A 72,089-nucleotide genomic window follows, 5' to 3' on the forward strand; every position below is an offset into this window, starting at 1 on the left:
TTATGTTTCAAACATAAATGTTAAAACAGTTACAGTCACAGTCGGGAAAAGGGAAGAGAATGGGCCGAGCACCTGTTGCTTTCAAGTTCACTGTTAAAAATCCCCCAAAACAAATAAATAAAACATAAAACGTGCTGTCGTTAGTTGCAAGAGTTAATTCTGACATGGACTGTGGCTCATTTCAGCTTTTGGCACAAAAGCAAAAGCAAATTTCTTTCTCTAACCCAAATAATTAACATTATTAACAGTACCTACTCATCAGTAACCTGATACTTTGTTTTGTTTTTAATCAAAAAAATCCCCTTAAGTCATTGTTTGTCGCTGTAAAGTGCAATAGTGCTTTTTCGTCTGTATTCTAGCTTGCAGGCAGTCTTGTCCGCTGCCTTTCAGCAGGGGGCGACAGCGAGCTGAGCGCAGATCTCACTGGCAGTAGTTGTAAATCACAGAAGAACCTCAGAAACATTGAAAGACGGTGTTCATTCTTCCTTTTCGACCGGAGGCTCAGTCTCGCACGGCTTTACGATCTCCTCATCGTAAACTTTCAGAATCGCATCGCAGACAAAACGGTACTGGCTCTGAAAACACAAAATGGATATCAAGTGACTCAGATGTTTAATGAATAAACAAAACTGTATTTACGCACAAATGCAATAAGATTTGCTTTTACGCAATCTTTGAAAGTCTAGAACTAGTCGTTGGTTTAACCAAAATTGGCAAAGTTTGTAGCATCGAATCTTAGATATTATGAGATACTGAATAGATTTTTGAAATACTTAATAGCAAGTTAACTAAATTCTTGTAGTTCATAGTAGAACTCAAAATTGTTTTGTGGGAAAAATATCAATACACAAGAATTAATCATTCGATTAGTTTGCAAAGTTTGTAGCATGGAATCTTAGATATTCATAAACTTTGAGTTACTTAATAGTAATTCAACTAAATTGTTCCAGTAGCTCATGATAGAACTACAAATTGCTTTGGGGAAAAAAAGCATTTGCCATAAATGCCCATATGAACGTGACATAACGGTAGCGGATCAATTCAAAGCAATTCGATTAACTGGTTTGACACAATTTTTAGAGAGTCTGTCTCTATTAATGCACTGCTATAAATTGTTTTCTAGAAAATGCTTTTGCGATAAATGTGCATCTACATACTAAACTTAACATTACTTGTCAATCAGTCTCTTCCCGTCTAAGCGGGCGGTTCTTGGCCAGAAGGAGCTGCAATGTGGACTAGACTACTCACAGGAGTCTGGATCATCATGGCACGCTGGTCTCTCATGGTTCTGACGATGTCTAAAGGATACACTGACTGACCATTTTCTATCAAACACATCGCTGTCTCCATGGTGATAAGCACCCCGGTGCGACCAATCCCAGCGCTGGAAGAAAAATGGGTGGAGTTAATAAACATTTTGTTCACCATTATGGTGTATTTTTATGATGTTGATTGTGGATACTGTCGGGACATTTTTTAGGCCTGACCTGCAATGAACCACTACAGGTTCTGGTGTGTCCGCTCTTTTGCTGCGTACTTGACTGACAAAGTTCAAGAAGTCTGACGAATCGTCTGGAACGCCGTGATCGGGCCATGCCAAGTACTGCATCTGACAAATCTGCCTTTCTTCTTTACTCTGAACAAAAATCCAAACCGATATTAGCACAGAAATCTATTTACACTAAAAATAAGAAACATTCAAAGAGATACGTCACCTCCAAGTGTGCAAGCGTCAAATCTCTGAGCAGGTATGCTGAGTTCCCTTCCTCTGACACACATGTAACCTGAAAGCCTCCATAGGTGCCACTTGCCGAAACATTTGGCCAGTATTGATGACATTTTACCTAAAACAGAAAATGTCAAGATATATCATATCTCGGGGGGCTTGATTTATCTGTCAGGATTTGATTGGATTGTTTGACTTTGGAACACACTAAGCCAAAAATTAATTGGTTAATATTTAGGCCCAGTCCTCAAGGTCATGGTTATATTAGCAGAAAGGAAAAGCTGTTTATAGATTTTTACATTTTGATTATAGTAACAATTAACATAATTAGATCAGATTATTAAAGGTATTTAAAAAAAAATGAATAACAAAGCAATGAATCTGACACATATGTATGACCAGGGAAGTCATTTATTTGTAACTTATTAAATTCATACATGACATTTTGCAATTTACTAAATGTATTAAATTGGCAATATATGTATATACACAGTATCTCACAGAAGTGAGTACACCCCTCACATTTTTGTAAATATTTTATTATATCTTTTAATGTGACAACACTGAAGAAATGACACTTTGCTACAATGTAAAGTAGTGAGCGTACAGCTTGTATAAAAGTGTAAATTTGCTGTCCCCTCAAAATAACTCAACACACAGCCATTAATGTCTAAACTGCTGGCCATAAAAGTCTATTTCCCAAACACAACCTCTAGATATGACGCTGAGCATGTGCACTCAACTTCTTTGGTCGACCATGGTGAGGCCTGTTCTGAGTGGAACCTGTCCTGTTAAACCGCTGTATGGTCTTGGCCACCGTGTTGCAGCTCAGTTTCAGGGTCTTGGTAATCTTCTTATAGCCTACGCCATCTTTATGTAGAGCAACACTTCTTTTTTCAGATCCTCAGAGAGTTCTTTGCCACGATAAAAAATACTTTTTTATTAAAGTAAAATTCTCACCTTTATGTAGAAGTGTCGAAATTAATCATTTCTACGGTGCATCGCGATGCAGACGAGAACGATTCGGTATCAGTTCAGTAATAGACCATAACCAATTATAACATACTGACGCTTTTCTGACGTCATTTGTCGCGGGAGCATACAATGGCTGAAGGAGGCGAGACTTGAGTACGCGTATAATTAAAAATGCTCCAACTACTTCAAAAGCCGACATCTGGGCACATTTTGGCTTTTATGAATAACCTGATAAGCACGACCTGGAGAAGACACACGCTGTGTGTAAATCATGTCATGCACAAATAAAATATGCAGGGGGTAATACAACTAACTTGAGAAACCACGTCAGATGTTTTCACCCTGAGCTGTTAACTCTGTCAGTGCCAAGTATTTACTATTTACTTTTATGTATTTGTTCTAAATGCTCCTATTGTCTTTTGTGCCCAGACTTAGTTTTGTTTGATACATTCAAGAAGCGTGTTTTCTCTGAGCAGGTAAAATTAAAGGTTCAGTTCATATATCTGACTGCTTGTATTTATTGACAAAATTGTATACATGTGAGGTAAAATAGAAAATTGAGGATGCAGTGCATTGTCAATGCACCGTGATGCATCCTAATAACGAACTGAACCGAATTTATGACATAATAATCGTAATCGAACCAAACCTTGAGACCAGTGTAGGTTCACACCCCTACCTTTATGTCTGTAAATCATTTCTATTTAATGAATTTTTTAAGAAATATCTTCATACCCTGCCACGTTCAACTTGTGTCGTGAGCATGACCACTAGAGTGGCGCTCTGTTCCCACACCATCTGCCAAAAGTCAGAGCAGGTCCCAGGAAGAGGCCCTTGACAGGCGATATACCGCTTTACTTCACCGTTTCCTGGAATTTCCATCTGAAAACATACAAATATATACAGATGACAATTTTCTAAGAACAAAACGTTGACAAAATAACATTTAAATAACCATAATCAATGATGAATGCTCACATTAATGAAATTTGCATTGATATAATCGTCAGTCCCCTTCAACACAACTCGAGTGGTGTCATCTGTCACAAAATAAACCGGTATGAACGTTCAGCTAATCATGACAACATTTCTGAGTCCAACACAAACACAAGCTGTGTACACTCACATGGAGAAATGTCCCGATAGCGGTTTTTGGAGACATTTTGCGGCAATCTGGCACATGACATGGACATCCCAGGACGCTTCCTGTACAGTTGCTGTAAAAAAAAAAGTAAATGTTTTAGCGAACAAAATTCAATTTCTACCTAAGTTTTAAACAAAAATAACATGACTTTTACTTGATCTGGTTTACTGTGTGTTACTGTGCAATATTAGCATGTTTCAATTTCATAATTATTTTCGTTATGATTGTTAATAAACAGGCTAAATTAAGCTTGTGATTACTACAAGTTAATGACATTAAAACAGCAAGCTCAGCAAACAGGAAGTAATTGAGACAGCCTGAAATGTGCAACAGGAAATTATGTAACTAAAATGTTACGCAGGAGACAACCCAGTGCAATGTAGGATTTCTAGATGTACTGTGCTGCTTGAAAGTTTGCAAACCCTTTAGAATTTTCTATATTTCTGCATAAATATGACCAAGTCCTGAAAGTAGACAAAGAGAACCGAATCAAACAAGTGAGAGAAAAATATTTTCTTTGTCATTTATTTATTGAGAAAAATGATCCAGTGGTAAAGTTTCTTGTAAATGCTGATCAGTCCTGCACAATAACATGTAGGAGTTTTAGCCCATTCCTTTTTAATTGGATTAAGGTCTGGACTTTGACTCAACCATTCCAAAACATTAACTTTGTTCTTCTTTAACCATTCTTTGGTAGAATGACTTGTGTGCTTGTGGTTGTTGTCTTGCTGCATGACCCATATTCTCTTGAGACTCTGTTCTTAAACAGATGTCCTGACGTTTTCCTTTAGAATTTGCTGGTATAATTCAGAATTCATTATCCATCAATGATGGCAGGCTGTCCGGGCCAAGATGCAGCAAAACAGGTCCAAGCCATGATGCTACGACCACCATGTTTCACAGATGGGATAAGAGTCTTAAAGCTGGAATGCAGTGTGTTCTTTTCTCCGAACACAATAGCTTCTCATTTAAACCAATAAGTTCTATTTTGGTTTCATCCATCCATTAAACCTTTCTCCAATAGTCCTCTGGCTTGTCCACATGATCGCAAGCAATTTTGGAGAAGCTTTTTTGGAGAACAGTGGCTTTCTTCTTGCAACTCTGCCATGCACACCATGGTTGCTTAGTGTTCTCCTGATGGTGGGCTCATGAACATTAACATTAGCCAATGTGAGAAAGGCCTTTAGTTGCTTAGAAGTTACCCTGGGAACTTTTGCAACCTCGCAGAATATTACAAGTTCTGCTTTGGAGTGATCTTTGTTGGTCGACCACTTCTCGGGAAAGTAACAGTGGACTTGAATTTCCTCCATTTGTACACAATCTGTCTGACTGTGGATTTGTGGAGTCCAAACTCTTTAGAGATGGTTTTGTAACCTTTTCTAGCCTGATGAGCAACATCAACTCTTTTTCCGAGGTCCTCAGTAATCTCCTTTGTTCATGACATGATTCACCTCCACAAACATGATCAGACTTTGATAGATCCTTGTTCTCTGGTCAAGTCTGGTCAAAACAGGTCAAGTACTGACATTTGATAGTCATTGCACTGACTGAAAACACCTCTGCACTGATGAACTCTAATTTCACCTTTAAATTAACTGCTAATCCAAGAGATTCATATACTTTTGCCACTCACAGATATGCAATATTGGATCATTTTCCTGAATAAATAAATGACAAAGAAAATATTTTTTTTGTCTCATTTGTTTGATTGGGTTCTCTTTGTCTACTTTTACGAAAATCTGATGTTTTGGGTCTTATTTATGCAGAAATAAAGAAAATAATTTAAAGGTCACAAACTTTCAAGCAGCACCGTAGATAGCAAAGACAATCAAAAATGAAATATATATATATATATACACACACACACACACACACACATATGTAGTAGGGCTGTCAATCGATTAAAATATTTAATCGTGATTAATTGCATGATTGTCACGAGTTAACTCGTGATTAATCGCAACTTAATCGCACATTTTTATATGTACCTTAAATTAATACTTTTCAAGTTTTTAATACTCTGCTCAACATGGGCATGGACAATGCGGATGCTTTATGCAAATGTATGTTTATTATTATTGAAAACATAGTCAACAGAGCATGAAGACTAGATATGTTTCAAAGGTCATAGATGTTTTTCAAAGAACTTGTTCATGTCTATTAGACACATGAAGGTTCCCATTACTTCTCTTTCTTTGCACTGAGCAATTTACTTACACAAACCTGTTTACATTTTCACATGACAGGGCAGCTCACTTCCTCTGAACATGCAAAATGTACATTTATTATTTATTATTACATTTGTTTGCCTCTCTGTGCCCACATACTGTATTTTGATGCAGCTAAATTCTCAATAAAACTGTATTCATTGATATATTTTACTGTTTCTGTTGTCAGAAACAGTAAAACGTGACCCATTAAGACTACATAACCAGCTCTCCCTTCCAAGATGTTAATCTGCACAAAAATCCTGATAATCGAGCCGTTGTCTGATGAAATCAAATACACATAAGATTATGACAATAGCTGTGCTGTGATTTCAGCTATACTTGCATGTAAAATTAGAGAAGCAACATAATATCTGTGTTTAACTGAAAGCGCTGCTCCTCTCCGCCGCTCGCTTAGCAATGCAGACACACAGAGAGAGAGAGAAAGGTGTGTGCGCGCTGGGACAGCAAGACCTCGCGCTCGTGCGGCAGTACCAGTTGGCAACACTGTGCATCTCCATTTCTCCAACTATGGGCTAGGCCACGGGTCAAACAGAAAACGCGCGCTGCGTTAATCGCGTGTTAATAAAATAAGTGCCGTTAAAATGAATTTGCATTAACTTTGACAGCCCTAATATATATATATATACACACACACACACACACACACACACACACACACACACACATATATATACACATACATATATATGTTGTCTAACTTACATCAAACTGTGCAGCCACAGTACCGCTGGACAGCCCATCTCTCAGCAGCTGTATGGAGGATCTCAAACTATCGGCCTCTGAGTGGCTCAGCTCCAGACCAGACGTCTCCGGAATATACTGGAAGTCTGGCTCCAGATCCAACTTCTCCTGCTCCTCGTCCACATCATAGATGGCTGACAGAAAGGAAGTAAAGAAAGTGAGTATTTTAGATTTCACATATAATTTAAACTACTAAAATTCATATTTAGAGCCCCGTCCGGACGGATCGTACCATTGGGTCTGACGAGCAGGATGAGCTCTCCTGATTGGTCCTCACAGCTGGCCTTAATTAGCATAACCACGTCATCGTGAGTGTGCTCTGAGATATCACGACCATTAATCAGCACCACCTGGTCGCCCTCGTTGAGGCGCGGCATACACATATCAGCCTGACAGAGGTCAAAGGTCATATGTCAGATGATAGGTGAGGGCCATATAAATCACAGCGAGAAGTCAAAAATCAACATTTAATTCGGTCTGTTTAAACAACAAACTGAATTTCAAATCTTTCAGACTTCAATATTCCTGTCTGAGGGAATGAAATCAAGAATCAATCATCGGGCTGAGCTGCTGTTTACCGAAGCGCCTTGTGACTTTAATGAGACTCATGTCACCTGACATAAAAACACACATCATCTGATCTCTGAGAGACGCATGAACTTACCGGAGTTCCTGGAGCCACACGTGACACTATGATGGGCATCCTCTGATCAGCGCCACCCTGTGGATGAAGAACAGATTTATTAACATAAATTAATACATACTTAAAAATAAATAAATACATTTTAGTAGCAAAAACAAAACAAAAAATATATATTTATTTATACACACATACATACATACATATATATATATACACACATACATATACATACACACAAACATTTTACAAAAATAATAATTAAGTTTCTTTTTAGTATTGTATACATTACATAATTACAAAAATTAACACTGTATAAAAAGTATAACACAAATTCTTTAATAATATATAAAAATAATAATTGTTGTTATTATCATTATTATGTACATTTTAATTATAGTTTAATAAAAGAAAGACTTTTAAAACTGAAAGTATTATATTTTTACTATTCTAATTAAATTTTTATTTAATAAATGTAATTAAAATGTACATAATAATGTATAATTTAATAAAATAAAGAATCTCAAACTGAAAGTATTATATTTTTATTATTATAATTAATTGTTTTTCTTTAATAAATATACAGTAAGGTTTCTGTCATTTTAAAATATATAATTTTATATAAACATATGAAATATTGTTATTATTTATATATGTACAATTTAAGTTATTATATATTATGTTAAACATATAGAATCATAAATATATATTACATATAATAACTTATATTTTATAACTTATAGTAAAATTACAAATAATTTTAAAATATCATTAAAAGTTAGCGTTAAATAGCAGACACTAGCATTTTATGTCATTGCTACATCTAAACAATTCTAGATACAGAAAAAACATGAAGATTTTCTATGATTTATGATATTCGATTTCAGCTTCCAAAAAGTGCAACTGTAGTTGAATAATCAAAAACGCACCTTAACGTTAAATCCAAATCGTCCGTTTTCATCCGGCCTCATTTTAATCAGAACAAGATTATCATGAGGCACAGCTCCATTCTGTGGAAAAAAACAAAAATGAATCAAACGCTGAACGAGAGATGAACAAACACATATAGCGTTTACGTTTGTAAGAAAGGGTTTTCCTCACCATGCTCTTTCCTGATGCTGCAGGTACGTTGTATAGTTCGCTGAGGTGCTCATCCAGCTCGTGCTGAGACTGGGATCTGCCGTTGTGGGTCAGAGGGTCTCTTCTGGACTGTTTTGGGGGCAGAGCTGGCGGCTGCTCGTCTGTCGTCACATCAGGAGACCTGGAAAAACATTCATGCAAAAATTAATTCATGAATACACCACGTATCGCATAGAGGTCAGTGCCGGCAACTGCAAGATACATAAAATAAATGCATAAAAAACAAATTAAATGTTAATAAATAAATAAAGTCTGGAAAACACTCCTGTAAGAGTCTATGTATGATTCGTATGAAGGAGTATTTGTGTAAGTGTTTAGCGCCATCTATTGCATTTTTAGAGAAACAAATAATCACACCTCCTCCAATTAAGATCATTTAATATAGAAACAGACTGTGGAACTTACAGGTAAATAATTAAGCAATTTTTATACTTTTAATAATAAAATTTTTCAAGGATGCACTCATTAAAACTTGTCCAATCTGTTTTTAAATTTATATGCAAGAAAGAATAGCCAATTTAAAAAAAAACAGTTTACAAATAAATGTAAAAAGGAAAAATGTAATGTATAAAAGTGTATAATGTATTTGCATATGTATCATTTACACATTCTCAAGCTAAACGAATAGAAATAAAATACTAAAAACTTGATGTTAGGTATTACAATATTATTAATGTACAGTATGAATTATTGATAACTACTCAATTTGATATGAAAGGTGAATAGTTAAAATTAATAAGCCGAGTTCTCTACTATAAGAAAATGCTCTTAAAGAGTTAAATCTGGTACTACCCATTAAATTTAATAACTGTGATAAAACAAAAATGATGAAAAATTGGCAATAATATTCTTAAACTATAAACTTAAGCATTAAATTGAATGTAATAGTTTATCCAAACAACTTTTTACGAATTAATTAAAAAAAAGTTAACATCAAATGGCAAGCAATTTACTCTTACACTGTAACATTTATATTATAAGCTTTTTTGTGCATAAAATGCATACTCCGTATTTTCACACTTTTGTTTTGTTTTTCAATTTTTAGCACTATATATGAAGAAACAAACATCCAAAATTAAATACCCAATACTGGTTGATAAATAAGAGAAATTCTTCCAATTATTATTTTTTTCAATTTATGAATTTATTTTAATTCCTTAATTTTATTTATTAAAATGTATCATTTTTATTTTTTGCATTTTTATTACGGAAAAATTATAGTTATGACAAACTCTAATCTCTCATATTTCTTTTCACTTATGAAATTTTCATAGCTTTTCCAGTTGTACATGATTTCTAGACTAGGATTTTTGCCCATACAAACAGCAATTTATAGCAGATTGAATATTTTAGAGACAAGTGTAACTAGATAACTTTGATTCAGTTTTTTCCAAGCCTAAAAATTGTTTATGTTATTAAACTATACACACACACACGCACACACGCACACACGCACACAAACACACACACACACGCACACAAACACACAAATAAATAAATAAAAATTATCTGATCCCAGTTTTTTTCCCATAACCGTGGGAGCCTTGTCTGTAAGCAGGGATAAACTGAACTGTAAACCATCCAAGGATCATGTGTATGATGATCTGATTCCCCCTGATTCCCCCATTTTCAGACTTTTCATAAAACGGTGTAGCCTAGGCAACAACAATGATTTATGTTCTGTAAGTAAGTAGCAGGAGGCATGAGCAGCACTGTATATCTGTTGGGTGTTTAGCGAAGATTTCCAACAATTCATCAAAGCTTGGTGTATTTGCATAGCAGGCGAAGAGTATTAAGACCCGGGACTGTTGCTCAGAGAGAAGCCATGTCTGCAGACACACACACACAGGGTCTCATTATGAATGCTCAGATTTCAAGCATGAAAGCCCCTCTGCTCTGCAGTCTACAGACAGCGCTCAGCACCCCGGCCTCCAGGACATTTACATAATAAAAACAAACGAGGCTAAAAAAAAAAAAAATTCGCTGTTAGAACGAAGACCAGGATTGTTTGGACTGTCAGGCTGAAGGGAGAGATATCCGATTTGTCTTTTGTGTTGTTTAACTGTGGGTTGTGACAGTTGAATATGCCAAGTCGAAAACGCTGAATAGTGTAAAATTGTTTGCATTAACAATTTGAAATGAATAAAGATTAGCGTACAGTTTGCCTAATCTGCTTTACATACAAATTTATACTTACTGAATACTCACACTTTGTTTTTGCAGATACAACTAACTGATTAAATTAATGAAACTAATAATGAAAATAGTTTGTAACTAATCAATTAGAAGCTGGGTCTTATACTACAGCATTTACATCTTCAACTTTTCTTGTAAACAATGAGCCTCATAAAACATAAGAAAAACAATACGAAAGAATGGTTTTCCGAATTATTAACTAAACTACAGGACTGCAAAAACTATGTAAACATAAAAAAAAATACATAATGAAAACTGCCAATAAATGTTACTATTGCTTAATTTTAAAAAACGTACGCATAAACTACAAATTTACACATTAAATTGAATACGATAGTTTGCGTAAACATGTTTTTTAATGAATAACTAAACCGCATGACTGCAATAATTAATTAGGTGTTCAAATAAACAAACAAAAAAAAACACAGCGAACTGGCATTAAGTTTTACTATTATATTTTAACTGTAACATCTTACACATAAATTATAAATTTACACATTAATTTACACATTAACGTGATAGCTTGCGCAAACATGTTTTTGCGAATGATTAAAGGGTTAGTTCACCCAAAAAAGAAAATTAGCCCAGTTTTGTTAGAAAAATATCCATATTTAAAATGTTATAAATACTTTTCTCTCACTTCCGCTGACTGTCATACGTGTAGCCGTTCCGGGCGGATGACGCAGGATGTTATGAGTTACGCACGCATAACTAAACTACATGACTGCAATAACTCAGTGATCAAATAAATGAATAATACTGAAAATTTACAGTACGTCACTACTGGTAAACTGAAACATTCGTACACAAACTATTAATTTACAAATTAATGTGGCAGTTTGTGCATGCGTTTTTACGAATAATTAACTAAACTACAGGATTTCAATTACTAGGTATTGCAAATAAATAAAAAAATTATAATGCAAACTGCCAATAAATGTTACTGTGGATTAATTTTAACAAGCTTATTTGTTACTATAAACTTACACATTAAATTGAATGTGGTAGTTTGCGCAAACATGTTTTATAAATGATTAACTAAACTACAGGGCTCCAATAACTAGGTATTGCAAATACATAAAAATAATAATGCAAACTGTCAATAAATGTCTCTATTGATTAATTTAAACACTCTCACACTAAACTATTAACTTGCGCATTTGTTTGAATATGACACTTTGCGCAAACAAGCGATTTTTAAAATGATTAACTAAACTACAGTACTTCACTTATTAGGTGATCAAATTGAAAGAATTTTATGCATGAACTCTAAACTTGAAGTAATTTTAATGTGACAATTTGCGCAATGTTTATGTGAATGGCTACAAAAACAAAGCAATAAAAATTATAATTTATAATTATTACTCTTACATTGTAACATTTACATTTTAAATCCGTTGCACACAAAATGTACAATGTACGCTTAACAAAAGTAAACAAAATCTAGCAATGATATCATAGTCATATATTTGCATAATGAATTTTAATTGGACCTTACTTTCTTCCAATTATTTGCATACTAAATTTTGTTCAGCCTATTCCTGCTTACATCTACTGAATTTTGAACTAAACTGCGATTCGTCTACCACCACATTTCACCTTACAAGCACAGCCATTTCTTTTCATAATCAGGTCAAAAAAGTGATAAGAAGCAAGACTCTTTAAAACTCTAATCTTTATGTAGAACATGAGAACTCCACATCAAAGTGCAATCGACGCACACAATGAATCGAAAGTGAACCGGACAGCCTAGTTCTGGAAATTCTGACATTGCGAAATGAGATGGCACGATCTGAGAAAGGAAATGCGTGGTCGCAGATTATTCCAATGGAAAATGGTGCTGGGTTTATCGGCGTCAATTTAATCAGTCGTGCCACTGTAACACACTGAACTGTGCCCACCACAAAGCTGAAAGCAATTTCCCCTAGTTCTCAAACTGAAATGTGTGTGAAAACCGTGTCGAACTACGAACGTGTCATTTCGTCAGAGGTGTGTGGTCACACGATATTAAACCTCAGGTTGCTAGCGAGAGTGTGCGTCTACTGTGTGGTGCTAAAATAAGAACAACTTTTCGCAGCGGAAACTTTGATGACTCAAAGTGTGTCAGTCCAGCCCTTATGTGCTGAAAATGCATCACTGGGCAGATCAGAATCTAGAATCCTGATTACAAATATTAAAATGATCCAACTGCGCATGACAGGATGCAAGGGGTAATAGATAAGTGATCTATTATACCAAGTAGAATTTTTACAGGAAACACGCATGCAAACATAAATACAATGTGGATGTTTTAGCATCATAACATTTTGCTTAGTAGCTGCACTGAGGGGAACATTCATGTGGCTTCATTTCACAATAGGCTGAAACACACTGCCAAACACCAAGGTAACCACTAAGGCCAAAAAACCAAACGTCTCGAGTTGATAATTAAAAAACAATTGAGTCAGAAACAGTCTAAAAATTGAGTTGTATGAAACACTGAAGAGGATGAAAGTTTGTGATAAACAGATGTATGTCTTATGTAAAAATTTGCACGCATAAACTATAAATTTACATATTAAATTGAATGCAATAGTTTATGCAAACTGAAAATGTTTGTGTAACTTAATCTGAAAATGAACTGTAATTGTTTTTACAATTATATGTGACCCTGGACCACAAAACCAGTCTTAAGTCGCTGGGGTATATTGGTAGCAATAGCCAAAAATACACTGTTTGGGTCAAAATTATGGATTTTTCTTTTATGCCAGAAATCATTAATATATTAAGTAAAAATCATGTTCCATGAAGATATTTTGTAAATTTACTACTGTAAATATATCAAAACGTCGTTTTTGATTAGTAATATGCATTGCTAAGAATTAATTTGGACAACTTTAAAGGCGATTTTCTCAATATTTAGATTTTTTTGCACCCTCAGATTCCAGATTTTCAAATAGTTGTATCTCGGCCAAATATTGTCCTATACTAACAACCCATACATCAATGGAAAGCTTAATTATTCAGCTTTCAGAAGATGTATAAATCTCAATTTCGAAAAAATTTACACTTAAGACTGGTTTTGTGGTCCAGGGTCACATATTGTAACATTTAGATTTTGTATGTAATCGTTTATTTACTTATTTTGACATTTTTTTTTTTTTTTTACAACCATCAAATTGATGCACTGTACAAGAAATACTGGAGATAAAATTAGCTTTAATTAATCATTAAATTAATCATTAAAAAAAAAAAAAAAAAAAATTATTATTTAAATAGTTTAAAAAGTTACAAATTTTACTGTAAGAATGTTCAGTATTCAAAAATACTACAAATCTAGCAATTATTATCATTGTCATATTCGCATACTAAATTGTGATTGTTTCTTTCCCGAGATATTGAATAAAATAAAAGTTTGTGATAATGAGCACAGTTTTTCTTATATTGACAAAGTTCAAAACTCACGGTGTCGAGTCCAGGCTGATGCTGTTGGCCTGCGTGGAGGACGCAGACTTGTGATTGGTGAACGTCTGGCATGGCGAGTCATCGATCACGTGATCAACTAGGTGACCGATGGAGGAAGGCCTGATCCGCGCCCCGTCTGTGGTGAACACCGAGTTACTGCTGAGCAAAGGGAAAAAAAAGAAAAACATAAGCGCTAACCCACAGACTGGATGAACTTGCATTATGTCGATTAGTTTGTGAGTGTATGTTAACTCACTGATCGGGCGAGTCTGGTGGAGAACGGTTCGGCAGACTCTGAGTCTCCAGCCGGTCATCCGAGAGGGAATTCCTGCTGACGGTCTCCCAGTCCAAACCACTCATCAGTCTTCTGACCAGAGGCTTGCTCGGCGACCTGGAAACACATTCGATTCACAACAGATCCATCAACCAGAACCACAAGAAACAATGTACAATTCAATTCCTAATGTAAAATTTGATACAAAATTTTAAATCACTACTGCTGTGGCATTTACATAAACCAACATGGCACATTTGACGTTGCGTAACAAGTAGAATTACAATTGGTTATCTTTATAAACTTTATTACAATTTTTTTTACAGCAAAAATGTTGGAGAAAGTGACCTTTATATATAGTTTACAAACAATCACTCTTTCCTGTTATCTTTGGTTCATACACATGCAACTCTTTTCAAAAGTCTTAGTTAACATAAATTTTAGGAATATTGCAAAAAGCCCAACTGTTTCAAATTTAACGTTATTTACAATATGTAAACGAACAAGGTTCATTTTACACATTTCAAAAGCAAGTTTGCGATGAGCAAACACTAGTTTACAAACAAACAATGCATTTGCTGTTACAATGTTTATTACTACTGAAAACCTTAAACATTTTATAACAAAGTACCTTGTAACAAACATTTCAAATTCAAACTTAATTTTCCTCAATTTTGCGATATTTTATAGGAAAACAATGAAAACATTAAAAAAAAAGTTAGCATTACAATGACACTAGTTTACAAACAAACACTCTTTCCTGTTACGATGTTTGTACACATGCTACGTCTAAAAACTATAAATATCAAACCTGTTTGTTTTTCATATCTGAATGTTATTTTACAAAGAAATTGCCTCACTAGATTATTGCTGTTGAATGACACAAACACTAGTTTACAAACAAACACTATTTCCATTTAGGTTGTTTGTAAACATGCTAAACTTTTATTAAATTGCCCAGAAATATTCCTGAAAATTGAATAAAGGAATCTTAATGAATTTCATACAAATATATATATTTATTAAAAAAAAAAAAAAAAACGTAGCAATTTTAACTCCGTCTCTGATATATATATTTTTTTTTTTTTTTTTTTTACGTAAACCAACATTTTACACAATGTTTTTGTTTCAGATTTCAAAACACAAGCCAACATGCTTTTCTGCTACTATGTCTAAAAACCTTGAAAATCTTCTAACAAAGTGCCCTGAAACATTCCTCAAAGGTAAAGAAAGACACCTTCCTGGATTTCGTACACTACATATATTATGAAAAATGTTTGCATTTCAGCTCATTCTGTGATATTTTTTTAGCATTTACATGAAACAACATTAAACATTTTACACATTACAATGCCCCCCCCCCCCAAAAAAAACCACATCAAAAATAGTTAGCATTACACCAATATTAGTTTACAAACATTGTTACGTGTACTCCTAAAAACCATAAATATCAAACAGATTTTTAAAAAAGCATCCCACTAATTTATCACTCATTAAAGAATCATACTATATTATTGTAATTGCACTACACAAACACTAGTTTAAAAAAAAACAAAAAAACAACAGCACTTTTTCCTATTATGATGGTTGCTACTTCTGAAAACTGAATAAACGGCCCAGAAACATTCCTCAAAAGTAAAGAAAATAATCTTAATGAATTTCATACAAATATTTAGAAAAACACACCAATATTAAGTACATTTTTGATATATCTATTTTTTAACATTTACAACATGGCACAATATACAATGCTTTTTGTTTTATATCGTGAAACAAACAAACAAACATGTTTTCCTGCTACGTTTGTACACATGCTACGTCTAAAAACCCTGAACGTTTTCTTACAAAGTGCCCTGAAACAATCCTTAAAAGTAAAAACACACAACTTACTGGATTTCGTACATTTTAGAAATACTATGGAACATTTTTCCATTTCAACTCATTCTGTGATACTTCTTAGCATTTACATAAACCACCATGAACGTAAAATGTAAAAAGTAACATATTTTTCCAATGAAAATTTCAGAAAAAAGTAGCAAGCAATACACTAAAACTAGTTTACTCTTTCCTGTTGCGATGTTCGTACACGTTGCCCTTAAAAACCACAAACATCTACTTTGAAATATTCCTCAAAAGCACTGTGTCAAACTTTACACAATTATCGCACCCTTCACATAGAAAAGATCGGGGTAGTTGAAAAGAAATACCTCCTAGAAGTATGATGAACCATAAACCGTAGTTTAACTTTCAGCCTCAGCATCTTCGAAGTAAGCATCTGAATGTGTTTTCACAAACATGTGTACGACATGTGCACGCCCTTCACAGCCGTGCGCTACACAGCCCTGCTTACACTTCCTGTGTTTGGGTGTCATTCTGAGAACATCTGACCACACAATGACACACACACACATATACACACTGACACCTAACACCCCAGGGATCGAGATGGGCGGGAGCCCTCCCATAATGCAACACACCGAAAAAAAAAAAAAACATACACACATAGATTGTCACATACTGTTAAATATAGCAGATATAACCACGATAAATATCCACGTCACTGTCTATAGTGTGGTGAACCAGGGCTATTATAGTTAACTAGAACCAAAACTATAGAAATATACTTTTGTTACTTCCAATAAACCATGAACAGAAAAAAAACTAAAATATTAAAAACTCATCAAAAACTAATAATTAAAAAATTATCCAGTTGCCCAGGAAACATTTCTACTTTTTATTTATTTTAACTTGATATACTAAAAAACTAAATACTAAAAAAGGAAAAGCTTACATATTGAAAACTGCGTAGACATAAATAAAATAAATAAATACAACTACTTAAATTTAAAATACTAAATAAAAGCTAATTAAAAATACTAAAATCTCAAAGATACTAAAATAACACTGCTGTGAACAAATAAACACAATATACGTATTACTACTGGATAACTTTTTACTTCCAAAACGTTACATAACGCATATTGCTTGCACAGAGTTCCCTCGCTTATTGGTTATTAAAAAATGTGTTACCTTGCAAAAACTCTGTTCTTGTTGCCCCTTTCCTTTCCGTACTGTACAGACTGCGCCTCTGTCCTCCCACTGCAAAAAAATCCAGAACATAGTGTAACTGGCGGCTCTCAAAACTCCATTTGTGCAAGAATCACGAGAGGTAACTCATGACTCATGCAACAGATGACAAAATGACTTACAGTCGTGATCAAAACTCGAGAAACACAACCAATAAATAGTGGCAGGTGATATAGCTAAAATTCATAATTTTCAGCTTTTCGATTAAATTCAGTATGACATTTTGATATGTATGCATTTGCAGTTTCAACATTTTTTATACGCAAAATTACTTTCCATACTTTACTTACTAAAAATACTAACTTTACTTAACATACTCACTTTACTTACTTAACATACTTTACTTACTTGCCTTGCACTGAAAATCCTTTACCTAATTTGATGTTTCTGGTCAAAAATGAATAAAAATTGCTCTAGTTATGCTATATTGTCACCAAATCTAAGCTTGACCTAAGCTTATGCATGTTTTTGAGTGAAGAAAAAGCATAATGCGTGTATAACTTTGGCAATGTCCACTCAAAAACTGAAATTCATAAGCTCAGATCAGTGAGGCCTATGATCAATCAGTTCCAAAAAACTGTGATAACATTAACTAACATTTCTGGGGAAAAAGCTAATTAAAATGACCAGAAGACAACACAGGGGCTAAAGTATCTCTATATATGTACCAAGTTAACAAATCAAATCAACATTGAGCATACTTTTATTTTTAAAATGCCCAAAATTTGAACATTTATGATGAAAAAAAAAGAAACATTTATGACTGATAATGAATTGCTGAGCCACTGTTTTGAACCAGCTCAATGAATTCATTCAGCACAAATGAGCTGATTTCCATGTTCCCATATTTGCAAGTCACAAAACAAGGAGAAAATATTGGTTTTCTGGCATAAAATCATCAGGTGGACAATCTAGTCCATAAACTGGAGGTTCAAAATGCCATAGCCTGCTCATATATCCACTACATCCCAAAAAAACAACACACGAGTTCGAACTCTTCTAACGTTCTCACCAGTAGCGAAACTTGGATCCGAGGGTGAAGTACTGCAGGAAGAGGTTTCTCTCAGGAGGAACAGGCCGCTCCAGTCTGAAGAATGTGTGATGCTCCACGCAGGCTTTCCATAAGTTCTTACAAGCTCTGTAGTTCATCATGTTGAAACCCAATAAAGACTCTCTGTTCTCAGTCTGTGAAACACATTAAGAAAAAAACAGAGATCAGATGGAAGAAAATTAGGAAAAAAAGGTTTATTGAGCTCAAAGCAGATTTGCAAATGATCCAGTTTCAGTTGTTAGTACCAATCACAATTTTGCAATTTTTTTTTTTTGATACTACAGCAAAATATATGACTTCAAATTTAAAAAGTTAAATATCAATCAATTAAATTGTAGTCTTCAGTTATTTCTTAAGTAAACAGCAGGTACTGTAATAATGAACATAAATAGATACAATAATCAAGTAAAGACAGGTTAAATTAAGAACAAACATCTAAACAAATACATAATTTTGTACATACCAGTTCTTTTCTTAGTTGTATAAAAAACTGTTTAGATTTAAAAGATATTTTTACAATTTTCAACCTGAAACACAAAAAAAGAGAAGGAAGGGGACATAAAAGATTAAACAAATTTGTATCCACAAGCTTTCAATGTAATTCCTCATTTAAAATCACGTCTAAGGAGAAATTTACAGCTAAAATGACACTCACCATGGAAAGTGGTTGACTCGTACCCTGTCCTTATAGACGGAGATGCCGGCAGACAACACTCCGATGTAAATGTCTGTGTTACAGTGGTCCTGAAATCATCAAGAGTTGAAAACCATAAGGATGCCGTTTCCATGGCAACATCAAAACCATTTTGTTTCAAAGGGTGCTTAAACTTTTGGTTTACTTAAGAAGGGATGATTATACTGGTGACCATTTCGATATCAGCCAATAACGCTAGATGGATTGAACAGTTAAAAGAAACAACAGATGACAAAACAGTATACTGACTGAACAAATACCTAGAACAACACAATAGTGATGTACGAAAATACTACTACTGCTTTCTACTTCAAACTTTCACATTTAATTTAAAATGAACTAAAATTGACTAGCAATTTAAAAACGTAAGCTTTTTTTCAGCTAGAACAAATAGCTGTAGTCAATAGCATTTTGATATACAGTTAAACTAAAAATTATTCAGACACCACATATAATTTTTGATATTTTTTTTACTAGTGGGTGCAGGACACTATAGTTCATTTATTTAAGTGAGGATAGCAAAATAAAGTAAACTGTGACATTATACCAAAAAATTCTTCTTATAGTGGACTACCAGTAAAATTTATAAAAATTTGGAACCAAAAATTATTCAGACACTTTGACCTGACCATGTTTTGCTTAAGTGTCTTTCTTTAATCGCTGAAGAAGAACTACACTGATTTATTATATCACAAAAAACAGCAAAACAAACAAACCAAACAAAATCAAAGCATCAAAACACTAAAAACAAAACAAAGCAAAAAAACAAAACATTAAAAAGAAAAGAAAACTAAAAAAAAACTAAAAACAAAACATTAAAAAGAAAAGAAAACTAAAAAAAACTAAAAACAAAACATTAAAAATAAATAAATAAAACAGAACAAAAAAACACTGAAAAATAAAATAAATAAATAAAGCAAAACATGAAAGAAAACAAGGGTGCATCCCTAGTTTTAAGTTAAAGCAGACATCATTCAAGCCTCTAGTGTTTGTTTGCAGTATATATATGAAACAGGAGGGGCAGACGTCGGGGTAAGATGGGCCAGTCACTCACCCGAGCATAGTGCAATTCCACGCCGTACAGCTCCAGCGTCCGCACAGCATTCAAGTAGTTAAACTCGGACTGAGCTGGTGTGAGTCCACTGCATAAGAGAAAGAGACTCAATCTCACAGATCCACAAACAATGAACCGCCTTGTTCCACAAATCTGTCCGTGTGTGTGTGTGTGTGTGTGTGTGTGCTCAGCTGTGACCCTTTGTTCCTCAGTCTCCGCTGACACTCAGTTAAATATAAGAATCTTTAACACACAGTGGATTTCATGGACATGTCTGGCATCTCTTACTTGTGCTCTTGGTGAAGTTTGGCGACCTCTTTCTCAAAGTCCTGCGGTGGGTTGGGAATGAAGTTGTACTCGGAGAGGTACCCAGGCAAATGTTCGGAGTGACTGTAGTCCCCCAGCTCAGCTGAAACACAAAACAGGCCAAGAAACCATGTGTGCATGTACGTCAGCGTGAGACATGGGGCACAATGTGTCCTTCACCCTTTCAAAGAGTCAGACTTCCAGTTTCCTCATGATCCAAGTGAGCAGACTGACTCATTCGGTATACCGGAAACTCAACAGAAATTAAGGTGAACACAGCTAATTTTCTTAAAATAGTTTGAAAGTTATTCCCAAACTTTTTTGCCCCCAAAATTAAAACTGATGATACTGACAAGTTGATAATTTATATAAAAAATATTTCATATTGTTGCATAAACCTAATAAAATTAACAATAAATACCAATAATTAATATATTATTACATTAATTATGTATTACAATTTTGCAAAAAATTCACAAAAATTAGAAATACTAAAAATAAAGTTGCACGTTCATTTATCTTAACATAATAATTTGAAGCATTAAATTTCAATTTTCTGGGGGGAAAGATTCTTAAATATCCCTGCGACTTTTCCCGACTTTTTCATTTGAGAGAATTTGTACAAAATTGCTTAATGCTTCAGACCATAATGTTGAGATAAACTGACATGCAATTTTATTTTGTTTTATCTCAATTTTCTTAAAAGAAAAACCACACTAAAAATGTTATCACAATTACATTCATCTTAACATTATCATTTGAAGCATAAAACATTTTTCAAAATAATTTTCTATATAATATAAAAAAACACTGAAAAAGTGAAAGTAAATTTACCTGAACATTATAATTTAAAGCATTATACACAATATTACACAATTTTAATAATGAATTTTCTACAAAAAACACTGAAAACAAAGTCGCAAGGACATTTATCTTAACATTATACTGTACATTGAAGCATTAAAGAGGTCATATGATGTTGCTAAAAAGAACATTATTTTGTGTATTTGGTGTAATGCAATGTGTTTACGTTTCAAAAAATTTTTCCACATACTGTGCATTGTTGCTCCTCTATGCTCCACCTTTCTGAAATGCGCCGATTTTTACAAAGCTCATCGTTCTGAGAAGTGAGGCGTGCTCTGATTGGCCAGCTATCTAGTACGTTGTGATTGGCCGAATACCTCAAGCGTGTGACGGAAATGTTACGCCCCCTTACCATGTTGTGTGTGATGCCGTGACCCGGCGCGACAAGACTAAAACAATAAAACCCATTACAAACGAGGCATTTGTTGCATTCAGTGAGGACATAATTACTGATTATAAATGACTCATACGGTCTTTTTACGCGTTGCGCCGCATAAACATTATCATGTCTGCTTTTGTGATCGGAGAAACGACAAACAATAAGCACTACTCTATAGGGGTGTAACGATAAATCGATTAATCTAATGCATCACAATTCTCTCTCAAATCGACTGAGCTTAGTTTTAACAGCAGATGGCACTGCATGCTTGCTTTCAGTTCCTTACACATACACCACTTGAACTTAAAATAATCATTCATAAAGTTCAAAAAGGTTGAAGCGAATTACAAGAGTGTCGACAGTGGGATGTGTTTACATTAATCGTGCGTCATAAAAGCATAAAAGCAGAGGTGCAAGTACATTTAACCACTCAGTTGAACACACAAGCGCTCTTCTTCGTGAGCATTTCAGTGTGCAGTTAAAAACTAGCCTAGAGCGCCATCTGCTGTTAAAAACTAAGTTCAGAATCGATTCAAGGGAGAATCGGGATGCATTAGGAAAATCACAGAATCGATCCATTAATCAATTTATCGTTACACCCCTACTACTCTACACAGCTCAAAACTCGCATTTGAATAGTCAGTGGCAAAATCTTTAAATATCGAAACATACTTACAGGCTGTGAGTCAGAAGCACCAGACTGTCTTTACAAAGTTGGAATTGCCCCACTGTGTTCACAGCCATTCATAGTGTTCACATTGTAGGCTACTCTCTCCCAGGATCAGGAAATAGTCCTCTGTAAAATGCGCTGCACACACTCGAATATTTGGGTTGTACTGTTCTGGAACAGTGTTGTAAATATAACTTAACCACTGATTTTTAGTTGTGTACTAATTTGGAAGGCCAAACAAAGTACTTTTGTTTTCACAACGAAACACAGCGTCTCCACGACATGGCAGCAGCAACAACAATACTACAGCGAGAATAAAAGTTACGCCTTCTTTCACTGCATATAAGTTTGTGTGGTGTTATGCAAATCTTCCCACACCGTGACGTAGACATGTGGGGGCGCGTTTGAATAAGCCATTTTAGGAGGGCGTGGCAGAGTCTTAACTTTTATAAAGAATATCTTTTTGGGTTTGAGACTTTAATCTTTGCAATTTTACAGATCTTATCTATGCACAAAATGCTTGTAACACTCCAAAAATAAAGGAAAACTTGAAATCGCATCATATGCAGGGCTCGCAAAATTTCAAAATCCCTGGTAGCCCTTCGGGCAGGTACTCTTCAGATTTTGGTAGCCCGAAAATTAATTAACTAGCCCGAATTAAAAAATTACTATTTTCTTTTCTTTTCTTTTATTTATTTAATATAGAAAATCAGATAGGAGTTTAAATGTCAATCAAAAATATTTTCAATACACAAATATCAACAAATATGAAGGAAGGAATTTTATTTCACTATTTACAGGGTATCTGCAGAATTTTCTAAAAATATATTTAATTTATGACCCATTTTAAGAGCTGCACAAGTAAAATGAACACAGAATGAGCGGGGTTGGACAATGTCTATGGTAACATACAGTTTTGAGCCATAAAATTACATGATTTACAGTTCAGATACAGGTTTCACAAAACAAAAATCTTATACAACAGCGTTTCAGGCTATAGGCCGCTTTTATGAAAAGGGATCAATCAAACATATAAATTGTTAATTTAAAACGTATAAATATTACTGTCTTAATTGTTTAGATTTTTAGAAGGCACATCAACTTCTTTCTCATTTACAACTCTATGTGTTTGTTGCGTAAAAACATGAGTTGATATTTGCATTGATTTGACCATAAACAGTAAGAAAGGCTTATTGGAAATGCAAATTCATTCTCTGCCACGAGGTGGCGCTTTAGGAGCGCTGAAATATTGCGGTTTCCCCGGAAACGCTGTACACAAAGCAGCTCAGAGCTCATAAACGCTGCTTTATCAGGAATTATAGGTAAAATGAAATTAAAATGCCAACCACACGTTTCTGAGGACAGTCGGTTCCCTTCAGAGACATTCACATAAAGACATCCGCGCCGCGTTTTGACTTGAAACGTGCAGCGCTCATATTTATTCAATGACATCATTGCCTTTTGAAGTTTAATCCTGCCGTATCGCGACTCTTGTCTTTCCGTCCCCAACTGTAAGACCTCTTGAAATTATAATTAAGACATTTCTTACACCATTTAACATTTTTTAAACTTTTTATGGCCTTAAGTTTGATACAACTCACTTTCAGAGTTTTTAAGGACCCGCGGGAGATCTGTATTTAAGGAGCCCGTCGGGCAGGCAGTGATACATTTTGGTAGCCCGACTGGAAAACACAATAGCCCCGGGACGTCGGGCTAGCGATTTTGCGAGCCCTGATTATGACCCCTTTAAACAATTGTACAATTTTCTCCACAAAAAAATTTAAACACTAAAAATAAAGTTGCAAGTAAATTTATCTTAACATTATAATTTGTAACATTAAATAATTTTGTACAATTTTCTCAAAACAATAAAATAAATACAGTAAGTTGTACACAGGGTTCCCACTCTTTCATGAACACCAGATTCAAGGACTTTCAAGGACTTTAAGCACCATTTATTTTATATCAAGCACCTATCAAATTCACACGCCAGCATATGTAGTGTCATGAAAGACCTTGCAGTACTAAACATTTTACTTACACTTAACATTTACATAAAAAATTTTAGAGTAATAATGTTTTGAATGTGTAGGTTTCATAAAATTATACCGTTTTGAGCAGCCGTGTTCAAAGGAATTTAATAAAATTCAATGAAGTTAATACTGGTAATATTCAAATACAATTTCTAAAATATTGATAAAATATGCAAACTGGTTTTTGCTGTAGTTCTTGTACAAGAATTAAATTTGAAATAATTTCCCAACTTTTAAATTAATAAAAAGTGGTTAAATGTTGTAATAACACTGTAAAACCTGTTAACATTAAAAATTTGCACACTCTCTCAATAAAGACGTTACTCATTAATAAATAAGTCAAAATTATTATTTTTCATCTTTGCCCGAGAGGAATGCAGGTGCTCAAACATGCAGCTGCTCAAAATTTCAATATTTTTAAAAAATATGTCATGAACATTTGAAACCTTGTACATGTGCAAATCTGCAACAACAACAAAAAAATAATAATAATAAAGAACAAAAAAAAAAAAAAAAAAGGACTTAAACGGTTTTCACTAAGCTGTTTTTATTATTTTTCCAAGTTCTACATTTTCTCCTTATCTCCATGTCGCAGTAAGTTCTGGGAGTTCATTTTTATTCCATCTCCTATCCTGAAAAGTCTGTCTTGCAGAGATTGACTAAAAATGAGCTCCTAAAACTTACTGCTATTCTGGAAGATAAATTCTTCAAACAGTGGCACAAGAGGATGTGGTGCTGGTCCTTCAAGAGTCACTCTCAACTTATCCGTCTATACAGCCTATAAAAATTTGTCTTCATGTATTTCACAACACTTCAGCATGTTATTCTTAAGTGAGGGTCATTTTTTTAGGATTTTTTACCCAAGCAAAGTCTCTGAGAACTTGACACCTTGTAATTCTGGAGACTCCAGGAAGTTCTGGAAAATGATGGTGCTGGAGACTAAAGTTTGACGGTTTACACCTAATTCTTCACATTAATTCTTAATTATTTTGCAGTTACTGTGCGTCTTTTCTTCTCCACCTGTTTTTGTCTAACCCTGCTGACCCATTGAGCATTTCACTGACCAATGGTCATGTCTTAACTTTACAATTTCTGTATTGCATTAGTTTTGAATATTTCTCATTGGGGATTTAATAATTTTTGACTTTTCAGTTAAATCTCTTTTTTGGCTCATTTTATCTGTAAAAGAAAACGTGCCTAATAATTCTGTACACATGAATATAAGGAGTTTTTCACTTCCAGCCTTCATGGACAATTATATATCACTTATAAATGATTAAATACAAAATTAATAGTAGTTATTAAGATCGATGTGGTTTGGAATTGGTAAAATGTGCTTGGAAAAAAATATGATCAGAATATCAACGGGCCTAATAATTATTCACGCACTGTAAAGATGTGCTCACTTTACACAGAGTGCGCGTGATCGCGAAATCGAAACCCCACATATTAATATCGTGAAAATGATATACAATATAGAATGTTTGCGGGAGCGGGACACACGTTGCAGGAGTGGGCGGTAATGGTCAGAAACTCAGCGGGAGCGGCTTATGTACATAAATGTACATTAATCTCAACACTATAATTTGAAGAATTGAAGAATAAAACAGTGTTATTTAACAGTGTTATTAAATTATTTGTATGGTTATTTTAGATAAATAGGTAATTAAAATGAAAACTAGGCAGAAATGAGTGTGCACAACAAAACAGCCAATAACGCAAAATTAAAAAAAGAAAATTAAAGCCAAGAATTAATACAAAACGATACAATTGCAAAAAACCTAACAAAACCAGGAAACTTATGCGATTAGTTATGCCGTTCCATAATAATCAAATGTGAAGCTACTAGTTAAACACACCAGCTGTGGTGAGTGTAACATGACCGGTTACCACAACAGATTGTTGATTATGTAATAAATCTGCACTAGACACATTTTTCAGCCTTATTACTGGAAATGGGTCAGACAGGGACAGGAAAGAGACAAAAGGCAGATCATGGACTATTTGGCAAAGTGTACAGCTTTTGTTCATCCTTTGCGGATGGTTATATCACCAGCCAAACAAACACACACACACACACACACACACACACACACACACACACACAGGTCAGAGAGTTTGCAATCAGTTCCTCAAAATCTGCTTCATTCAAACTGACGTGTAAACCATCATGGATGGCAAGTACGTACTTAGGATAATGCATTACAGCTTTAACATTTAAAATAAAAAACGCCCGATTAACAGAAAACCTCATTATTCCTCATATTTATTTGCTATTACAATGCTTTATAGACATTGGCACTGAAAAACCCATAGGATCACTAATTGTTAGTGCATAAATAAGCTGTAATACTTACCCTGAACAGCATAAGAAGCCAGAAGAACTGCAGTATTTTGTGGGCAAGGAAGTCTAGCAAACAGAAAGTAAAGTGTTGTATGAGATTTGCTTTTGGAGGAAAAATAAATAGTTTTAATAAATAAACTCACCTGCCACTCAGAATATCCTGCTTCAGTTGCAAAAAGTACAAATACCTGCAACAAATAAATATCACAAACAAAATTATTGTTAGATCCGTAATAAGCATCCAGACAGAGAAAATGTTTTTTTTTTTTTACTATTTACACAGATATAAGTTAAGTTATGTAATTATTATATTATATAATATACTTAGAATTTTACTTGTCATATGTGCAAAACTGGGTAGTAACTGATCACATGTAATCTGGATTACATAATCAGATTCCAAAAATGTAGTACTTGTAATTATATTACATTTTTAAACACTCATAACTAGATTGCAGTTACGTTTTATGGATTACATGATTATAAAGTATTCACACAATGGCTGTAAATTATTAATAATATAATAACAAATTTTGTTATAACAACAAAATATTTAAAACCTGGAAGACTTTGACAATGTCATTGCTCTTTTCAAATTTATAAATGTTTGTTTAAGTGACACAGGGATTCCCAAACTTTTTTGCTTGTCAAACCCCTTAAGTTAATATTTCAGTAATTTAACAATACATTTGCATGTTCTCTGATGTCAGTTAATGGTCATATATTTTATTTCTCTTAGTTGATTTGTTATTTAACAATAATCCCATTTAAAGGTATAAACAAGTTAGTTCAAAAGTACTTTAGAAGTAAACAAAAAGTAGTCAGAATACATTACCTAATATGAGTAATCTAGATTACATTACTGACTTCAATCTTTATCATGTCATTTTTAATCAGTAGCAGACTACAATTTGTAAGTAATCGACCCAGCACAGCATATGTGGAGAAATGTAAAAAAACTAAAAACTAAACTGTACCTTGTGTACTCTTCTTGTAGTTTACTAGGGTCACTCACAAAAAACTTCACTCTAAACCTCAGATTATGTGGAGATGGCCCTAAAAATGAAAAATAATTACAATCAGAACATTTTATACTGACACTTCAAAACAAACACCTTCAAATTTAAAAAATTGTAAAACATGACCTACTTTTGAGCTGTTTTCTAATAGGTTTATTTGGGTCCAGCCACCTCTGAAACACACGGTCATAACCAAAATTTAGGACACTTTCTACTCAACATTTTCACGATGAACACACAAACTGCTAAAAATATCAGCTCAGCGATGTGAAAGTCACCAAATCTGCTCGTCGAATCAAAACCGAACAACATCAAATGCAATGTATTAAACATTCACCTTGTTTTACTACGAGCTGAAACAGAAATCAGCATTTCAATATGTGACCTGAGAATGAACTTTCCTGTTTGTACTGACACTGTGTGTGTAGAAACCAAAATAACTGCCAAACTGCTCACTATAAATAATAAACAAGGTTCAAGGGATAATATTTTTGCATCTTTCTAATTGCTGTTATGCAAAAAATACAAATTTTCAGGTTGACATGTTGTGCTGCTTGAATGAACAAGGGTTTATGGGTGATCTGTTGCCGACGGCGACAACTGAGTGACAGGTGAGCATCTACCTGGCTGTCAGAAGAGTCGTCTGCTAGTTGAAGGCCAAAATAGTCTCGCTCTGTTAGCTCCAAGTGTTTATACACTACGTCCAACAAGATTCGCCCCGGATCTTGCTTCTACAAGAGACAGAACATATTTTGATATCAGTTTTGGACTGTTAAATTAAAACTAAAGAAAGCACACCAAATAAAAACATAAGAAAACATAAAACCACAAAATACAAGACTCAAAGCTAAAGCTAAGGAACACACAAAACAAAATACTAAACAAACTAAACCTAAACCAGAACAAACCAAAGCAAAAACCAAAACAAACCAGAACAAATCAAACCAAAATAAACCAAACAAAACCCAAACCACAAAAAAAACAACAAAACAAACAAAAACCAAACCAGAAAAAAACAAAACAAATGAAACCAGAACAAACCAAACCAGAAAAAAAAAAACCCAGAAAAATGACAGAAACAAAAACCAAAACAAACCAACCCAAACCAAAAAAACAAAAATCAAACCAAATCCAAAAACCAAAAAAAGAAAAAAAAAAAAAAAACCAGAACTACCAAAACAAAAATCAAACCAAACCCAACCTAAATCAGAACAAATTAAAATAAACCAAACAAAACCAAAACCACAAAAACAACAAAACAAACAAAACCAAAACCAAAACAAACCAGAACAACCAAAGCAAAACAAAACAAAACCAGAACAAATCAAACCAAAAACCAAAACAAACCCAACCCAAACCAGGGGCCCGTTCTTCGTACGTCGTTTATTACATCTGAGATGATTTGAAAGATCCTGATAACTGATCAAATAATGAAAATTATTTCATCACTAATAAATCTTTTAATGAGTAAAACTGGCTGTGTCTATAGTATTATAGACTACACAACATAGTTATATTATATTATTACATTGCTATATTATTTTCAAATTAATTTTTTAATTATTATTATTTTAAATTATCGTCCCTGGATCAGTAGGGTACTCTTGTAATAAAGTAACGCTAGCTGGGATAGATTTTAAGGATAAATTCTGCTTAAAAAGATGCAATCTAATCATGTTTACATGAAATAAACCTGCTCCCGAGCAGGTTTAAGCTTACGGACCCGTTGCTATGACAGCAACTCCGGGATGAGCTTCGAAGAACCAACCAATCCAAGATCAAGCGAAATCGTCAACAATCAAATCCAGCTAACGGAGTTAGCGACGTACGAAGAACGGACCCCAGAACGAAGAAAAAAAAAATCAGAACAATCCAAAACAAACCGAACAAAACCCAAACCAAACCCCAAACCAAACCAGAACAACCAAAGCAAAACAAAAAACAAAACCAGAACAAATAAAACCAAAAGAAAAGAAAATACACTTTTGCTTGAAAATTAAGCAAGTAATTAAGTAATGTATTTTTTTGATGAGATTAATGACTTTAATGCTTTAAATTTTTTCAGTCATTACAACACCATGTTTAAGTACCATAGCAATAACATGTTTTTTTTTTAAATAGAATTCAGACAAAAATATAGTATTTACACAATTTATGTTTTTGTGTGCAAAATACAGTAACTACAGTAAACTTACTGTATTACCTTACTGTAAAACTTTAGACTACGAGTACATCCTCCTCTGAATTTGAGGCAGTTTTAATAGACAAACTTTTCCAAGCTAGCTTAACCCTTCAGCCCAGACGATCTATGTAGCATGTATGATCATGACAGCCATGGCCTCAGGACACGCTTCTGTCCAACCCAGGAATGTGAAGCATCTGCCCGAAACAGCCACTGTGAGCTGCACACGCAAAACCAACCCCAGCCGCCACATCGCATAACTCCAGTCAGCCTCTATTGTACCTCACAGACGGCTGGTCTCCTGTGGTGATTCTTACGGACCTGCCATTTAGCAGACATTTTTCATCCAAACCAATTTATTGCACACTTAGCTGCAGCGATGCAACTGAGAAGTGAAACGCTGACACAGCAAAAGTCAGACATCAGTTACTTTGCGGTTTCTGGGTCACCTCTACCTAGGCTTGAACTAGCAACCTCCGGAAGATCATTATCCACCCAACTCTAAAACGTGTGCTCACTGTTTTTGAAAGAACAGTTCAGTCAGAAATAAAAGTCCTGTCAGCATTGTCACACGTCATTCCAAATCTGTAAGTTTTCTTTCTTCTGTGGAACACAAATGAAGATGATTTGCTGAATGTTCAAGCTGCTCTGTTTTTCAATGTGCAAAAACAGCTTAAATTTCAATCTGTTTGTATGACTTAAAGGGTCATATAATGCAATTTCAAGTTTTCCTTTGTCTTTGGAGTATTACAAGCTGTTAGTGCATATGTAAGATCCATATAGTTGCAAAGACTAAAGTCTCAAGCCTAAAGAGATATTCTTTATAAAAGTTAAGACTCGACCACGCCGTCCTAAAATGCCTCATTCAAACACGCCCTCACATATCTATGTCACTGTGTGGGAAGATTTGCGAAACACCGCCCAAATGTTTACGCAAAGAAAGGCAGTGTAACTTTTCTTCTCGCTGTAGTATTGTTGCCGCTGCCATGTCATGGAGACACTGTGTGTTTCCAAATACGGTAAGGGGGCGTAACCTTTCCGTCACATGCTTGAGGTATTCGACCAATCACAACGCACTGGATAGCTGGCCAATCAGAGCTCACCACACTTTTCAGAACGATGAGCTTTGTGAAAATTGACACGTTTCAGAAAGGCGGGGCATAAACCAGCAACAATAATGTACAGTATGTGGAAAATAATGTGTTTGTTGCACCTTAAACCACGTAAACACATTGCATTACACCAAATTCACAAAATAATGTTCTTTTTAGCAACATCATATGACCCCTTTAAAATGTAGTGCACAAATCTTACGGACAACTTTTAATGTTGCTCTTTGGACATTTTTGAAGCTTGACAGCCAACATTTTGGTTAGTTGGAAAAGAGCAGCTGAGATATCTTCATTCATGTTCCATCCACAGAAGAAAGAAAATCATACAAGCTTGGAATGACATGTATTTTGTGTTTTAAACTACACGTCTGAGGGGAAAAATGTGCATCATGTAGTTCTCAAAGATTTAAAAATTTTCTTCATAAGTCCTTCTGCTATAAGTTCTTCAAAAGGTTTATGAAGAACATTTAAACCATGTAGACCTATTTCTAAAGATTTTCAAGAATATTAAAGCATTCCTTAAAGCCCTTCTGAACCCTTAAAGAAGTTTCTGTAGGATTCCAGAGAAAGAAACTTTGGCTCTTTTCAACATCCAAAGAGATGCTTAAAACAGAAGAACACTGTTGAAATATTAGGATCTATATTCACCCAAGACCTACAAAATGAAAAAAACATCATTGAACTTGCGACTGAATTCAGAGCTTGGTTTTCTGCCAAAAGCACAAAATAAAAACAATTGCAATCTTATTAAGTTAGTATTGAAATACTGTTGAATTAAAGCAGATGTTTGCATTTTCTGAAGTGATTGCGAGTGATGTTGGCCTACTGCCAAGATCCCAGAGTGTTTTGAGTGGTTGCCAGGGCGTTGCTATGCAGCTGCTAAGGCATTCTGATTGGTTTTTAGCATCTTGCTGGAAGGGTTCTGAGTGGTTGTTAGATGGACAGATGGTTTGTTATTGGCCAAAGTCCAAAAAATCCACCCTGTGACCTTCAGTGTAAGTTTACAGGATTTTTTGCCTGTTTTGTTATCCACCAGATGAAAATCTAAGCTCTGGGCCAGTATTTATCAAGCCTCTAAGCATTACTCTCAAGAACACTGCTAAGAATTTTGACTTGAGTGAAAAAAAATTCTTATGTAAAAATTTAATGTAAATGTTCTTTGCTTGTTTTGAATAACTGAGGAAATGTAACCGTTTGATTAACTGCTTGTCACCAAACATTGAGAACATTCTTCCTCTGCTGAAAGATTTGCGCACGTCTCTGTCTCCTCAGCACCATCACAAGCCCCTGCTGGCAACTCCTAACCACTTGAGAGACCTCTCGAGTAGTCTCAAATAACTGGGAGAGTAAGAGTGATTCTTAGCTTTAAGAAATTTGAATTTGAAACTTGCTTTTATACTTAAATTTGAAAGTAGGAGTAAATTTCATGAATTCTCAGCACTTAAGACTAAAATGGCACTTTGAGTAGCTTGATAAATACGGGCCCTGAACACTTAATAATAACTAGTGCTGAGGGTGGATTAGCTTAATTAAAGAAACAGTTCACCAAAAAACTAAAAATAAATACGACCTCATGTTGTTGACACATTGCCTCTGAAACTTTCACCCGTCATAATAAAAAATAAAAATAGAATTTTTTTTTAAAAAATCAGACCAGGTTCGATTTTCTGCGTTTACGCATCCGTAGTAAGCATTTTGACAGGAAAGGATGACGAACACGAAGAAAAAAAAAAAATGCATATGTAAATTTCGAACTCAGTGTGCAAGGACCTTTTCATCACTTGCTCACCAATGGATGCTCTGCAGTGAATGGGTGCCGTCAGAATAAGAGTCCAAACAGCTGATAAAAACATCACAATAATCCACAAGTAATCCACACCACTCCAGTCCATCAATTAACACCTTGAGAACCAAATTGCTGTGTGTTTGTAAGAAACAAAACCATCATTAAGACGTTAACGTCAAACAGTTGCATCTGACTAAAACACAAGCCCATAACCCATAATATCATTCAAATAACACATCAAAATCCACCAACATATTTGTTTAGAACAGTTTCAGACTATTTTCACTTGGTGCTTGATTTGTGCATATTTCTCTCCTGATTCAGACAAGATGACATTTTCACTGGAAAAAGCGATATTATGGATAGAGGACTCATATTTTTGCCGGAAACAATGATTTGACTAGAGTGGTGTTTTTAATCATCTGTTTGGACTCTCATTCTTTCTGACGGCACCCATTCACTGCATTGCAAACTGCATCTTGGCCTGAGGGTGAGTAACCAAAATTTTCTGGATGAACTATTCCTTCACCGATGTTACACATACATGAATGAACGTGTGTATACTCACATTGACACTGAAGGTCTGTACTGTGTTGTCCAGCAGTAAAACGTTACACACCACCTGCACGTGCTGTCTCTCTCTGGCCTCCTCCAACGCTCCCACATCGTAAGATCTGCCAGCAGGCAACCGGAAGCGTGCGGTCATTACGGTCCCCACTCCGTCTGAGAAACACACAGAGGCTAAAGGTCACCAAAACGCTCACCTGACCACGGTAAACGTTATTAAGCAGTGTAAAACACACATGCACACACAAGCCCACGTGATCCTACGGCAAACATCATTCACAAACATTAATCTGTACTCCACCTAAAAGTTCCTGTAAACATAATAAAAGCGAGCAGGGAAAATGTTTTAAAGATTTTAGCTTTCAGGTTCTACAAGTAGAGACGGGAAGGCAAAAATCAGAACAAGCCACTTAGAAAATAGTCTTTCAATTGAAGAAACTCGTAAAGGAAATAGAGTTCAGGGTTGGTGTCAAGATAATTCGGATTCATACAACTCACGAAAGGAAATAGCTTAATATATTTACTTTTTTCCCCCTCTGTGAGCTAACCTAATTCAGCTTCTAAAACCGCTGACATTCATCCTCTAATATTGAAGTCTTTCATTCAAGGTTTTACTGATATTAAACGCTCTTCTCAAAGCAAATAAGGTCACGTTCGGCCAGCTCTCAGATTCCTCAAGACAATCGGCCCACTGAAGAGTCCCTCAAAAGATACCTTGTTGAAAACCTATTTATATTAGAAAAGATCGAGCAATTTCAAATCAGAAGAATTTCTACAAAGCAGAACGCTATGAATCTTCCTTTGAACTCCTAGCAAAAAGAGATGTAGCATTTTACAACCACAATCTCCCACACCTAATTGAATTTAATTTCTGATATTGATATCATCAGCGATAACAAAGACAACACAACGAAAATGCACTTTAAGGTGATAATTAACGCTGCTGACGTATAAAATACAAGATAAAAGAGAAAATATCGCAAAATATTATCTATGCTAACAATGTTTTCACTAATGACGAACACTGGTAAACTGAAGCGCTTTGCTAGTGGGTTAATTAACCCCAAACACATCTTATATACATATAATTAATCAGTACAAAAATACACAACAAATGTAATATTACAATTTTCATTGCACATAATGTTACGAACGCACAAGTGGACTTAAGCTATGTTACATGCTAGTCAGAAAATGCAAGTCTTGTTATGAATGTGCACTCTGTAACAATGCACAAAAACATTAAATAAATAATGAATTAAAGACGTAAAAGAGCATAAAAAATGAACAATTTTGCCATTAAATGTTGATGTCCAAAGTTAACTGAAAATGTTTGGTTTAATTTTGAACTTCCTTCACAACTAAAGGGTTTTTACTGACTAAAACACAATTTTTTTTAAATTATTTCTTCTCATTTTTAATTTTTTTCCCTTATTTGACCCAACATAAAGCTAAAAAAGTTAAAGCAGAAACATAAATAAATAAATAATGTAAATATGTATGTATATTATATTACATTATATTATGTTACATTATATGCTTCTCCAATGACATGCTTCAACTGTGTCAGCATCTATTTTGTGGACCAAACCTAGATGAAGAACATAAAAAGTTTAGTTACCTGATAACCCAAATTTGTTTTTCAGCCTAAATGAAAACATAAATTTAGTTTTCTGTGTTTTGGTAAAACAAAATCAATTTTGGAGCATCCCTAAAAACTGACTAAAATGAATGAAGTTTACATGTCAAAATATCAACTAAATCTAAGGGATATTATGGTCAAAAGACAAAAACAAAACCTAAAACTAAAAAAGTGTGTAAAAATGGACACTTAACTATACATAAGATAATCTAAACTCTTTTGCTTTAAGCATTTCACTCTAGAAATCAAAGTAGTGTATCGGATGGCCCACTATAAGGCCCCGTTTACACTAGTGCGTGTTCATTTTAAAACGGCGTTTTAGAATGAAAACAATCCTCGTCTACACTGACGTTTCTACACTACACAACCTAAAAAGCATGTCACGTGACCATTTATGCAGGTACAACCATAGATATGTATAGGTAGATTCCCTATTATTTAGATGGCGGATGAGTCTACGTGCTTGGAGAGGTCGAATGGGAAATCTACCCATACATATCTATGGGTACAACAATGAGCATGATGCTATTTGTTTACACGGTCGTCAAGGATACGCAGAGAGAATGTGGGCAGCCACGCCATCGTTTTCAAAAGTCTCCATTTTGGTCCATTTACACTGAACCGCTACCCCGAAGTTTTCAAACTAAAACGGGGTCAGCAGCGTTTTCAAAAGTCAAAAGTTCAAAAAACGCACAAGTGTAAACGGGGCCTAAGATCTCAGACTTTAGACCCCCCTCATTCGAATGATTAGCTCTAGACAGCCCACTCTGGACTTTTTAGAGCAGAATATCTAGAGCCAAAAACTCTTACGTTAAGGAGTTTTTTCTAGAGTTTTGCATAGGGTCTCAGACTCGACGCCACCCCATCTAGAGTCTTTGTTTCTTGTTATTTGAAAGACCTTTTCATTCACATTGCTTTTCTGTGTGTTGTAACCACAATCTGGGAGGAAAGGACCATATCTGTCCACAGGGCAGCTGACGGGGAGCAGGTTATGAGCTTATGTGATGTTGTATACAAAGTCTCTTTCCAGGAACACTGGCTTAACACATTCGCAGCACGTTTACTGGTGCTAAGGTCAGGGAAGAGGGTGACTACCATTCACCAGTTGAACTTAAAGGGTACTCACCCTTGTTTAAACCTGGAACACAAAACGTCACCGTTTTATGTTTGTGTTTTGTTTTTACAATGAAAAGTCAATGGGGTCCAAACAAAAACTCATTGGACCCCATTGTAAAGACAGAAAACAAAACACCAGAACATTTTTCAAAATATCTTCTTTTGTGTTTCACAGAAGATCAAAGTCATATGGGCTTAGAACGACATGAGGGTTTGTAAATTATTGTCTTTTTTGGGGGTGAACTATCCTTTTATGTTTTTTACAAAGAAATAAGATAAAACAAGTCAAGTTTTTATTTAGGATCCACCAAGCTTTCTCTTCCCCTTTGAAATGGCATTTGTTTCATTTATCATTCACAGTTCCCGGCGTGGTTTATTTTTACACTTTTTTAGTGGCTTCTAAAAATGGACACACCTAAGTTTCTTTACACATGTTCATGCTGTACAAAACAAGCTCCCATAACACTTAAAGGCAGCTGTGTAAACAACAGGGGGTCAGAGTTCATGACCTGTAGGAACAAACATGCGACCTTTCTCGACGGTCACAGTCGCTTATTCAAACTCCCCCACCCAACTGATTAAAACCATTAATCTACGACACAATCTACATGGAAAGGTACTGAACAGACAAAAGGTGCCATCAATAACAAATGCGTTATAGCATACTTAAACTTTTAACATCCGTTTGACTAAATTTGCACCAGCGTACCTTTACAAAGCAAGTCTTCTGAGACAAAGGCATCACTGTTTAGGATCTCTTCAATTCTTATGGTCACTGTTATCACGACGATGAAGAATGAAAAGATATGAAGTAACAAAAACCTCAAAGATTTTCCAATCGTAAGATCACAAAAACACAAATCAGTCCTAAAAATAACGTTCATATCTGATACTTACATCAGCACAGCCTTCTTTGTCCTGCGTGTCAATGCAGAAAGGATAATCTCTTTGTATAACTTGCTAAACTGTGATGTGATGTGTATGTGTGTGTGTGTGCGTGTGCGTGTGAGAGAGTGTGTGGTGGTGGAACATTTCTCTTCTGTAGAAGTTTCCCCGGATGTCATCGAATACCACAAACACCGAAACATTTACAATTTTCCGCTGAGTGGGGTTCAGACCACCAACACCTCAGAAGATCTCAGACAGTGGGGTTACAAAATGAGTTTATCCCCCACCCAAAAAACACTCACGGTCAGCCCCCTAAACCAATATTTCCATCCTTCTCTCTAAGGTGAAGCCACTATTATCCTATAATGCATAATAAGCTACTGAGGTTCTCAACTAGTGCCCTGATTAAGATTTGTGAAAATCATTAAAAAATACAAATGCTGGAAGTCAGTAACATTAATAAAATTATATACTTTTAAATATAAATTCCAAAATATTTTGTTGTTGACGTCAACTGCATGTGTTAAATCAAAATTTATGACATTTTCCCACAAATTTACTTGGTAATTTGGCCAATACTAAAACAAGATTTATCCTACTATTCGTTCCACGTGTTAGTCTGGTAAATCACACTTCTGTTGTCATTTATGCACTTACAAAATTGACAACATTCAATTTAGTGAAATTTTGTGATTGATTGGACATATGCAGTTCACTGTATCTTCCAACACATTTGAATGCTCAATTTTAAGGACATTTTACAAATAGACTGAGTAAAATTTTCCGTTCAGTGGTTCTCAACTAATTTTGCTTCAGGAAGCAGATCTTGCATTAGACATCAAGGAGGAGTCCAAAACAGCACTTTTTTATGGCACTGTTGGACCTTACAAGTAAAATTTTACAAATAAAATTTAGAGATGCACCAATTGACCGGCCAGTGATCGGAATCGACCGGTTCACATGCCGAGTTCACACTGCACGATTTTCAAAGTCATCGAATCACCATTGTTTTCACACTGCACGAATATCTGGGGTAGCATTCAGTCGCTGCTGTGTTCACATTTCACGACACACTGTAAAAAATGACCGTAATTTTAACGGTTAAAAACTGTGAAAATGCCACAGTAAAAACCTGTTAAATGGTTAACGGTAAGTTCCCCTAATATATATGGTGAAAAACTGTAATAGATATTTCAGACAATTTTACAGTGAAATACCGTTTTTGGAAGTGAAAAAGAATATAAAATTTACAGGGAAAAACTGTAAATTGACGTTCCCAGGATTCCCTGAGTTGCATTTCAAATTTTGCTTGAATGTTTCTTCTTAGTTTTTTCTTATCAGTTATGTTTATTAGGGTTGTTTGTTACATCTAATGTTGTTAAATGAATGTTAATTGCAAATTTCAGTTTAATGAGTCTCACCATGATGTTTAATGTTTTTGTGAATGACACTGTGCACCTTCTATATGTGTTATTATTTAAAAGCTGCTTGTGATGGGCTTTGGTTCATCATGTGACTTTCTCATCACCACCTGCATTTGGTGGTTATCAGTGTATTTCAAAGGTACAAAACAGATTTCAGTACTTCTATAGGTTGGTATATTAACATTATATCAGTTGATGAAATTACGGTATTTGACTGTAAATTTAAGTTAAAACCGTAAAACCTAAAATGTTGCTACCGTATTATTTACGGTAGAATTCCGGCAACCACAGCTGCCGGTTTTTTACCGTAAATTTTACAGAATTGTTTTTACAGTGTAGATCGGCGACAGGACATTACACACTGCATGACTTTACAACTTGACAACTCTGTCTCTGTCTGGTCCGCAAACTACAGCCAAACGCACGCGAGAAGTGATTAGGTAATAACGCATGAACACGCTGATTTTATGGTCTATAAATCCTCCCCGAACACACAATAATTAACAAAGTTGACTTGTTAACAAACATACTTCTGCTGGGAAATATTTATACACAAATCTAAGTAGCCTACTTGAAAGTGAAACCAACGTTTTGTGCATTTTATAATGAGTTTATTTCTTATAGCCTATAAAAGCCCTCAAAGTGATGAAAAAGAAAAATGCAATAAATATATTGTCCTTTATAAAAGAATATTATTTACAGGAAAAACCCTAGCCCCTTCTTCATCTTCATCTAGCCTGTTCTGAATATTCTAATGCAAAAATGTAGGCACGTTGTTTGTAAATGGCTTGCTATGTAAAAAAAAAAAAAAAAAAGTCCTCCCCGAACTTCAGATATTTAGCATGTCAAATATTTCACGGGTGTCAGCGTTCGGCGATTCTCTCAGATCGCGTCTTTGATAATTCACACTGCGCGATTGTCACTCGCGTGAACGAGCACCGACTTGCCTCCGATTTCGAGATGGTCCTCACTGCAGAACACAAGATCCAGGGGGTGGAGTTGGATCTAGATACAACTCCTCCCACCTTACATAGACCTAAACCTACCTGTCTCCACCCCCTGATCCATAAACCCACCCATCCCCACCCCTAAACCTACCCATCTCCACCCCCTGGATGAGGTTCCAACTCCGCCCTCTGGATCTTTTGTTCTGCAGTGAGGGGCTACTGCCGATTTCGGGCATTTGGCGGCGATTTATCAAAACCTGTCGGCGAGTGAAAAATCTGGCTAAAATCGTGCCCGCACATCAATTTCAACACGATTGCAATGTGACACTGATTTTATACAATAGTATTTCAATAAACAAGAAGTTAAAATTAAATGACTTAGATTTAAGAAAAAATATTGACTGTTTTTGCTCAATTTCGCTCAATTTCAAAGGCACTGTTGGACCTTACAAATAAAACTGCATGCATTCTTTAAAAAATTATAAGTAATTTTTTTTTTTTTTTACAAATGCATGTGTACTTAAAATTTTGCTTGTAAACGCCAAACGCAGATCTTGTAAACCATGTCAATTGGCAGCCAAAAATAATTCTTTCCAACATACCGCTGGGCCTTACGAGTAAGGTTTTACAAGTAAAATTAAATGCATTCTTAAAATCTTACAAGTAATTTTTATTTTACATTTTGCGCATACTGAAAATTTTGCTTTTAAACGTCCAAAGAAAATCTTGCATCGAATGTCAAGTGGCAGTCTAAAACAGACCTTACAAGATAGTTTTGGACCCGATAAGTAAAATATTTTAAATTCTTAAAACTGTACAAGTATTTTCTGTTACAATTGCATGCATATTTAAAATTATGCTTGTAAATATCCAATGCAGTTCTTGCATTAGACATCGAGTGCCAGCCCAAAATAGTACCTTAGAAGGTACGGTTGGATCTTACAAGTAACATTTTACAAGTAAAACTGTGTACATTTTTTTTTTTTTTTTTTTTACAATTTCATGCATACTTAAAACTTTGCTTGTAAATATCTGATGAGCTTTGAACATCAAGTGGCAGGCCAAAATAGTACCTTGCGGGACACTGTTGGACATCACAAATCGCATTTTACAAGTAAAATTGCATGCTAAAACTACAAGTATTTTTTATGATTGGATGCATACTTGAAATTTTTCTTGTAAACATCCAAACGTAAGATCAAAGTTCTGAAGCAAAACCAGTAGAGAACCACTGAGCTAGAAGACGAGAAGACAAAGATGCTAACAGCCCAACAGGCTGTCATTCATGCATTCGTTCATTCATTCATTCATTCACGCGACACATCATCCATCCAAGTTACCTATTCCACCTGAACCAAAGCCAGCTTTACAGAAACATCCAACCCTACTGCAATAAAAACCATTCAACTGAACACATGGTTACACGACACATCAATTTTCTCATGAAAAAGGGCTTTGTGCATCATCAGAAGAACACCACACATCCAGATCTGGCACTACAGTCTGTTGAAGAATGCGCACTTACACACACGCTCACACACCAGGGGGACAGAACAGGAGATGATGTCACCGACTCAACCAGGGGAGATGCGTAGTGCCCAGAAAACAATTAGAACAAACCTTATGGTGATACATTGCACCAATATAAGGTCTTCTATGGATCCAACTGTATGCAAGCAGATTATTTGCATGCAAAGGATGAGAGCTGAGGTTATGTAATGATGTGGCAGAGAAAAGAAGGCACAATGGGGAGCAGCTGAGATGTACAGATGTGACATAAACCTTAAATAAACACAAAAGCTCAAATATCGCTCACATGACAGCTGAAGGATCTCGAAAAGAGGCCATTGAGAGGGTTGCCAGGTATCAGAACAGAACGAAACACACTATGCATGTAATCCATGTTGCCCGGCTGCACAAATCACAGACACTGCATGCATTTTGGCCATCATATGGATGGATTATCTTGACATGCAGCAGAAATTAAACCCGGAACGTTACATAAAGGCATTTGCATGGCATCCGAAGCAAACCTGTCCCTAAAATCAGCGTGCAAGGTGAATGCACGCTTTATGCCTCTGCCTGTGCATCATTTCAGGGACCTGGAAGCTTGCATTGGCTGGTTTGGTTGCTATGCAATGGGATAAAAAAGGAAGACAGGGCATGCATGCATGCATGAATGGTGACACCAATACAGAAATACAAACATAATGCATGCTTACCTTCATATACAGGTCTAGGAGAGTCCAGTGAATTGAAGATGATCTTGAATTATGATGGAAGGAGAATAGGAGGGGGGGGTGGAGGACAAAACGGCAGCTCATCTGCAGGAAAATAACCACATTGCTGTAGATGTTCACATTACATTCAATTCAAGGGGCCTCTGGCACAGTAATAAATAATAATTCCGAAACGGGAACGCAATCCTGGCTTCTTCTTGGGTGCGGTGCATTAAATAAAAGCCTCACACGCAATTGCAATCTTCTCTGTGGCTGCTGGCCGGGTTTAGCTCTATAATCCCGCATATGTCTCTGTATTGCTGCTACTGGCTGCTGCGGCTGCAACGTGCAGCGTTAACATGGCGCAACCGCTCATGCCCCGCCTACATTCTCATAGGTCTGCCGTGGGGGCGTGGCCGAAACGCGGAGGTGGGGCCTCGAATGCACAGATACATAGGTTCAATTCTCACCCAGAGAAATAGTGTTACATTATCTATCTATCTATCTATCTATCTATCTATCTATCTATCTACACTGAAAAAAAATTAAGGTTAGTGGTCGCAAACAATTTATTTTAGCTACATTTAATTAAAAAAATATATATGTTGAAAGTTAGCCAACTAAATTTATTTAAATGTAGCTAAAATAAATTGATTGCAACCACTTACCTTAAAAATTGAGTCAATTCAATGAATCGTTTTTTTCAGTGTAATAATGTAAAAATAATGTGAAAATATTGTTATTACATTTTTTACATTATTAGACATAGATAGATAGATAGATAGATAGATAGATAGATAGATAGATAGATAGATAGATAGATAGATAGATAGATAGATAGATATTCTCACTTCATTTTTTACATTATTAGATAGATAGATAAAAATATAAAGCTGTAAAAACATAAAATAATATGAAATAATATCTATCTATCTATCTATCTATCTATCTAATAATGTAAAAATATAAAACTATAAATATAAAATATAATATAAAATATTTTATATTACATTTTTACATTTATTTTACATTATTAGATAGATAGGTACAGTCATGGCCAAAAATATCAGCACCCTTGGTAAATATGATCAAAGAAGGCTGTGAAAATGTATCTGCATTGTTAATCCTTTTGATCTTTTATTTTAAAAATTCACAAAAATCTAACCTTTCATTGTATAATAAGAATTTATCAGACACCTGACAAGAGATCAGAGACCATTCCTTCATCCAGAATCACTCCAGACCCTTTAGATTCACAGCTCCATGTTGGTGCTTCTTCTCTTCAGTTCACTTCACTCATTTTCTACAGGGTTCAGGTCAGAGGACTGGAATGGCCAGCAGAAGCTTGGTTTTGTGCTCAGTGACCCATTTTTGTGTTGTTTTTGAGGTTTGTGTTTGGATTATTGTACGGTTGGAAGATCCAAACATGACCCATTATGAGATTTCTAACAGAGTCAGTCGCTTATTGATTTTTTATCTGTTGGTATTTGATAGAATCCATGATGCCGTGTGTCTAAACAAGATGTCCAGGACCTCCAGCAGAAATATAGGCCCACAACATCAAAAATACAGCAGTATATGTCATTGTACACATGGGGTACTTTTTATCCCTGTGTTCACCAAACCCATTTCGAGTGTTTGCTGCTAAAAAGCTCATTTTTTAGTTTCATCTGACCATAGAAGCCAGTGCCATTTGAAGTTCCAGTTGTGTCTGATAACTGAATATGCTGGAGATTGTTTTTGGATGAGCGAGGAGAACTTTTCTTGAAACCCTCCCAAACAACATGTGGTGATGTAGGTGCTGTTTGACAAATTTTTTAAAAAGGTTTTCTGACCCCGAGACTCAACTATTTTCTGCAATTCTCCAGCTGTGGTCCTTGAAGAGTCTTTAGCCACTCAAACTCTCCTCCTCACCGTGCATTAGGACGATATAGACACACGTCCTCTTCCAGGCAGATTCGTAACATTTTATGTTGATTGGAAATTCTTAATTATTGCCCTGATGGTGGAGATGGGAATTTTCACTTTTCTTAAAGCCACTTCACTAATTTGTGAAGCTCAATTATCTTTTGCTGCACATCAGAAATATATTCTTTGGTTGTTTTCATTGTGATGGATGAAATATTTATATTTCTGTGAAACAGGAAGCCATGGCTGGATAATTTCATGTTCATAATCACCCTGGAGTGCTCAAAATTGTGAATATGAATGGGAATATACTTCAGAGATATTTTACTCTAATCTCACTAATTACTTTAATTTCTAGGGGTGCCAAGAATTGTGTCCGACGTGTATTTGAGAAAAACATTTATTTCATAATGATATTTCCCCCCATTTTAAATTCTTATTATCCAATGAAAGGTTAGATTTTTGTGATTTTTTAAAATAAAAGATCAAAAGGATTAACAATGCAGATTAATTTTCACAGCCTTCTTTGATCATATTTACCAAGGGTGCCGATATTTTTGGCCATGACTGTAGATAGATAGATAGATTGATAGATGATGTAAAAATGTATTTTTCTATCTATCTATCTAATAATGTAAAAATATAAAACCGTAAAAATATGAAATAATGTGATATCATGTCTATCTATCTATGTGATATAATCTATCTATCTATCTAAATTTGTTTATTTAAATGTAGCTAAAATAAATTGTTTACCTTAAAAAATTGAGTAAATTCAATGAATCATTTTTTCAGTGATAATGTAAAAATATAAAATAATGTGAAAATATTTTTATTACATTTTTTACATTATTAGACAGATAGATAGATAGATGATAGATATATAGATAGATAGACAGACAGACAGACAGACAGATAGACAGACAGACAGATTGGCATCAAATATAATCACTAGAAGATATGCTTCGAGTTTTACATCCATGTGTGGACATTTTCTAAGTTTATCTACAAACCAGAATCTTGCTTACCTATGTATTGACGTAATTAGTGACCTCTGTTAGAGTATAACTGTTGGTGTCTAAAACATGTACACAGAGCGGCCTACGAACTCCATCGTGAGTGTTGAAGCTGACTTCTGCTTCTCCTGGTCTTTGTTCATCATACCTGGTCCTTTGGTTTTAACTGTAATTCCCCAACAATAGACAGACAGATAGATAGATAGATAGATAGATAGATAGATAGATAGATAGATAGATAGATAGATAGATAGATAGATAGATAGATAGATAGATAGATAGATAGATAGATAGATAGATAGATTAACACTATTTTATATTACATTTTAAATTGTTTACATTATTAGATATCTAATAATGTAAAAATATAAAACATTAGATAGATAGATAGATAGATAGATAGATAGATAGATAGATAGATAGATAGATAGATAGATAGATAGATAGATAGATAGATAGATAGATAGATAGATAGATTGACTGACTGACTGACTGACTGACTTAATGATTGATTAGTTATTGGAAGTCATTTGTGTAAATTTACTTTAAAACAGGTTAAATTCGTAATTTTGCTTGTTAATAAATTGTTTAAAGTGTGTGATGGAATATCATAGATATCCTACATATTTTACAACCTAACCCCTTCATTATTAACATCACCAGCCTCTGGCCCAAGCGTGAGCGCGCGCGTGTGTTTGTAGCTCCATCTACTGGAGAAGATCTATATATGTCTCATTTCCAAGGTGTGACCTGGATCTGCACCTCTGCCACAATTACATCACATTAACACTTTACAGACGCCAACAACTCTAGACTGCGCGAATCCAGAAGCTCCCGCCGGCTCCGCTGAGCGCGGGAAGCGGCTCTAGATGATGATCCGAGCATTGGAGCGGGTTCAAGAGAAAGCCTTTCTGTTACTAGGCAACCGTGATGAAGTCACAGAGCGGCTCTAGAACGCATCACAGTAACAGATCTGTTTCCAGCATATTCTCCTGTAGTAAATTACATAATTTGTTTGTGTACAAATGAGCCGGAAACCAAAATGTCTCTTTATCTTTGGCTGAATGCGCGTGGGCTGTGAAATATGCATATTAATTTTCAGTCGAACCACAGCATCAGCTCGTCAGTATGAAAATGGGTGCATTTTGATGAATTTAAAGCCATGTCAGTTTTGAAATTTGGTGTTGAACCCTCAAAATGTAATATCATAACTGTTACAATTTGTTTAACATAAACCATAGTTTTTTTTGATCATGTAGGATACCTCAGCTGGTACTGTAGGCTACACCGTCCATCTAAAGTTCCCTCATCAGCAAAAATCATATCAGCAAAACTGAACGCTTAAAATGATTGACAGGCGAGCGTTTCTGACTGACTAAAAAGCGCGGGCCGCTCCCTACTTTATTTATTTAAGGCATCACACAACTTCTTTTAGTAACATCTGTGACAGGTAGTTTATATGCATTTTATGTGCACTAAATATTCATATTATATAATTTGCTACCGTTCGTCCAGTAAAATACAGTGTAGCCTCTTAAAAATCTGTTTCATTCCCTTATTTAAACAGGCCTACCAACTTTATATAGTTGTTTAATTATTTAGTCGGAATTATTGCTACAGTTTTCATTTATTTGTCTAATAAAATGAGTAAAACAAATGCACGAAGTAATATTAACATTAACACATATGGACTGTCTGAAATAAGGAATTGACTCATGCGAGTATTTCCAAACTGAGCTTCTGACAGTGGAACGTACCAAACCCGAGAGGAAGAGGGGTGTCCAACTCTCTGTTTTCCACATTTATTCTGAACATTTCTTACTAAAATTATATTTATTCATTTTTACTCAATAGTTTGGTTTAAAATAATCGACTTCACACAAGTATACCTCCAAGTATTTAAAATAAGTGTGCAATTTGTCTCAGAGCTGGCCGGTGTCCCCCTGCCAGGGCTGTAAATCAGTAAACTAACAGTGAACGCTCTCGAGGTGTGAGGAACTGAAAACGGCTCTTCGCGCGGCCCGATGAAAAGCCACTGCATCCAGTTGTATAACAAATAGACAAACGTTTCCGCGTGTGTATTTACTCGGTAATGTCTGCAGCAACGTCTGTGGTAACGGAACGGGCTACTGGCATATGCTGTCGTCTTGTGATAAGGTAATTTTGAATGCATATCATTAAATCTTGTATGACAGTTAAACGCACGCTGATTACATCTCTCAACGGCACAAAGGAATATAATCACGGTTTCTATATATTAAACGTGCGTTTATTATGATAACTGGTTGTTTTTTTTAAATGTAGATATGCATGTTTTACCAGTTGAATCGTGCATTTATGCATTATGCATGACCATATTAATAAGTGATCTTATTGGTGAATTGCAACATCAAGCACAGGCAAATCACACAAATCTCAAAATGCAAAAGACACTGTTTCCTTTTTGCCAGGAAGATGCGTTCTTTGCAATGCTGCTGCATGTAATGGAGAACAGAGATATGCACGTACCAGAGATAAAGCTTAATGGGTAATGCATTAGGCAACCCGTGCAGAACGATCAAGGTGGGTGTATTGATATGCGCCTGCCTTGATAATATATATCACATATCATGAGCAAATATTTACAGTCAAATTATAGTGGAAAAGATACTGTACAGTTGTTTGATGGAAAGTAGCTACAGTACATGACAGTGACATGGTTGTTTTTAGTAGTTGATGACCGATTAATCGACCGATTTTTTTTAAAGATTAACTGCACCAAATTTACGCCTAGCCTCCATTATGAAATATTTACTCAAATATTTTTATGCTCAATAAAAAAAATTAAAATACACACACACACACACACACACACTCACACACACACACACACACACATCTGGTTTGCTATCCTTGTGGGGACTCTCCATAGGCGTAATGCTTTTTCTACTGTACAGACCGTATATTCTATCGCCCTGCACCAACCCTACACCTAAACCTACCCCTTACAGGAAACTTTCTGCATTTTTAGATTTTCAAAAAACTTAATTCTGTGTTATTTATTAGCTTGTTTACCCGTGGGGACCTCAATTTAGGTCCCCACCGTGACACGAGTCCCCATGAGTCTGTGTGTATTCAGGTTTAAGTCCCCACCTGAATAGAAAAACAGGTACACACACACACACACACACACACAAGTGAATCAAATTTATCTTTTAATTAAATTAAATAGTTTAAAAAATATATGTAAAAAATGATCAAATTAATTAATACTCACATTTTATTTTCAGTTAATGTTAGTGACTGTAAAAATGTACTCTATTCAAATACTCACGTTTTGTTTTCAGTTAATTTTTTTTGAGTAATTGTTGAGAATTATTCACTCAGATATTTTTAAATTCACTACAAATACTGAACAAACTATATAACTATATGATTAAGTAAATTAACTGTATGTTTAGTGAATATTTAATTCAATATTTGAAAATTTGTTAAAAAGTTAAAAAAAAAAATTGAATTGAGCAATTTTATATACATCTTATTTGCCATCATAAAATTGTAATATTTATTCACAATACGAATAGCTAATTTTTTTGTACATTTTTATAACTGCTAATAAATTTCACAAACAATTACAAAGAAACGGCAAGTAATACAATGAAATAAACATACAATTTTGAAGTAGAAAGTCTGAAATATATATAGATTTTTTGTGAAATTAAATTTACTTCAATCTTTGTTTTATTTAAAACTTAAAAAATTTTTTTTTTTACAGCGTACATCCTATTTTCAGACATAAAGATGTAATATTTATATCGGCAATATTATATAAATAAATATTAAACATAGCCTAAGTGTATATAAATAATACTTAATTTAAATAATATACTTAATATAAATATAAACAATTAATATAAATAATAAATAATACTTATTTTGAAGTAGAAAGTCTGAAATACATATTTTTTGTAAAACGTACTTCAATCTTTGTCTTATTTAAAACTTAAAAATATAGTTTTTGCAGTGTACATCCTATTTTCAGACATAGTTGCGGCAATAATATAGTTCAACCACTATTTTTCGCAACACAAATAGCCAATTTATTGCACGTTTAGACTGTGGTGTACAGTGAAAAAATTACACAGAAATTACAAAGAAATGGCAAGTAACACATTGAATTAAATATAAAATTTTAAAGCTGAAAGACCGAAAATGTATTTTCCAATAATCTCAAATTCAGTAAGTCATGTATGAAATCACAGACTTTAACTGTACACAATATCTAGAATTTCCTATAAAATGAATCATAAATGGGCTGATTTAGATCCAGGTGTTTTTGCGATCCTTAAGAAGTGGACTCGTATTCCTGATGATTTCATAAAGGAAATCCTGAACTTCCCTGTATTGTGGCTGACAGGAAGCGCCGGCTGACATCTGACATCAGGGCTAAAGACCCAACACTTCAGAGTGTCGAATCCTAACAGAAGAGCTTGTGTTTGTTGGGCTCTGTATTTTGGAAGTCTTTGACGTAATTTTATTGGTCCAGTTTTAGCTCAATCTGTCGGAGTGTTTCTTGTGGTTGGCAGTTTGGAGCTGAGATCACACTGCAGAATCACAGCGTGGCAATCCAAGTGTCTGGTCTAGACCGTATTTCCTGTGTGTGATGTTCTAGTTGGATGTCTGGGACAAGCCTCGCTTTGCACACTGCTTCTTTATGCCAATGTAGAGTCCGTTTGTGACATTTCAGACATTAAAAGTCTGTTTTTTTCTTCTTAAAGGAGGAGCTCACTCAAAAATGAAAGTTCTGCCAGCTTTTATTCACCCTCATGTTGTTTCAAACTCACTTTGTTTCTTTTGTGAAACACAGAGATGTTTCGAAGACTGTTCTGGTTCTTTTGTGTCTGTTTTTTTTTTTGAATCAGTGTACAAAACATAATTATTCATTCATGAATCATACTTTTCCTGTTTTTGGGTTCAACTCACTGACTCAATGTTTTCCTATGATATTATTCTGTATGAACCAGAATGCTCAGAAGGAAATAACGTGATTTTATTTACCGGGATTGGATTGTTTTGGGAAAATTAAAACATGTTAAGATATTATTTGTTAATATGGTTTTTCCCCACCCGATATTATTAAAATGTGTTTTTATTTATTTAACATATAAAATTTTAATATTGTTTACATAATATTATTATATTATTTGACATTATTTTTAATATATATATATATTTATATTTTTACCTTATTGTTACATTATTATTTATTACTTTTATTATCATGATAATCGTTGATTTATCCATTTAATTTGTTTTTAAATGCAAACCAATAAAAAGTTGTTATTAATAATATTTTAATAAGAACTGTGATTGTGATTATTAATAAAAGTATTATTTAAAAAGTTATTATATATAAAATTATATATTGTATGAAATAATAAATTATTTAATAGTATTTTACAATATACGTTTACATTTTTGCATTACTAATACATTATTCTTATTTTTATTTTACATACATTTTATTGTTTTAGTATTAATTATCATCATCATTCTTGTTACAATTTATTGATCAATCCATTTGTTATTAATTTAGATTTTTACAAAAATGCAAGCCAATAAATAGTTATTTTTAATGTTAATATTTTAATAATAACAACAATAATCATGACAATCCTTGTTCATATACTACTACTAATAGTACTACTAATTATAATAATAATATTATTATTATTATTACTATTAATAATATTACTACTACTAATAATATATAATTTAATATTATTTTGTAATATATTTGGATGTTGTATATTTTACATTATTACCTTATTCTTATTTTTCTTTTACATAATTTTTATTATTTGAATATTTATTTTGTTATCATTATTGATCAATTCATTTGTTATTATTAATTCTGATTTTACAAAAATGCAAGCCAATAAATTGTTAATGTTAATATTTTAATAACAACAATAATCATAATAATTCTAATTCATATACTACTACTAGTACTACTACTACTAATTATTATTATTATTACTACTACTGTTAATGATACCACTACTAATATAAAATAATAATAATATAATATATAATTTAATATTATGTGGATGTTTAAATATTTATATTTGTACATCATTATTATTTTTCTTTTGCATAATTTTGTATTATTTTAATATTAATTTTTATTATCATCATCATCATTATTGATACATCCTTTTATTATTATTTCATATTATTATTATTATTATTATTTATTTATTTTTACAAAAATTCTAACCAACGAATAGCTATTTTAATAATATTTTAACAACGACAACAATAATAATAATAATAATAATAATAATAAAGATGATTTTAATCTTTAATCTCAATATTTTAATAACAAAACAGCAATAATAGTAATAATAATCATAATAACCATCATTTATATAAGAATTATTATTAATGATAATAAAAAAATAACATTGTGCGTTCTGATAACAACAACAAAAAAAAAACTCCATAAAGAGCATCATTTCAGCTGATTTACTGAAACGGGGTCATTTAATTCTCTGTTTGAGCACAAACACACACACACTCTGTGTTTGTACGTGTTTCTACTAAATCGATGGCAGCGTCTCTCATCACGCAGCATTTCCTCTGTATTGCAGGTGTAGCTGTCTCCATGGCGACCAGCGTGGTTCCCGGGGACAACCTGCCCACGTATAAGCTGGTAGTGGTGGGAGACGGCGGCGTGGGGAAGAGCGCGCTTACCATACAGTTCTTCCAGAAGATCTTCGTCCCGGACTACGACCCCACCATCGAGGACTCGTACCTCAAACACACCGAGATCGACGGCCAGTGGGCCATTCTGGACGGTGAGCGCCTTCACTTATTAAACACACAACAGAGAATCATAGAGTCATCATTTCTGACAATAAAGATTTCTGTGAGCACAAAACATTAGTAACAATTAAATAAATAAATACAACTAAATATTTAAGACGTTTTAAAGACAAATATTAAAGACATAAATGTTGCGAGGAAAAATAAATGAAAGAGAAAAAATTATTTTTTGTTTTAGTTAACAATAACAACACTGATTATATTATGTAGTTCAATAGTTCAATGTCAAATATTTTAATATGTGCGATACAAAGAGAGATCATAAATTAAGAAATAAATAATGCATATTTACACATATTTAACTTCTAATATAATGTATTAAAATGCAAAAATAAATATGATACCAAGTGCAATAAAAAGAGACAATAAATAAAGAATTAAATATAATACAATATAATATATTGAAATACAAAAATAAGTAATATGATACTAAGTGCAATACAAAGAGAGATCATAAATTAAGAAATAATTTTTTTAAAAGCATAATTTAATACATATTTATACATTTGTAAATTATTTAATTTTAACTTTTAATGTGATATTAAAATAAGAAAAAATATTTTAATATAATACCCTGTACAGTACAAAGATAAACCATACATTAAGAAATAAAATTGAAAATCTTAATTTAATTGAATTCATATTTATGATTTTGTCAAATATTTTTACATTTACCTTTTAATATAATATATATAACAAAGAATATATATGCAGTATATATATATAATGTAAAATACTTTACTTCTTTCAAATATTATCAACATAACAAAGAGTGAAAGGTTTAATTTAAAAACAAAATAATCAATAAAATAAGTAAATAGAAGTAAATACAAAACTCTCAGGGTTTGCTGTGTATATTTGTGTTTGTGCTTATTTTATCCAGTATTTAATCTTTTATTAATATATATTTTTTAAACATTAGAAATATATATTTTTTTACAATAATGTAAACCAGTAAATAGTATAGTGTGTGTGTGTGTGTGTGTGTGTGTGTGTGTGTGTGTGTGTGTGTGTGTGTGTGTGTGTGTAGTTCTGGACACGGCGGGGCAGGAGGAGTTCAGTGCGATGAGAGAGCAGTACATGAGGACAGGAGACGGCTTTCTCATCGTGTTTTCAGTCACTGATAAAGCCAGCTTTGAACACGTGGATCGTTTCCACCAGCTGATTCTGAGAGTCAAGGACCGGTATGAACACGCATAAACACACGTTTGAGTTACAGACGGATTTTCAGTGGGATTTATTGAGTGTTTTTATTGTGTGTGTGTTGCAGGGAGTCGTTTCCCATGGTTCTGGTGGCTAATAAAGTTGATCTGGTGCATTTGCGCAAGATCACCAGTGAGCAGGGACGAGAGATGGCCTCCAAACACAGCGTGAGTCATTTAACACGTTTATCCCATGAAAGAAAATGACTTTTTGATTTAATGTCGACTTTTTCATTCGTTTTTTCCAAATTGTTTTAAATTGTTGTAAAATTGTTTAGATTTTCATATTATTATTACATTATATTTATAATAATTATTATTGATCAATCCATATATCTAATCAAATTTTTCATAATAATGCAAACTAATGAATAAGACTAGCAGTGTTTATTAAGAAAGAGTACATTTTGATTTCATCTTGACTTTTTTGTTCATTTTTTCAGACTGATTATTTTTATCTTTTTAGTGATTATTTTTTATTATTTTAATGTTTAATATTATTATTACTATTGCCATTGATCGGCCCATTTGTTGTTATGTAATCTTTTGTTTATTATTTTAAAAATAATCTTTACAATAATGCAAACCAATAACTAGTTTACAATAAGACCAGCAATGTTATTATGTCAATTTTGATGTTATGTTGGCTTTTCATTTTTCTACATTATCATTATATATATATATATATATATATATATATATATATATATATATAATTAAATCATTCATTTTTAATTACTTTATTATTATTATCATTTTATTATTATTATTAGTGCTGTCAAACAATTCATTGCGATTAATCACATACGAAATGAAAGTTTTCATAATATATATGTGTGTTCTGTGTATATTTATTATGTATATATAAATACACACATACAGCATATATTTTGAAAATATTTACATGTATTACATGTCTATATTTATATTAATATAATTTATATAATATATAAATTTAATGTATAAACATAACATTTTCTGAAATATATACATGCACGTGTGTGTATTTATATATACATAATAAATAAACACAGTACACATACATATATTATGTAAACAAAACGTTCATTTTGTATGCGATTAATTGCAATTAATTGTATGACATCACTAATTATTACTATTATTATTATTATTATTAATATTATTATTGTTATTATATATAAAAAATTATATTATTATTGTTGTTGTTGTTGTTGTTGTTATTGATCCATTTGCTATCTAAATGTTTTAACAATTTTTTTTTTTACAATAATGCAAGCCAATAAATAGTTTACAATAAGACCAGCAATGTTATTATGTCAATTTAGATTTTATGTTGGCTTTTTCGTTAATTTTTCTTATAATTAATGAGTTATTCATGATTATTATAAGTTTTTTATATTATTACATCATTGTTTTTGTTTTATTGTTATTATTATTATTGATCAATTGATTTGTTACTGTTTTACATACATTGTTAATGTTTTATATATCATTATTGTTATTACATTTTATTTTTGCATTTTCATGTTGTTGTTGTTGTTATTATTATTATTATCATTATCCATTTGTTATTTAAACTTTTATTTAATTTCTTTTTAAAATAGCAAATATTCTTTATAATAATACAAATCAATAATCAGTTCATACTAAGACCATTTTGATTTCATGTTGACTTTTTATTTTATAATTTTACATTGTTGTTATTATTATTATTATTATTATTATTGATTTATCCATTGTGAAGAAATAGAATCAATTTTGATTTCATACTCAATTTTTCATTCACTAATCAGGCATGTACTAATATGTTTAATAATAAAATAAATAATACTAATTATTATTTATAGTCGTAATATTAATATGAATAATATATTTTTTTAATAACGTCTACATCTACATCTACTAATTGTTGAATCTTCGTGTCTTCATCACAGATCACATATATTGAAACAAGTGCAAAGGATCCGCCCATGAATGTAGACAAAGCGTTTCACGAGCTCGTCAGAGTGATACGGTGAGTCCAATTTAACAGATTCTGCTAGCTACTGTGTGTTAGCATTCCCATTCATCTCAATAACTTTGATGTTCATCTCGGTTTACAGTCAGCAGATCCCAGAGCGGGGCCTGAAGAAGAAGAGGAAAGCCAAATGGCGGGCGGACAGACCTTCGGGTTCCCAGAGGCTGCACTGCGTCTTACTGTGACCGCACACCCTCTATCTCAATGCCGCGTCAATGCCGCGATGATGACTCTGTGACTTGGACTGTTAAAACACACACACACACACACAAGCTATGATAATATCCAGGAACTAATGAACACAGCTTGAATATTCCATAATTAATGGCGAAATTCCCAAAAATGTGGAATTTGAGCTATTTTTCATGAGATTTTCTTAGCAGGCGATACCTGGATGAAATAACAGGATTCTAGCGCTGTTCACTCACGTTATCTCTCAGAGAACAATTCAGAGACACACTTTCTGAGGCCTTGTTTTGTATTGTGTTTCTATATTTATTGTGCTGAATTCTATATTGTTAAGTGATTGTTAATACAGCATAACGGCTTTGAAAAAACTAGGGAACAGACGGGATTCAAGTTGCACATCTGGCATATGTAGATACGCTCAGGAGGTGGGGGAAATACTGGTTACCATAGTTAAGCAATTCTTTTTATGAAGAAAATTAACAATAAAAAAAACGCATTGAGGTTACACACAACACTAAAATAACGCTAAACATGTAAAACGCGTAATTAATAGCACAAAGTATGTACAAGTTTTTACATAAAGTGTTTTATACATTTTTAATAACTTCAACAACTATTTACCATAAAAGTGATTGTTAAATATACAGTTTTACTACATATGGTAATGTAACATACTGTTAAGCAATTAACAGATTTTTTTCTGTTGCATTTTGTTTTTCTATTAAACTTACTATCATTCATCAACTTTGCATTTATGTCTCGCAATTCTGAGTTTACGCCCTGCAAGTTTACGTCTCGCAATTTTAAGTTTATATCTCACAATTCTGGGTTCATGTTTTGCAAGTTTACATCTCACAATTCTGAGTTTACATCTTGCATTTCTGAGTTCACGTGTCGTAATTCCGAGTTTATATCTCAACAATTCTGATTTTATATCTGGCAATTCTGAGTTTTTTTCTCAAGTTTAAATCTCACAAATTCTGAGTTTACGTCTCACAAGTTTAAATCTCGCAATTCTGAGTTTATTTCACTTAATTCTGAGTTTATATCTCGCAATTCTGAATTTGTCTCACAATTCTGAGTTTATATCTTGCAATTCAAAGTTTATATCTGGCAATTCTGAGTTTATCACGTAAGTTTAAATCTCGCAATTCTGAGTTTGTTTCACTTAATTCTGAGTTTATATCTCGCAATTCTGAGTTTGTCTCACAATTCTGAGTTTATATCTCGCAATTCAAAGTTTATATCTGGCAATTCTGAGTTTATCTCGTAAGTTTAAATCTTGCAATTCTGAGTTTACGTTTCGCAATTTTAAATCTTGCGATTCTGAGTTTATATCTCACAATTCTGAGTTTATATCTCGCAATTCTGAGTTTTTCTCGCAAGTTTAAATCTTGCAATTTTTGAGTTTATGTGTCGCAAGTTTAAATTCTCGCAATTCTGAGTTTATATCTGGAAATTCTGAGTTTACGTCTCACAAGTTTAAATCTCGCAATTCTGAGTTTATATCTTGCAATTCTAAGTTTATATCTGGCAATTCGGAGTTTGTCTCGCAAGTTTAAATTTCACAATTCGGAGTTTACATCTCACAACTCAACTTACAAATGGTCGCCCTCGCACTTGAATTAAAAAATTGGTGGATATTCCTTTATTTTCTGCTTAGAAATGCATGGGAAACTATGGTAACCTGGATTTGTTTATCCTGACGTTAAAACATGCCTCCAATGTGTGATGTGTCACTTGTATCTATAAAAACTCAAAGAAAGTTGCTGTTCTTACATCAGCACACTGATGACAGTATATAATGTTATTAATCAGGATTGTAGATCAAGACTATCACGATGAAAGTTTTGTACATTCGATGCCTGATCTCAATTACGTTGCCATAAACTGAGTCAATCAGTAATTGCACAGAAACGTTACAGTGTTACATTGAAGTCATTAGATCAAGCGATTGATCTTGTGTTTTTTTCTGCTTGTCTTGAATGCATCGTCACTTTACTTTGAATGTTTTCGCTCGTTTCGAAGTTCTCATTGATGTTTTGAATGTATCGTATGTTATTCTATACGCCAATTTTGCTTTTGATGTTTCAGGTCCAGCTTTAGTGTTTAGCATATTAAAGGAACATCATCCTAGTAGCTCGTTTAGGCGTTTTGTGATTGTATACTGCTCTTGTTTTTCTGTGTTATTTTAACTTCGGAATCTGTTTTGTTTCAAAGACTGGATGTTCTCCTTACATTTTCAGTTTTGTTTGAAACTTGGTGCAAATTTTGTGGTTCAGTTATTACTGACTTTTTTGTTTTTGCTATTGTTTTTTTTGAAGTTATTTATTATACAAATTACATGTATACTGTGATTATGTTTGTATGAAGATAATTAAGACCAATTAAGGCCAAAAACTGCTCTGAAAAAGAAGGGATTTTTGCATCAGGAATATTGAAAGAATTTGTAAAGTGGAATATAAACATATTATAATAAAAATCAAATAAATGAATCCATTGTGCGCTTGTTATTTTTATTTTATTTGAATCAACATAATGATTTAGTAGTTCTAAAGGTGAATTTTCCCATATTGTAGTTATCTTGGTTTTGGAGTTTTCTTAGAAAGGGTTTACACATAGCTATATACTTAATTTAACAATATTAATAGTAACTTTATAAATAAAGCTTAAATAAAATAACAGAAAATGTGGCTTTATTATAAATAGCATACAACTTTACCATACTGCTCTTACTATTTCCATAGGATTTTTTGGTATTTAATTCCAACTTTGTGTATGTCATGCCTTGTCACACGATGGCGCTATTTACTAGAAAACTAGTTCTCACACAAAGTGAACAATTCAAGTTTAAGACAAACAGCCTTTTTATCCAACAGCCTTATTTTTCTGTGACCTACTTTACATGAGAGAAACACGTACTAAGTGTATACACAGCCTACTAATGTTCATAATTATTATAATAGTATACCTCATTCACAGGCAGACCCAACAATCCCACACCCAAACACAATTAGCAAACAGAAGAAATGCTTAAGTGTTCTTAATTGATCATAAACCATTATATTCATGTTGATAAAAGGTTTGTAGCACTTTCTGAATGGATTTGAGCACGGAAACCTAGTGATTTGGCTCTTGTTATTGTGCCAGCCACACAATCACTGTGACAAAAGAAATGACAGCAATTCAAGGTCAAGGTTCCTGTATGCCTACAACAAAAAGAGATATTTGTATTCGGCTCGCTGCACAGAATTCAGTGTATTGTATATATATATATATATATATATATATAAATTATTATTTATTTCTTTTTTTTTTGCATGTATTCCTCATTCATTTTATTAATGATGGATGGATTTTGTAGGCTACATTTAATCTTCAAAGGATTCCATCAATTGAAACAGCTTTCAGAAATAAAAAGTAAACTGTTAAACTTGAACCAACCAAAGGGATTTGTCCCCAAAACTCTAGCATATCTAAGTTTCACGTTTGCATTATAAAATAAAGCCACAATGCTGAATCTCTGGACTTTTCAGATCGTCAAACCTTCATGGGAATATAAAAATGTTTCTGTAAAGTTCCTATAAGGGAAAGTTAATATTCTGTTAAACACTACGGCATTTGTGAGACAAATCCAAATTGCATTCTGTGGTAAAATACAATTCAAACATAAACCGCACATGAACTATTGAATAAATGTCTACAAAATGAGGTAACATGGCAAACAGACAATAAAATACACACTGTTTCGAAAGTATAATCTCATATATTAAATATTCTACGTGCTATATTAAGTACTGACTGCTCTATATTTGTGTTAATCATCGCTGTTAAAAGATTTTGCAGAATCGCTTCGCTCTCTCTCTCTCTCTTCGAAACGGCCTTGAAGGACTTAAGCATAATTTTTTACTGTATGCTGAGCATAAACATTGATTGAAGGCGAAATGCAAATGTCTTGCGTTAAAGCAAGAAAACTTAATACATCTAATCAGGTAAGACGCCATTTTGAATTTAAAGCGATGCTGTGAGGGATAGACCTAGATCTTTAAAGTAGGCTAGCACGGACTGTATAAAGGTCCACAACTCACAACTTTCAAAACTGTTTTATTTTCAGAAAGATGTTTCATCAGTTAAACAACCTGTATGTTGTTAAACATACAATACATTGAACGCACTACTTAGCATTTTTTTTTTTTTAAATTTTCATTTCATTACATGCTATATTTTATAGGTAGGCCTCTATGTATTGGTTTTTGTTTATATGTATAAAAATTTTTTGTATATATTTACAATGGGGCTGTGTGCTGAAAATATGTTGAAAAGTGATGTAGACTAAAGGTATGTTTACACGACAACAATTGTACTAAAAACACGTCTGCGCGCATACTCATCCCTATAGATTGAAAACGTAATACGCATGTGCATTACATCACCGTTTTCTTTCACAACTCACAACTTTCAAAACTGTTTTAATGGAGGTTTAATGTAGGCTCTATGTATTGATTTTTTTTGTATGTATAAAAAAATTTGTATATATACAGTCATGGCCAAAAATATCGGCACCCTTGGTAAATATGATCAAAGAAGGCTGTGAAAATTAATCTGCATTGTTAATCCTTTTGATCTTTTATTAAAAAATTCACAAAAATCTAACCTTTCATTGTATAATAAGAATTTAAAATGGGGGAAAATATTATTATGAAATTGAACACAATTATTGGCACCCCTAGAAATTCTTATGAGTAAAATATCTCTGAAGTATATTCCCATTCATATTCACAATTTTGAGCACTCCAGGGTGATTATGAACATGAAATTATCCAGCCATGGCTTCTTGTTTCACAGAAATATAAATAGGAGGGAAAACAAAGCCCAAATTCCCTTAATCATCCATCACAATGAGAAAAACCAAAGGATATATTTCTGATGTGCAGCAAAAGATAATTGAGCTTTACAAATTAGTGAAGTGGCTTTAAGAAAACAGCTAGAGCAGTGAAAATTCCCATTTCCACCATCAGGGCAATAATTAAGAATTTCCAATCAACATAAAATGTTACGAAACTGCCTGGAAGAGGACATGTGTCTATATCGTCCTAATGCACGGTGAGAAGGAGAGTTTGAGTGGCTAAAGACTCTCCAAGGACCACAGCTGGAGAATTGCAGAAAATAGTTGAGTCTCGGGGTCAGAAAACCTTTAAAAAAATTGTCAAACAGCACCACATGTTGTTTGGGAGGGTTTCAAGAAAAATTCTCCAAAAAAACAAAATGGGTCACTGAGCACAAAACCAAGCTTCTGCTGGCCATTCCAGTCCTCTGACCTGAACCCTGTAGAAAATGAGTGAAGTGAACTGAAGAGAAGAAGCACCAACATGGAGCTGGGAATCTAAAGGGTCTGGAGTGATTCTGGATGAAGGAATGGTCTCTGATCTCTTGTCAGGTGTCTCTAACCTCATCAGGCATCATAGGAGAAAATGTAGAGCTGTTAAACTGGCAAATGGAGGTTTCAAAAAGTATTGAATAAAAGGGTGCCGTTAATTGTGGCCAATGTGTATTAGAGAAAAACATTTATTTCATAATGATATTTCCCCCCATTTTAAATTCTTATTATCCAGTGAAAGGTTAGATTTTTGTGAATTTTTTTAATAAAAGATCAAAAGGATTAACAATGCAGATTAATTTTCACAGCCTTCTTTGATCATATTTACCAAGGGTGCCAATATTTTTGGCCATGACTGTATTTACAATGGGGCTGTGTGCTGAAAATGTGCTGAAAAGTGATGTAGACTAAAGGTATGTTTACACGACAACAATTGTACTAAAAACACGTCTGCGTGTATACTCATCCCTATAGATTGAAAACATTATACGCATGTGCATTACATCATCATTTTCATAAATTTGCGCTTTCGTAGTCTACACGAAATGATAAGGGTATAATTTTCAAAAACTTGCACTTTGGAATCCGTTTCAAAAGTTTTCAGGCCCCCAAAACACTGTTGTTTTCTGTTTTTAGTTGAAAACAGTGTTGAGTAAAAGCCCCCCGATTCTGGTCTAACTGAACCCAGAACATTCCTTTAACTTTTGCACTGAAAGAATTGAGCTCCAACTGTAAAGCGTAACTACAGTGAGGTTTTTGCTTCTTCCAGGTTTTCTTCTGATAATGATGCTCTCTGTCAGACCTGAGTTAAAAGAAAAACGGAGGGCTCATGGGTATTCAATTGGTCTTTTCTGGCAAATAAACCTTCAAGGAGAACAAAAAATGTGCAGTACGACTGATTTCCTCTTGAATTTCCACTCACTTTTCAGGGGGAATTGAACTATGACTGCAAAGAATATGAGCTACTTTTGTAAGGTTCTTTAGTAATGATGTCGTCTTCTGTCTGGCTGTTTCCAGTTAGAAGAAACCTTGAGGGCTTATGGGTAGTTTTTACACATCTCCTTTTTCTCTGTTCTGGAACTTTTGTTTTCTTCTTCGTTTCTCAGCTTCTTCTCAGATTGGATCTCTTTAGCCAAGCGTTGTTTCTAACACAGACCGACTATCATTTCAATTATTCCTCCAGTAGAGACAAGACTGAGAAAATCAATTGCCCACAATGCATTGCAGCATAACAAATGGAGTATCATGGGAGAACGTCAATACGGTGTGATTGCGTATTGTCTATCTGAATACGTGATAGTACGCTGACTACCCAATCTTTTATCATACCTGAATGAGAGGGACGTTTGGGAGAATAGCGAAAATCTTGTTCCCTAAAATTGCATTGTGGGGGAAGAACAAGTGTGAATGGCGTTAATGAGGGTGTCTAGCTGAAAAGACAAGGTCATTTGGAGCGAGAAAACTGTAATAAGACAGACAACAGGCCATTGTGATAGATATACATACACATACAATGAGAAATTAAATTAATAGTTTACCCAAAGATGTAAATTCTATCAACATTTAATCACCTTGTGTTGTTCTAAACCTGCACACTCTTAGAAAATGAAGGGTCCAAAACTGTGTTTTCACTGTGATGCCAGAAGAACCATTTTTTTCCAGTAAAAAAAAAAAAAAAATTCAGTAAACATTTTTATTTGCAAGTTTTTATGGATGTTAACTACCTGATCTCATGAATGTGCGTATAAATAGTGCGTATGATTTTATAAATAAAACTGCGTATCATATGCACGCCAAACACGTTCGTATCATATGTACGCCAAAGTCCATTTTTGTGTATCAATACCACGAGTTTTCGTGTTTATTTGGCGTACTATTTATACGTATTTTCATGAGACCGGGATAATGTTAAAGGTTCTTCATGAACTATCAATGCCAATAAAGAACTTTTATTTTTTAAGACTCGACTTACTTTCTGTGGAACACAGTCAGAAAATCTCTACTAATTAATAACCAAATGCTCTGTGAATTCTATCTTAAGTCATACTAAATTATAATATATAAATATTTAAATATAAAATAAATAATAAATATGAATATCAAAATTATATATAACATTGCTAGAAAATATTATAAAATGTATATTTGAGATAAATAACTATTACTATATAAATATATAAATATTTGTTTAATCTTTTAATAAAAATATTCCATCACTGAAAATATTGATAAAAAACACTCAGGTTGTGAGTCTTTTTGAAAGAGTCATTAAGGTTCATTACAAGGAAGGAGTCCACAACGAGTCATTTGTTGTGAATCAGACTGCACTGTATATATTTGATTCAGGAAAAAGAACCTGTGTAAAACAGTCATTTGTCAGTAAACCGGAGATGATCCTCACAGCAGAACACAAAATGAAGGCAGCGAGGTTGGATCCAGATCCAACTCCTCCCACCTTGCTTATCCCTAAACCTACCCGTCTTCAGCCCCTGATCCCTGAACCTACACATCTTCAGCCCCTGATCCCTAAACCTACTCGTCTCCACCCCCTGATCCCTAACCCTAACATCTCCACCCCTAAATCTACCCGTCTCCACCTCCTGATCTCAAAACATACCTGTCTCCACCCCCTGATCCCTAAACCTACCCGTCTCCACCCCTAAACCTACCCGTATCCACCCCCTGATCCCTAAACCTACCCGTCTCCACCCCCTGATCTCTAAACCTACCCGTCTCCACCCCCTGGATCTCTAAACCTACCCGTCTCCACCCCCTGGATCTTGTGTACTGCAGTGAGGGGCTACTGGTAATTCAGGTCAGCATTGCATGTTTTTAATTGACTGAAAAGAACCGAATAAAAGAGTCACTTGTTCTTCAATCGGACTACATTGGATACTCATGACTTTGATTCACTAAAAAGAACCGGTCTATAACAGTAATTTGTTCTTAATTCATTGCGTTTAATGTTATCTCTTGTTATCTCTTGCAGCAGGTAAAACTTCATACATTCTTTCCCTCACAGAACACATGAGGCAGATTAAATATTTTATTATTATTTTATCTGTTTCGTCTGAATTCTGTAAGATGTATATTATTTTATTTTTTGGCGTTTCCTGTCAGGATTTCACATTTAATTCAAATGTGATTTCTTTTGCTTTGGGACTTTAAATTCAGCACATCGCCACTGAACATAAGTGAAAGTTTAGGATAAAAGGACAATCTTAAAAAAACCCCGCAATTAATCTAAACACTCCCCCCCCAGCTAGCCTAAAACTTAAGCAGCTAAAATATTCCTTTCGTTTCACGAAATAAACCTGTACTATTACTATTGAGAGTTAGTATTTGATGACAGAAATCAAATTTTTGCGTAAATCAGCCCTTTACATTCACTGAATCTGCATTTGTAACCTATATGTTTAAGACAGATCCCCACTGACCAGAGAACATCACGATCAAAGAACAGAAAACAAAGGAGTCGCTCCCTGAAGACTTGTGTTGATTTTCATGCCGCAGGGCCCGTTCAGCTCATTACTGTCAATTATCCTCACATTCTTTTCCAAATCCCATACATCCCATCCATCCATCATAACACCCACTTGATGCAGATCTGAATCTCTGATGTCCCAGATCACAACACAACAACAAGAGAAACAAAGCCGTTGTGCATGTAAAACTTCATCTATTTGCAATCGTCGGTCTCTGCATGGTTCTTGCTGTAGAATTAGCAGGTGCAAATATCATCAGAGCACTTAGAAACCCTGTGTTCAAGGTTTTAAAATGGAGAACTCGTTATATATGCGCTTGTACAAGTGCGATCTCATTATCTGAAGTGTTTTTTGTATAGTTGATTGTGTTGTTTTTTTGTTGTTTTGCACGTACGTGTCCATGAGTGTGGATGACCAAGAATAAAGGAAAGCTGGTAAGGATGGTTAGTGTTTCCTAATTTGGAGCTGGTTCTCTCAGCCTGTAAGAATGAGAAATCACAAATGAGCTCCGATGTCGCAGCTGGAGAGCAAATTAGGAGCTTGCTTAAGGCTTTTTTTTTTTTACTGAGAAACGAACCCCCACATTTCAGAATCTCAACAAAGTTAAAACTTTGCTAAGAGTTACTACTAAAATCTGCAAGCAAAGTCAGAATTCTCTATATAAACTTTAAGCTGTAGTCCGTAAGTTTTGCCTCTTTGTCGCCATCTCTGTTTGAAAACCTGGAATTGCAGTTACTTGCGGAATTATCTTCCTTGCGGGGGGGTTGTGAGTCGGCACGGCTCCAGCGCGGATGAATCTAATGTTTTGAGGTGAACGTGTAGCTGTCAGTCACCGTCACGGTGTGAATCCTATATTTAGTAATCACAGATTCTAGCTTACATCTTGGAATATATGACCCAAATAAGAATAAGTAGTACGAGTAAGTAACAAGTCTGCCACGCTTGTTCTGACCAACTGAGGAAAAAAGCATTACAATAAATCGCGCTACCAATGGTGATTTAATCTAAAGATCGGTTAGCTCATATCACATCAAACCGTGCAAATTATTATACTTTATTCTCAAATTATTCATATTAACAACATCAGCATTGCGTGACTATGAGCATAGTGTGTATTATCATGTAGATTTCAATTTCTGTACAGTCTAATATCTAATTGACTAATTTTTAGGTGAACTATCCCTTTAATACAAAGATACCTGGAAAAAAAAGGATTACTGCAACCAGCTGGGGAAAAAAAAAGTCATATTTGCTTAGAACTTCTGTATAATTTGGTTTAAAGTCATATACTTGACAACTGAGGCAAAGCTGATACTTAAATGAATCATAACTAAGAAATAGCAACATTTTCTTGGGGGAAATGATGCACCCACAAATAAATCAGCAGATAAAAAACACCTGCAGGAATGAAACTCTTCAGATGAGATAAAACACATCGAGCGGTGGAAGTGCTGGTAATGAAGCCATCATCGGCAAGCTAACGCCTGACTGGGTTCCATGATGAGATATGAAACCATGGCTTGGCGTTAATTCCTATAGCCGTACGAATTCTACCTCAAGCTGTTAATTACATGCTAGACAAGACAATGCAATACAATGACTGTGAAAACATCATTTTTTGCGCTGGTGATCTGGGGAAATTGTTATTTCTGCCATTGTCTGCATGAAATATCCCCCAAAAATTAAAGAGAGAGGTTCTTTTCAGATTGTGTGGAAAAAACTTTGTTGACGGCACTTTTGCACAAGACTTACACAAGAACAGGCATTCAGATGGTTTCTAAAATAAATCTGACATTGAGTTTTTTTATTATTTTTTTTAACCCAGGGTACATTGCTGAAGGGAAAGTGTGTTGAAAAGACGGTACACGTGAAGACCATTAAAATGGGTTTCACCTGCTAAGCTTGTGGTAGTGGCTAATAAGCACACAAAGTGCAGGAAAAGGAAGATTAAAAGACGAAGGGGGAGGTGGACCACTTTGCATTGATGCATTTGCTAATGGTGTCAGAAATTCACAACATTAACGATGGCGGGGACATAAAAAGGAATGAGCGTAATTTGAGAAAAAGCAACATTTTGTCACCTGCTCTTACACAATGGCCATCATTAAAGTTAATCATTTTCCATTTCCTTTCTATGAAAAGGCTTTTTGTGCATGTTCAAAAGGGCAAAGCATCATTTGATTTTCACACAATGCAAATCAATATTGGCACGAGCCTGAGGACATATATTCAGGGAAAATTGGATGGATGTGGTTTGATCTTTGCAGTTTAGGCAAGAAAGTCTGCCACCGACTGATCTAAATGAAATTCAAAAGCATATCCTACCTACATACTGTATAAAATATAAAAATTCGCATGTATCAGTTATACAGTATAACATGGCTTAGAAATGTTTTGTCACAGTTTGAGACATTATTGAGACATGCAAATGAATAATTAATTCATATTAGTAAATGTATTTATTATATTTTTTATTTATTCATAATATAAAAATTTAATACATGTAAATATCAGGTTTTAGGCTTTTATTTTTATTGAAAAGATTGAGATAATAAAGTTTTAATTTTCATTTAATTTATTTTAACTTCAATTTTACAGGAAAGCAAGAAAAGCAAATAAAAATGCTTCTGATGCACCTCAGTATCAAGTTGTAAGTAATTAAATTTATTTTAACTTATTTCACAGGAAAGACAGAAAAGTAAAAAAGTAAAGCTAAACGTCAGCACCAACGTTTCTGATTCAGATCATTTTCAGGGATTTGTTGAAAAATGTTTGACTTCATATTAAAACCTTAGACTTCTGAGACATAATTGAGACCTCATCATGATGATATAAGATTTTTAGGAAAATCTCAGAAGCAAGAAACTTACAAAAAAAATCTCAACTGACTATCCATTTAAAATTAATTTTTTTTAATCAAAAAATTTAATTAAAAGAAATTGTTCTTTCTGGCCTGCTAAATAACTAAAGTGTGTCAATATCTATCACATCTTTTCATAGATGCATATTTCACATATATGGATTTGTATTTTGAGCTATTTTTTTTTTTTCTATAATTAATATTTCTGTGTTATTGAACAGGAGTCCTGCTGAGAAAGGTTATGTAATAGTAATCACAGTATGAACACATAACCCGACTCTTACAGGGCCACAAATGGCTGTGTAGTCGATTTCAACTCGGAAGCAAGACACATTAAGAGCACCCTGGGGAAACCAGTGGTAAACACTTCAGTCTATTAATGCCTAATACAGATATTCGGGTCAGGATGAAGCCTTTATGGCTCTAATTGAAATGACATTTGTGTTACCTGTTGTGATCTTCAAATACAGCTGCCATATTCACAGGACTTTTACAGTAAATGTGTCAACTAATTTTTCAGCATGACTTCATTAGTGTTCATGGTAACACTTTACAATAAGGTTCATTAGTTAACAACATTAGTAAACATGAACTAAGAATGAACAATACTTCTACAACATTTATTAATCTTAGTTAATGTTAATTTCAGCATTTATCAATGCATTATTAAAATCATAGGTTGTGTTTGTTAACATTAGTTAATGCACTGTGAACTGACATGAATAAACAATGAACAACTGTATTTTGATTAACTAACATTAACAAAGATTAATAAATAGTGTATTAAATGCATTGTTCATTGTTAGTTCATGTTAGTTAATACACTAACTAATGTTAACAAATGACACCTTATTGTAAAGTGTTACCGTGTTCATACTTATTCAAATGTAACATGTTGTAACATATGTTGTAGCATATTTTACGGTTTGTGTTTGGCATATATTGTTTTTTTACATATGGAATGATACATACAATATTAACATATGAACAGCTTCAAATTTTTACATATTACATATTGTTAGATTAAAAAGTTTCAAGACGTAACATTCTGTATGAAGCCTATTTTTAGGTTTATATCTGGGTTATCTAACATTTGCAATGCAACATTTATTTACTTTTATTTCAGTTCAATTTTTGAGTTTTTAAAAATTATATATATATATATATATATATATATGACATGCACAATGTTTATGGTTCATTTTCTGAAATGCAATATATGTTTAAGTGCGTTTATTACACTTTTCAATGAAACATCAATGCACAATACATTTAAAACAATTTAAGAAGAACATTTACTCATAAATTACAGTAAAAAAATAGCTTGATGTAAAATTTGTACAATCAAAACATTCATGCCAAGCAATGCCCAACTGATTTTTTATTTTTATTTTTTGCTAAAGGCATAATCAAATACCTAAACCGCAAAGCATAACTCCGAACATTGGGTCGCATTCATGAAAGTCGAGTTTAACGAATATTTATGTAAATTTATTGGGGAAAATTTATTGCACAACATTTTACGCACAGACGGTTTTGCGAACAATTTTACAGACGCTTGCATAAATTGTAACAGAACTAAGAACATTTACATAAGAACTTGTTTTACGAACTATTTACGCAGAAAATCATTTCGCTTGCGTTTCATGAATGAGTCCCACTGTTTGATTTCACTGAACAACATCATTTGATTGCAAAAATAAACCCACAGCTTGACACTTGGTGAAGGATATATTTACACATACTTAATTTACCAAACTTAACGATGTAAACAGTCTTATACGGCAGTGCGATGGTGCTAATTTCCAGCAAAAAGAGCGCAAAAATGTCAACACAAATCTTTCTCGCAAGGCTTGAAATGAGTGAAACCAACTGATCCAACCAAATATTTTTTCATGCATTATATGACACGCATGGCATCTTTGTTTGACTATTTGCGATACTTTTACAAGTCAACATGAAAATCAAAATGGACTCCATTTACTTTCTTAAGGAATATTTTCACTGGAAAAATCAATGTAATTGACAGAGGACTTGTATTTTTTAATTAAAAACGTCTTGAGTGTTTTATTTCTTACAAACATGCAGCTTTTTGTTTCTCAAGACTATAATTGATGGACTAGAGTCATATGGATGACTTGTGGATTACTATAATGTTTTTATCAGCTGTTTGGACGGCACCCATTCACTGCAGAGGAAGTGATGTAATGCTGCATTTCTCCAAATCTGATGGCGAAACAGACTCATCTACATCTTGGATGGCCTGATGGTGAGTACATTTTCAGCAAATTTTCATTTTTGGGTGAACTATTCCTTTAAGACATGTTATAGGTTTTAGTGTGAATCAATGCATGTCATTCCAAAGAAAAACGTTAATTTTTGCCTTAGTATTCTTTAATTGAAACTTACGCTACTTCTGAAGCCGCTTTCCTTTAAAGCTGTTCTCACCTTTTTTTGCGTCATTGGATAATGTTAACAAATAGCTATTTAGGCACTATTTTAGCAAATTATGTTCCATTCCGATATATAATGCCCAATTTCTACAATCAAATCAGTTCCCTAAGGATAAAATAGTTTTTTTTCTATTAAAATCCTGTTTTAATCATAAATACGTTGCTTTACAGAAGTAAAATTGGTTGCAAAAGGCAATTCGCGTTAAACAAAGTCTGCACTTTAAAGCACTTCCTCGTCCTCTTGATCCAAACTGTTGTACCTCACTGTTAAACAATCCTTCAGCGATATTTTATCAGTGCATTTGGAGATTTCTGTAGTGGTGATGTCTTCAGGACGACATCTGACCTCATTAGAATCTGTGTGGGATGAGCTCTGTCCGCTTTCTTCGAAACAGATGCTGAGGGCTTCCTGTCGTATGGCGATGTGGTTGACACCTTTGAGTGTGATATCGTCAATGTGTTTGGCCTCCACTTCGATTTCTTCTGGAATGGAAGGTGGCAGGCTTTCGATGTCCGAGTTGCTGAAGACGTATCCAGGGAGGGTTGTGTGTGTTTGGGAGCTGTGCACAAGCGAGCTGACGCTGATCTGAGTGGCGCAGCGGTACACCCTGCTGGTGAGGAGGGCTGAACTGCGGGACACTGAGGTCAGCTGAGATTGGAGGCTGGTGCCGCTGCTGTTCAGGACCGTCCCATAGCGGTAGTTAGCCAAAACGACGGGACCTTTCCAGTCAAACGCAAGCGTCCAACGAAGCCAGGTCTTCCGGATTTCTGTCTGGACCTGGGAGAGAACAATAACGAGCAAAATGAATGTTGTTCACTGACTTTCTACAAAACCTTTGAAAGGTTGAGAGAAAATGAATAATCACTTTGAATACGAACTTTGCTGAAGTGGCAGTATTTGAAATATGAATATTGTTCCACCCACACTTACCTCTCCATTGCAGAAGCAGTAGATAATGGACACAAAAAATCCCTGAAAGAGAGCGATAAACACCGGTGAGACGGACAAGTGAACAGAAAACCTCAACAATACACACAATATAATATCATGAGTTTCTTACCAAACTTTATTAATTATTTATTATTAATGGTTAAAAAAAAAAACGTTTTGATTTCTCATTAAAAACACATTTCTGATTTCACGGCTTCATTTATTATTAAATATATTTATTATTAAAAAAAGCAAACCAAAGTGGAAATACACACACACACACACACACAGACATATCAGTATTATAGTAATATTAGCAATATTTATACTTATATAAGTATGAATATTAATTTTGTTGGCTTTTATTTCAAAGGAAAGACAGAAGAACAGAAAAAAGACTTAAGATGGATCTCATTAATAACTTTTAATTAAACTTTTTTTTTTTTGCTGCACCTCACCACCAACTATTAATTAATTAAAATTAATTAATTTATTTTTTTGTAATTTAACTTTTATTTCACAGGAAAGACAGAAAGCGAAGAAGAAAAGCTTCTGATACATGTCAGCACCATTTTTTTATTTATTTATTTTTTATTTTAACTTTTATTACATTAAATACAAAAATAAAAGAAGAAAAGCTGATTTTTAATTTATCTGAACTTATTTCACAGTAAAGAAAAACAAAGAAAAAGGCTTTGGATGGACCTCAGCACTAACTTTAATTTTAGTTTAGTTTATCTATTCAATTATTTTGTGAATTGCTTTTTGTTATCTCCCTTAAATTATTCCTTGCATGCTGTTATTTGTTTCCCACAGTCTATAGATAAGCTGCAAAATGCTTTCTGAAATATGAAAGCACAGTTATTTATCATGCCAGCAGAGCAAATTAAACCGAAATGCAAAGGGACACATCATTATACTCAGTGTTATCACTTCACATTAGTGAGTATTGAGAGGTGAAACAGTAGCTGATTAGTCAGGAAGTCACCTGGAATGAGTTGAAGAACAATTCACAGTACATGCGCAGCTCCCAGCCCAGACCTGTGAACGTGTGCGGCATTCCCACAAACACGATGTAGTGCACGCCGAAAACCAGAACCAGAACCAAAGTGGACTTAGCCAGCTTCCTGTACACAGACACAGGCACATTTTCTGTTTAGAGATATTTGAATATTATATCACACTTTATTAAATCCACAATGATTAAATCCACATCAATATAAAGAAATAATAAACATGAAACCTTAAAATTGTAATGGTGCGTTCACACCAGACGCGAATGATGCATTAAGCGAGTGATTTACATGTTAAGTCAATGCAAAGACGCGACAGACATCCTGTGGCGCAATTCGTGCGAATGAGGCGGCGCGAATTGAGCGTTTCGGGCGTCGATGTATGTGGATACCCGGAGCTGTACGATACATCTTCATACTTTTATAGAAACAGGAATAAAAAGGATCTTGCTTGGAAGAAAGTGAGTGAGGAGGTCGGACAATCTGGTAAGTTGTAAAAAACGCTCTTTACTCAATTTGAGCTATATATATACATATTGAGTTGATGTGTTTATAATATAAAGCGCAGCTACCCTCTCAACAAAATCCATATCAGCCATTTCGCAACGAAACTGGAGCCGCCTGGCAGAAGCCCCTCCCATGACACGAATTTGCGTCTGTTGTGAAGTGAATTTCACGCGCGAATGAAACGAATTTCACGCGCGAATGAAGCAAGTAAACTCAAAATGTTCAAGCGTCCAACTACACGTGAATAGCGCGATTTATTCACGCAAGTCACATCTGGTGTGAACGCCCCATAAGGTTTGTTGAGAATCAAACAATCAGCAATGATTTTCAACCTGACAACCCCCTAAAAACACAGAGAAAAAAACATTTAGAACACCATAGTGACCA

At 34.0% G+C, this 72,089-nt stretch overlaps 3 protein-coding genes across 6 annotated transcripts in view; 1 reads left to right on the forward strand and 2 right to left on the reverse strand.

Annotated features, from left to right (window-relative positions):
* Positions 1–277: 277 nt before the first annotated feature.
* On the reverse strand, positions 278–42,241 carry ptpn4b (protein tyrosine phosphatase non-receptor type 4b). 3 transcript variants are annotated; one of them, XM_058760510.1, is made up of 27 exons: positions 41,899–42,241; positions 33,661–33,815; positions 28,636–28,743; positions 28,143–28,185; positions 27,971–28,049; positions 27,137–27,181; positions 27,007–27,059; positions 20,686–20,806; positions 20,398–20,485; positions 19,305–19,393; positions 19,113–19,176; positions 18,611–18,783; positions 17,542–17,610; positions 14,494–14,628; positions 14,238–14,393; positions 8,559–8,718; positions 8,387–8,467; positions 7,482–7,538; positions 7,050–7,206; positions 6,779–6,951; positions 3,828–3,918; positions 3,680–3,741; positions 3,437–3,583; positions 1,716–1,844; positions 1,488–1,636; positions 1,249–1,384; positions 278–575 (listed from the first exon to the last, which is right to left on the reverse strand). In XM_058760510.1, exons 2-27 carry the CDS (start codon positions 33,796–33,798, stop codon positions 477–479), a joined length of 2,802 nt encoding a protein of 933 aa, XP_058616493.1. In that variant the 5' UTR covers positions 33,799–33,815; positions 41,899–42,241; the 3' UTR covers positions 278–476. The 3 variants fall into 3 exon arrangements, with proteins under 3 accessions (XP_058616493.1, XP_058616491.1, XP_058616492.1); XM_058760508.1 differs by having other exon boundaries at positions 14,238–14,396; XM_058760509.1 differs by lacking the exon at positions 41,899–42,241 and adding an exon at positions 37,315–37,423 and having other exon boundaries at positions 14,238–14,396.
* Positions 42,242–46,783: 4,542 nt separating this feature from the next.
* On the forward strand, positions 46,784–57,571 carry mrasb (muscle RAS oncogene homolog b). The gene is made up of 6 exons (XM_058760515.1): positions 46,784–46,976; positions 51,452–51,658; positions 52,717–52,870; positions 52,957–53,056; positions 54,805–54,884; positions 54,973–57,571. Exons 2-6 carry the CDS (start codon positions 51,466–51,468, stop codon positions 55,070–55,072), a joined length of 627 nt encoding a protein of 208 aa, XP_058616498.1. The 5' UTR covers positions 46,784–46,976; positions 51,452–51,465; the 3' UTR covers positions 55,073–57,571.
* Positions 57,572–69,065: 11,494 nt separating this feature from the next.
* Positions 69,066–72,089, reverse strand: part of pth2rb (parathyroid hormone 2 receptor b) — a 56,673-nt gene continuing 53,649 nt past the window's right edge. For both annotated transcript variants that reach the window (XM_058760513.1, XM_058760512.1), the window contains exons 12-14: positions 71,171–71,309; positions 70,183–70,224; positions 69,066–70,029 (exon numbers count right to left, since the gene is read on the reverse strand). In XM_058760513.1, the coding sequence (XP_058616496.1) occupies positions 69,472–70,029; positions 70,183–70,224; positions 71,171–71,309 (739 nt within the window). In that variant the 3' untranslated portion in view covers positions 69,066–69,471. The remainder of the gene's footprint in view (positions 70,030–70,182; positions 70,225–71,170; positions 71,310–72,089) is intronic.

This window comes from Onychostoma macrolepis, chromosome 22 (genome assembly GCF_012432095.1).
Source record: "Onychostoma macrolepis isolate SWU-2019 chromosome 22, ASM1243209v1, whole genome shotgun sequence".
NCBI lineage: Eukaryota > Metazoa > Chordata > Actinopteri > Cypriniformes > Cyprinidae > Onychostoma > Onychostoma macrolepis.

Bases quoted from the DNA above. Each gene is read 5' to 3' on its own strand.
- mrasb (XM_058760515.1), top strand. From the start codon at position 51,466: ATGGCGACCAGCGTGGTTCCCGGGGACAACCTGCCCACGTATAAGCTG. The intron at 52,871-52,956 runs GTATGAACACGC...TGTGTGTTGCAG, and splicing joins ATTCTGAGAGTCAAGGACCG to GGAGTCGTTTCCCATGGTTC. The intron at 53,057-54,804 runs GTGAGTCATTTA...TCTTCATCACAG, and splicing joins AGATGGCCTCCAAACACAGC to ATCACATATATTGAAACAAG.
- ptpn4b (XM_058760508.1), bottom strand. From the start codon at position 33,798: ATGACCGCACGCTTCCGGTTGCCTGCTGGCAGATCTTACGATGTGGGA. The intron at 18,784-19,112 runs GTATGTACAAAA...TGTGTTTCACAG, and splicing joins TACAACTAAGAAAAGAACTG to ACTGAGAACAGAGAGTCTTT. The intron at 1,385-1,487 runs GTCAGGCCTAAA...TTTTTCTTCCAG, and splicing joins CCTGTAGTGGTTCATTGCAG to CGCTGGGATTGGTCGCACCG.